Below are 72089 nucleotides of genomic sequence, written 5' to 3'. Positions count from 1 at the left end.
AGTGTGATCATCCATTTCTCCCCCCAAGTGCTCCCCAGTATTACTCAAGCTATGAAAATTAGGAATAGAAGTTAATGTATTCCAGGGAGAATTTATTTCTTTCCTGTAAGTACAGATATGGTGAAAAATCACTGAGGAATTAGCAAAATCCCTCAGTAGCCCCAAACCTCCTTAAGTCACTTGTGCTGCCTGAATCTGAAGTTAAGCTCTGGCTTTGTCCTAAGCTGCTGGCAAGCTGCCCATCTAATTACAACATGGCAGGAATCTCTGTTATGGCTTGCAGAGCAACGATGTGCTTTACCTGAAATTCTCTTACAAAAACTGTCATTTTAGAGTGTGAGCAATGAGAGGCTGTTACAGAGTCTGAATTCGGGGTGTTGTGGTTACTTTGAACTTGATGTCACCCACTGAAGCCACCTCTGCATCTCCTTCAGTAGCCTTCCCGCCAGTGTTCTTGACTCTACAGGCTGACTTTTTTTCTTGGTAATGACATTTCTGCCTTCTGAATTCTGAATATTACCTTGATTTCTATGGTAACACCCAGAAGGGAGATCAAACAAACAGGTTCACGTCACATCGCTTCAGCTTCTCTTCCTCCCCTGGGACAACTTTGCTTTTCACATTGCTCGGCTCTTCCTTATTACAGCAGAGCAGTGGTAATTGATGTGAATGTTCTATTACGCAGGCAGAAGGGTGAGCCAGAGGCCTCTTAGTTAATAGACAGTTCGGTTTTATCAAGCTTGTTGAAATACTTTGCATTCAGATAAAATTCTTAAATTTTTCATTTATTTTATTTATTTAGTTTTGAGACAAGGGTCTCAGCTCTGTGACCCAGGCTGGAGTACGGTGGTGTGATTTCCACTCACTGCTGTCTCTACCTCCCAGGCTCAAGCAATCCTCCCACCTCAGCCTCCCATGTGGCTGGGACCACAGGCATGTACCACCGTGCCTGGCTAACTTTTTTCATATTTTTTGTAGACATGGAGCTTCACCATGTTTCCCAGGCTGGTCTTGACCTCCTGGATTCGAGCAGTCCTTCCACCTTGGCATCCCAGAGCGCTGGGATCACAGGCATGAGCCACAGCACCACTGGCTGGACTCCTCCAATTTACTTTTTTTTTTTAATTTATTTTATTGCATTTTAGGTTTTGGGGTACATGTGAAGAGCATGCAAGATTGTTGCATAAGTACACACGTGGCAGTGTGATTTGCTGCCTTCCTCCCCATCACCTACATCTGGCATCTGTCCCCTTGCTGTCTCTCCCCAACTCCCCACCCCCCACCGTCCTTCCCCTATTTCCCCCCAACTGACCCCAGTGTGTAGTGCTCCCCTCCCTGTGTCCATGTGTTCTCATTGTTCAACACCCGCCTATGAGTGAGAACATGCGGTGTTTGATCTTCTGCTCTTCTGTCAGTTTGCTGAGAATGATGGTTTCCAGGTTCATCCATGTCCCTACAAAGGACACGAACTCATCGTTTTTGATGGCTGCATAATATTCCATGGCATATATGTGCCACATTTTCCCTGTCCAGTCTATCATTGATGGGCATTTGGGTTGGTTCCAGGTCTTTGCTATTGTAAACAATGCTGCAATGAACATTTGTGTGCACGTGTCCTTATAGTAGAACGATTTATAATCCTTTAGATATATACCCAGTAGTGGGATTGCTGGGTCAAATGGAATTTCTATTTCTAGGTCCTTGAGGAATTGTCACACTGTCTTCCACAATGGTTGAACTAATTTACACTCCCACCAACAGTGTAAAAGTGTTCCTATTTCTCCACATCCTCATCCTCTCCAGCATCTGTTGTCTCTAGATTTTTTAATGATTGCCATTCTACCTGGTGTGAGATGGTATCTCAATGTAGTTTTGATTTGCATTTATCTGATGACCAGTGATGATGAGCATTTTTTCATATGTTTTTGGCCTCATGTATGTCTTCTTTTGTAAAGTATCTGTTCATATCCTTTGCCCACTTTTGAATGGTCTTGTTTGTTTTTTTCTTGTAAATCTGTTTTAGTTCTTTGTAAATTCTGGATATCAGCCCTTTGTCAGGTGGGTAAACTGCAAAAATTTTTTCCCATTCTGTTGGTTGCCGTTTCACTCTAATGACTGTTTCTTTTGCTGTGCAGAAGCTGTGGAGTTTGATTAGGTCCCATTTGTCTATTTTGGCTTTTGTTGCCAATGCTTTTGGTGTTTTGGTCATGAAGTCCTTGCCTACGCCTACGTCCTGAATGGCTTTGCCTAGATTTTCTTCTAGGGTTTTTATGGTGTTAGGTCTTATGTTTAAGTCTTTAATCCATCTGGAGTTGATTTTAGTGTAAGGCATCAGGAAGGGGTCCAGTTTCTGCTTTCTGCACATGGCTAGCCAGTTTTCCCAACACCATTTATTGAACAGGGAATCCTTTCCCCATTGCTTGTTTTTGTCTGGTTTGTCAAAGATCAGATGGCTGTAGATATGTTGTGTTGCCTCTGAGAACTCTGTTCTGTTCCATTGGTCTATATCTCTGTTTTGGTACCGGTACCATGCTGTTTTGATTACTGTAGCCTTGTAGTATTGTTTGAAGTCCGGTAGTGTGATGCCCCCCGCTTTGTTCTTTTTGCTTAGAATTGACTTGGCTATGCGGGCTCTCTTTTGGTTCCATGTGAAGTTTAAGGTGTTCTGTGAAGAAGGTCATTGGTAGCTTGATGGGGATAGCATTGAATCTGTAAATTACTTTGGGCAGTATGTCCATTTTAACGATATTGATTCTTCCTAACCATGAACATGGACTGTTTCTCCATCTGTTTGTGTCCTCTCTGATTTCCTTAAGCAGTGGCTTGTAGTTCTCCTTGAAGAGGTCCTTTACGTTCCTTGTTAGTTGTATTCCTAGGTATTTTATTCTCTTTGTGGCAATTGTGAATGGCAGTTCGTTGTTGATTTTGCTCTCTTTAAGTCTGTTATTGGTGTATAGGAATGCATGTGATTTTTGCACATTGATTTTGTATCCTGAGACTTTGCTAAACTTGCTTATCAGTTTCAGGAGATTTTGAGGTGAGACGATGGGGTCTTCTAGATATACAATCATGTCGTTTGCAAATAGAGACAATTTGACTTCCTCCTTTCCTATTTGAATACCCTTTATTTCTTTTTCTTGCCTGATTGCTCTGGCTAGAACTTCCAGTACTATATTGAATAGGAGTGGTGAGAGAGGGCATCCTTGTCTAGTGCCAGATTTCAAAGGGAATGCTTCCAGTTTTTGCCCATTCAGTATGATATTGGCTGTTGGTTTTTTGTAAATAGCTTTTATTATTTTGAGATATGTTCCATCAATACCTAGCTTATTGAGGGTTTTTAGCATAAAGGGCTGTTCAATTTTGTCAAAGGCCTCCTCTGCATCAATTGAGATAATCATGTGGTTTTTGTCTTTGGTTCTGTTTATGTGGTGAATTACGTTTATAGACTTGCATATGTTGAACCAGCCTCGCATCCCCAGGATGAAGCCTGCTTGATCGTGGTGGATAAGCTTTTTGATGTGCTGTTGCAATCGGCTTGCCAGTACTTTATTGAAGATTTTTGTATCTATGTTCATCATGGATATTGGCCTGAAGTTTTCTTTTCTTGTCGAGTCTCTGCCGGGTTTTGGTATCAGGATGATGTTTGTCTCATAAAATGATTTGGGAAGGATTCCCTCTTTTCGTATTGTGTGGAATAGTTTTAGAAGGAATGGTACCAGCTCCTCTTTGTATGTCTGGTAGAATTCAGCTGTGAGCCCGTCTGGACCTGGGCTTTTTTTGGGTGGTAAGCTCTTAATTGCTGCCTCAACTTCAGACCTTGTTATGGGACTGTTCAGGGTTTCGGCTTCTTCCTGGTTTAGGCTTGGGAGGAGGCAAGTGTCCAGGAATTTATCCATTTCTTCCAGGTTTACTAGTATATGTGCATAGAGTTGTTTGTAATAATCTCTGATGATGGTTTGAATTTCTGTGGAATCTGTGGTGATATCCCTTTGTCATTTTTTATTACATCAATTTGGTTATTCTCTCTTTTCTTTTTTATTAATCTGGCTAGTGGTCTATTTTGTTGATCTTTTCAAAAAACCAGCTCCTGGATTTATTGATTTTTTGAAGGGATTTTTGTGTCTCTATCTCCTTCAGTTCTGCTCTGATCTTAGCTATTTCTTGTCTTCTGCTAGGTTTTGAGTTTTTTGATCTTGCTCCTCTAGCTCTTTTAATTTTGACGATAGGGTGTCAATTTTTGATCTCTCCTTGCTTCTCATGTGGGCACTTATTGCTATATATTTTCCTCCAGAGACTGCTTTAAATGTGTCCCAGAGATTCTGGTATGTTGTGTCTTTATTCTCGTTGGTTTTGAAGAACATCTTTATTCTGCCTTCATTTCATTGTTTATCCAGCCAACATTCAAGAGCAAGTTGTTCAGTTTCCATGAAGCTGTGCAGTTCTGGGTTAGTTTTTGAATTCTGAGTTCTAACTTGATTGCACTGTGGTCTGAGATACTGTTTGTTATGATTTCCATTCTTTTGCATTTGCTGAGGAGTGATTTACTCCCAATTATGTGGTCAATTTTAGAGTAGGTGTGATGTGGTGCTGAGAGGAATGTATATTCTGTAGACTTGGAGTGGAGAGTTCTGTAAATGTCTATTAGGTTTGCTTGGTCCGGGTCTGAGTTCAAGTCCTGGATATCCTTGTTAATTTTCTGTCTGGTTGATCTGTCTAATATTGACAATGGGGTGTTAAAGTCTCCCACTATTATTGTGTGGGAGTTTAAGTCTCTTTGTAAGTCATTAAGAACTTGCCTTATGTATCTGGGTGCTCCTGTATTGGGTGCGTATATATTTAGGATCGTTAGCTCTTCTTGTTGCATTGATCCTTTTACCATTATGTAATGTCCTTCTTTGTCTCTGTTGATCTTTGTTGCTTTAAAGTCTAATTTATCAGAGATGAGAATTGCAACTCCTACTTTTTTTTGCTCTCCATTTGCTTGGTAAATCTTCTTCCATCCCTTTATTTTGAGCCTTTGTGTATCCCTGCATGTGAGATGTGTTTCCTGGATACAGCATACCGATGGGTTTTGTCTTTTTATCCAATTTGCCAGTCTGTGTCTTTTGATTGGGGCATTTAGTCCATTTACATTTAGGGTTAATGTTGTTATGTGTGAATTTGATACTGCCATTTTGGTGCTTGCTGGCTGTTTTCCCCATTAGTTGATGCAGATTCTTCATTGTGTTGATTCTCTTTACCATTTGGCATGTTTTTGGAGTGGCTGGTACTGGTTGTTCCTTTATATGTGTAGAGCCTCTTTCAGGAGCTCTTGTAAAGCAGGCCTGGTGGTGATGAAATCTCTGAGTACTTGCTTGTTCACAAAAGATTTTATTTTTCCTTCACTTATGAAGCTTAGTTTGGCTGGATATGAAATTCTGGGTTGAAAGTTCTTTTCTTTAAGGATGTTGAATATTGGCCCCCACTCTCTTCTGGCTTGTAGGGTTTCTGCTGAGAGATCTGCTGTGAGTCTGATGGGCTTCCCTTTGTGGGTAACCCGACCTTTCTCTCTACTGCCCTTAGTATTTTCTCCTTCATTTCGACCCTGGTGAATCTGACGATTATGTGCCTTGGGGTTGCTCTTCTTGAGGAATATCTTTGTGGTGTTCTCTGTATTTCCTGAACTTCAGTATTGGCCTGCCTTGCTAGGTTGGGGAAGTTTTCCTGGATAATATCCTGAAGAGTATTTTCCAGGTTGGATTCATTCTCTTCGTTGCATTCAGGTACACCTATCAAACGTAGATTAGGTCTTTTCACATAGTCCCACATTTCCTGGAGACTTTGTTAATTCTATTTTACCCTTTTTTCTCTATTCTTGCCTTCTTGTTTTATTTCATTGAGTTGATCTTCGACCTCTGATATCCTTTCTTCTGCTTGGTCAATTCAGCTGTTGAAACTTGCGCATGCTTCACGAAATTCTCATGTTGTGTTTTTCAGCTCCATCAGTTCACTTATATTCCTTTCTATTTTGTCCATTCTCATTAGCATTTCGTCAAATCTTTTCTTGAGGTTCTTAGTTTCTTTGCATTGGGTTAGAACATGTTCTTTTAGTTCACAGAAGTTTCTTACTACCCACATTCTGAAGTCTGATTCTGTCATTTCATCGCACTCGTTCTCCATCCAACCTTGTTCCCTTGCTGGTGAGGAGTTGTGATCCCTTGTAGGAGGAGAGGTGTTCTGGTTTCGGGTTTTTTCATCCTTTTTACACTGGTTTCTTCCCATCTTTATGGATTTATCCACCTGTCATCTTTGTAGTTGCTGGCTTTCAGATTGGGTCTCTTAGTGGACGTTCTGTTTGTTGATGATGAGGTTATTTCTGTTTCTTAGTTTTCCTTCTAACAGTCTGGCCCCTCTCCTCTAGGTCTGCTGAGGTCCACTCCAGGCCCTGCTTGCCTGGGGATCACCTGCAGCGACTGCAGAACAGTAAGGGTTGTTACCAGTTTTCTTCTTCTGCTATCTTTGTCCCAGAAGTATACCCGCCAAATGTCAGTCTAATCTCTCCTTTATGAGGTGGCTCTTTGGATTCGGGGAGCTGCTTGAGGAGACAGTCTGTTCTTTATAGGAGCTCAAATGCTGAGCTGTGAGCTCCGTTGTTCATTCAGAGCTGCTGGGCAGGTATGTTTAGGTCTGCTGCAGCAGAACTCATAAACCACTTTTTGTTCCCAGGTGCTCTGTCCCAGGGAGTTAGGGCTTTATTTATGGGTTTCCATTGCGCTGCTGCCTTCTTTTTTTTTTTTCCCCTTCAGAGCTGCCCTGCCCAGCAAGGAGGCAGCCTAGTCATTGTCTGCTTGTAGAGGCTTTGCTGAGCTGCTGTGGGCTCTGCCCAGCTGCCAAGTGAACTTCCCTGCAGTCCTGTTTATATGGGTGTTGTTAGAACTGCCTCGGCAATGGTGGCCCACCTCTGTATTGGCGGGTTGCCTCGGCAATGGCAGGCTGCCTCAGTAATGGCAGGTTGCCTTGGCAATGGCGGGCTGCCTCAGTAATGGCAGGTTGCCTTGGCAATGGCGGGCTGCTTCAGCATTGGCTGGCTACCTCTGTAGTGTTGGAGTGCCTCGGTAATGGCGGACGCCCCTCCCCCACAGAGCTGGACCGTCCCGGGTTCAGCTGCGCTTGCTGTGAAACTCTCAATCCAGAGAGTTTCTGATTGCTGTTCTTTTGTGGGGGTGGGACCAGACGAGCCTGATTGCCTGGCTTCCTGCCTCAGAGTCTTTTTTTTTTTTTTTAAGTTGGTGTTCCAGTCGCCTGTTGAAGAGGCACCGGAATCTGTGTGTTTTCCCGTGCGGCGACTCACTGCACTGGCTTAAAACAGTGGCACTGAGATTCGTGGCACTTTTTTTGCCCTGGAATCTACTGTACTGGTTCCCTGTTCAGTCCCCTTTTTAAACAGATGAATGGGCTACTTCCTGTGCCTCCAATCGCCAGCCAAAAGGGCACCCGGACCAGTGTATTTTGTACAGAGAACTGCTGCGCCGGGGCACTGACAAAGCAGCCGGGCGGGGCAAAGCAGCCGCGCCAGCCGACACAGCCGCGCTGGCGACCTGTGGGGCTTCTCTGCCTGGGAATCTCCTAGTCTGTGGGCAATAAAAATGCAGCTTCCATTCACCCTCTGCGCTTTCACTGGGAGCTGCAATCCTGAGCTGTTCCTAAATGGCCGTCTTGGATTGATCACCCCAATTTACTTTTATTCGCCAGAATGATGATGGCTCTGGTTCTCACCCTGTTGTCGTTTGCATGGGAATATTCTCTAGGCAGAGATAAGGCTTCTTTCTGCCCTTTCTCCACCCAGACTAAGATTGTGCGATGAATACACAAATGACATCCACTGAGGCACCTTCTCTTGTGAGTTCTCTGCTGCCAACAGACAAATGGGGTGGACACAGCCTGGCAGGCAGGTGACAAAGGGAAAGTGAAGGCATCATTACTGCCAAGCGGCCTTAACATGGTGCAGAAGCCTGGCCTGAGGCTATGAATGCAAGCCTCTGGGCTTTCCAGGGTTTCTCTGAAATCTGGTCTGAGAGTTTAGCCTCTTCCTTTCTGGTTGGACCCTTGAAGGTAGCATGATACAAGTAGCACACCAAAGTGTCCGGATTGAAAAGATCAAGATTGGGATGGAAACGTATTTTCCTTAGAATAACATTTTTTAAGTGCTATTTTAGGTCACTGTGTCTTAAACCGTGGGCTCCTTAGACTTTCAGACGCTCTTGAGGGTGTATTTGTTTACTGGGGCTGCCATGACAAAGCACCGTAAGCTGGTGGCTTCAAGAACAGGTATGCTCGCCTGGCTCCAGAGGCCAGAAGCCTGACATCAGCTACGCTCCCCGTGAAACTCCTAGGAGAGAATCTTCCCTTGCCTCCTCTTAGCTGATGGTGACAGCCAAAAATCCCTGGGTGTTCCTTGGCTTGTAGACACGTCTCTCCAATCTCTGCCTCCACCATCACAGAGCTGTTTCCCTGCGTCTTAAATGAACACCAGACCCATTTGCCTGGATCTCTTATACAGATACCAGTTATATTGGATTTGGGGCCCACCCTACCCCAGTTTGACTTTATCCTCATTTGCCTAATTATTTTGTGTTTGTTTTGTTTGTTTGTTTGTTTGTTTTGTTTTGAGACAAGGTCTTGCTCTGTTGCCCAGGCTGGAATGCAGTGGCATGATCATGGCTTACTGCAGCCTCAACCTCAGAGGCTCAAGTGATCCTCCTGCCCCAGCCTTCTAAGTAGCTGAGACTACAAGTGCATGCCACTATGCCCAGCTAATTTATTAATTTTTTTTGTAGAGATGGGGTCTTCCTATGTTGCCCAGACTCATCTCGAACTCCCGGGCTCAAGTGATCCACCCACCTTGGCCTCCCAAAGTGCTAGGCTTAAAGGTGTGAGCTACTGCATCAGCCTAATTTACCTAATCACATCTGTAATGACACTATTTGAAAATAAGTTCACATTCTGAGGCACTGGGGATTAAGACTTCAGCACATGTATGGGGGGCACAATTTAACACATAAGAAGAAAGAATACAGAATCCAAGATTTCCTAGATATATGTGTCCAGAGAACTTTCTTTTTGTTTTTTAAGGAGGGGGGTCTCCCTCTGTTGCCCTGGCTGGAGCACAGTGGCACCATCACGGCTCAGTGCAGCCTCAACCTCCTGGGCTCAAGCAATCCTCCCACCTCAGCCTCCCAAGTAGCTGTAACTACAGGTGCACACCACCATGCCTGGCTAATTTTTTAAATTTTTTGTAGAAATAGAGTCTGGCTATGTTGCCCAGGCTAGTCTCAAACGTCTGAGCTCCTCCAGCCTCAGCCTCCTAAAGCACTGGGATCACAGACATGAGACATGGCACCAGGCCCCAGAGATCAAAGATAAAGAGATCAAAGAGAATGCTGTGGAACTACAGACCTGTGGACGCTATTGGTAGAAGGATGCCCTTGGCTCTCTGAAATCCTTGCTTATAGGCCTCTCCTATTCACCTTAAATATTACTGCCAACATCACTGCCTTGTCTTTCAGGCTGTGACACTGTTATTCTTCCATTTTGATTTCCTAGAGCGCCATGGAGCTTGCTACCAGCAAGAGGAACTCCTGCCTTTTGAGTGAGGCTGCACAATTGGTCTGCTCCTGCCACGCTCATGAACTTGCTCTCTCAAAACGAAACCGGGACCCTCTCTAAGTGTGTGCCTGCCAACTTGTGGGGGGGAGGTCTCTTTTTTTAAAGCAAGTGAGAATATTTTGCCTCTTGCCAAGGCTGGCATGGCTTCAAAGTGCAAGCCATCTCCCTGCAGCTGCTTTGCACCCTCCTGAACCCCCCTAGTTATGCTCTGGTCTTTCCTCTGGTGTGTGAGACTGGCCAATGTGCTGATTCACCTGTTCTGTCCCTACTAGTTCTTGAGGTGTCTTTGACCCCGCCGACCACTCTAGGACATCACACTCTCTTTGTCCTTGCAGCCTACCTTAGTTCCTTCTTAAGCCATCTTTTCCTGGCCTTGGTTACTTAATGCAACCTGTACATGCCAATGTGCCTTCCCAGTCAACGAGACCAGTGGCTTTCAAACTTTTTTTTTACCAAGATCTACAATAAGAAGTTATTATTATTATTATTATTATTATTATTATTTGAGATGGAGTCTTCCTCTGTTACCCAGGCTGGAGTGCAGTGGTGCAATCTTGGCTCACTGCAATCTCCATCTCCTGGGTTCAAGTGATTCTTTTGCCTCAGCCTCCTGAGTAGCTGGGACTACAGGCACACCACCATGCCTGGCTAGTTTTTGTATTTTTAGTAAAGATGAGGTTTCACCATGTTGGCCAGGCTGGTCTCAAACTCCTGACTTTAGGTGATTCATCCGCCTCAGCCTCCCAAAGTTCTGGGATTACAGGTAGGAGCCAGTGCACCCAGCCAAGAAGTTTGCTTTTAATCCTGAAAAAATATACATACTCAGAAACATTTTTCACTACATTAAGAATCATGAAATCATTTTTATTGTTACAAAATGCCATGTACTCAATTTTCTATTATATTCTAGTCCAGCCTATGCTATTTCATTAATAAATGTTTAAGGTCAAAAACCATTGAATTTGATTACACTACCCATGACTGGGCTGCAACTTGCCTTCTGAGAAACAGTGACCTAGATGTAGGCAGGAATTTCTTGAATAATCCTCCTGACACTACTCTTCTCTCGAATTTATTTGTCCCAGTAGCAAGAGTGATCTTTTACAAACCTAAAGTAGATCAGGTCTCTCCAGGACTTAAGTCCTCCAGAGTCCTTCATTCACTTGGCATAAAACCCAAACTCCTTCTCATAGCCCACAAGCTCCTATCTGGAAAGGCCCTTTTCCAACTTTGTTTCTACTGCACTCAACCTGAATCACCCCACTCCAGCCTCAGAGGCCTCTTCTGTTCCACCAGTGCCTGCTAATCTTGACCACTGACTTTGATGCTTTTTGCCATTCAGTTCTCAGTCCCAAAGTCATCTCCTCAGAGAGGCCTTCCCTGATCACCCTAGCCATGTCTTTTTTTTTTTCCCCATTTATTTATTTTATTGCATTTTAGGTTTTGATAGCCATGTTTTATCACTGTTTATCAACTTACCCTTTTCCTGTTCCTCTTAGTACTTACTAGCTCCTGAAGGTATTTATTGATTTGCTTGCTTGTTTGCTTTCCAGCTGTCCCACTAGGATGTAAGCTCCACAGGAGGGGACTGTCCTAGACTCTAAGGGGAAGATTATCAACTACACAGGACTTTATCAAGGAGAGTTCTTGGGGTCAACACTGCAGGAGGGGGACAGAGAAGCAGGACTGGGCAGAGGGAGACACTGGGCTGTGATGTCATCACCACAGATGCCACAGTTTAGCCTATAGGGAGTTCTGAAGATGGGATCACCCTTCAGAGCTCTCTAGATTTGGCTAGAGAGCCAGGCCTTTGCATCTCTTTGGTGACCAATAATTGCATGTGGGCTGCCCTAGAAAGAGAGAGTGATGCTGAGCAAGACCCAATGTGTCTTCAACTAGGTAACACCTGGCGGAGACGACAGCTGGACGAGTGAGTGGTGGCAGCACTCCCCGTCTGCAGATAGAGACCCCATCACACCATCCGCCATGAGTTCCAAACCAGACTTTTCACAACCATCACCCCAGCATGGCAGACAGTGCCAGTGCTCAGCAGTTGCCACTGTTTTGGTGGCTGTGGTTCTCCTGAAACTGCCTTTGCAAAGATTATGGCAGTCAGAGAATCTAGCATGGCTGACTCCACCTTGCTTCTGGCCTCACAGGCTGGCTGTTGTCACTCGTCACTCATTCCTGGGTGTGGGCCAAGCTAACCTTGGGAAGCATTTAGTTTAACTCTGAAGCAAGGATGATAATAGTCCCTCCCTAAAACTGACCCTTTCCTTAGTCAGGGGCTGAAACCCTGACTAATGAAAGGCCACAAGATAAGGATTATGAGAGGGGCCTGCATTCTGCTGAAATGTAGGCATAGTTCTCTATAATCTCTTACTGCATGGGAGACATGTGGCCAGAGGTCACAAAATTTGTGACTTCCTCAATTGCTCTTGTAGATAATATCACTATTGTGGAATCTAAGATTGGTCTTTTGAGATGTTTTTAAAATTTTTCTATTCTGACAACTCACCAACTTCAACCAGACTCACAACCCATGGCCCCACTGAGAGTCAGACTCAGCATGCGAGGATCATTTCCAACACTCATATGATTTTACCCCCAACCAATCAGCAGCACCATTTCCTGGACCCCTGCCTGACTGCCAAATTATTCACAAAAATCCTAGCTCCTGAGTTCTTGGGGAGGCTGTGGTGGGTAATAAACCCCATCTTTCAAATGGCTAATCTCATGTTAAGTTAACTCTTTCTTTACTGCAATACTGCCAACTTAGTGAATTGGTTTTCTCTGTGCAATGGGCAGGAAGACCCTGTCAGGAAATTACATCCTGACCTCCCCTCTCCTTTCCGTTTCCTACTTAGGTTCTCATTACCAACCTCAAAGTCACTCTGCTCTGATAACTTGAGTCTCTCCTGATGTCCACATCTTCCCTTGAATGAGATCCTATTCCCCTACTACTTGCCAACTTTTAAAATCAAGATCAGACTCTCCCACCACCTTCTTTGGGCCACATAATAGAATTCCTTTTCCCTTACCCAAAGGCCAATAGTTCTTCATTCTCAACAGCCCAGTTCCTTGTGCTGCTAGAAGGTGCTGTTATTGCTCTAAGGGAAAAAGTAGTGCAGAGCATTTTGATAAAAATCCAGATGGCTACTTGAGATTTGCTTTCATCAACATCTCATTGCCTATGATGTTCAGTAAGGATATTGTACTTTGGTAATATGATGATAGAGCCATATTTTCATGGTCTGTCCACGCTGGGCAGGTTTCTTCTGCCATTTGTAACACTTAGGTAAAATGAATAAAAGGGATGGGTAAGAAGGGGCTGGCCTCTTGTTTTACAGGCAAGGGACATCACTATTGGCCCAGCACTATTTTTGAGTTTTTTTGGGGGAAGGTGGCAGTGAAGATATAAAAGAACTAAGAGGAACGGGCCTTGCTTTTAAGGAGTGGGCAATGTGGTTAATGAGAACTCTTTTCTGTTTGCATATAGCAGTAACATGACTTTCATAAAACTTGTTCTATGTACTTTATATATATGAACTCAGGTACTCCTCACTGCAACCTTATGAGTTGGGTACTGTTATTGCTCCATTTTACAGAGGAGGAAACTGAGGCACAAAGAAGATAAGTAACTTGCTTAAGTTCACACCACGGGCAAGTGGCAAATTCAAGACTAAAACCCAAGCAGCCTGACCCAGAGCATGCACTACGTTACATGACATTGTGTTTCTTTACTAATGATTGTAGACCCTTGAACACCACACGGGAATTTTAATGTATTCAATAATATATATTTTTAACCTTTAAAATTTATAAAATAATGTATATTGACTGTTGAAAATATGAAAAATGTTGAACAATATAAATAGAAATGTTGAAAATCAAGTATGACTCAGAGGTCACCAGTATTAATATTTTGATATATGCCCTAAGTTGTTCTATGCACATTTCTAATACTCATATAGTACTTTAAAATTTAATATTGTGTTATAGGTTGCATATGAAATTTTAAAATGTAATGTTTTGTATCTAATGTTATTTTCAATTTAACATCAATTTACTTATATAATTTCCTGTTCATTTCTTCATATTATTAATTATTCCACAAAACAGATTTTTGCTTTATAACAGTTCATCACAATTTATTTAATCACCTTTCTAGCATTGCTGTTTATTGTTATTTTCAATTTTGTGCTATTATAAGTAGTGCTAAAATGAGCATTTTCATGCAAAAAGCTTCTTTTGCATCTCAGATTCTTTTTTTGAGGTTTATTTCCAACAGATTTTTTTGTTGTTGTTTAAAATTACCCTTCAAATGATACTTAATGAATATTGCCAATTTTCTTTTCACAAAAGCTATATCAACTTACACACCCCAGATGTGTATGAAATGATAAAGAGTATTTTATCTCACTCTTGCCAAACTTGACTATTATATTTTAATATAATTCCATGAGTCTAGCTGAGTTGGTGTACTGATTAGAGTAATTTAACATGGTATTCTGGTGTTAATTTACATTTCTTTACTGTTGAGTTTGAACTTTTTTTTAATTAAAAAAATTTGGTTTAAGTTTTTTAAAAATAGTAGAGACATTGTCTCACTATGTTACCCAGGCTGGTCTCAAACTTCTAGGCTCAAGCGATCCTCCCACCTCAGCCTCTCTGAGAGCTGGGATGTGCTACAGCTACACCTCTTTTAACAAAGACTCTTATTGACAAAGACTCTCTCCTTCACCACATTTGAGTCAGCTCCTTGGGGCCGCCTTTTCAACTAAGTCCTGACCTTGGACTCTGCCCTTGGCCAGTTTTAGCAAGAATGGTGCTGAGTCCGTTTATCTAAGATTCCCCTATCCTCAGCATCTGACCAAATTCCTCAAACTTCACTCTTGGTTTCTAATCATCTTTGATATCTGATCAAATTTATCTTCCCCACCCTTGATGTCTTATCACCCTGGCCTGCTTTCAGCAAGAATCTCCCTACCTTTGATGTATCCACTGACCCCTCACCCTACTGCTTGACTGTAAATCTCCACTTGCCCTTGTTGTATTTGGAGTTGAGCCCAAGCTCTCTCCCCTGCAGCAAAACCCCCATTGCAATAGTCCGTTGTATGAGACAAAGTAGCAAACACAAGAAACCATGTTTGCTCGTTTCTGCTTGCCCATATGATTTAACAAAACCCCTGCCTCTGTGATGATGTGCAGCTTTGAAGACAAAACAAGATAGAGCACATGGCCTCCCACATCTTTTCCCTGAGTCACTGTATTCCTTAACAGATAAATAATCCTAATCCTTGTCTCTTCCTACAAAAAAGATAAAGTCTGATAGTGTTAGTGATTGTGCCTCTATGATCTATAACCAGATGTACTCTTACACCCAGACTTTGATGTAGTTCTGCATTAATGTGACTTCTGAGCAAGTCTGATGTGACGTTGCACACTGATGCCCCACCACCTGTATATAAGCAGTGGGCTGAAGCACTGGTCTGGGGTAGTCTAACAGGAATGCTCCTGGGCTATCAGCCTCAGTCTCTGTCCTCAAGACTTCTGGATAAAACTAAGTTCAATTCTTTAAAACCTTGATTTTTTTGTTTGTTTAGTTGACACTTGAATAGCCTTCCTTACCATCCAACAAATGTCACGATGAATTTTTCTTTAACATTGTAGACTACTGCAGGAGGACTGCAGATTGATGAACACTTTGGAAGCCTGCTTGGTATTACTTTGTAAAGATGAGTGTTTGCCTACCCTATGACCACACTTCCCCACCTAGGACACTCTTCCCAAGGGGTGCCAGGACCACCGCACCCAAGATGTGGGGCAGGAAGTTGTGCACTGTGCAACTGCAGGAGGGTGCCGTTTACATCACAGGTGTCTCATGGGTATGAACATGGTGGTGATACAGGATTTCTCTTGGCCCCTTTGCTGGACTTATAGAAAGGGTGCCCCATCTACTCAGCCCACTGTGCTCAGCCTCTTGTGGGAGGGAGCTTGTGAGTGACTGCAGGATCCAGCCAACACTCCAGGCACTGATACAGGAGCAAACTCCATGCAGAGCCAATGACCAGACCAGCTGTGTCACCTTGAGGGGAATGTGGCAGCACCCAGGTAAGGGTGCCTGCAACCCTGAAGCCCAAGAGGGGGTGTTACAGTGCTCCTTTAATTCTGCCATCTACAGACAGCAGCATGTTAGCAGCTCAGTTGTCTCCTTGTCTCATTTTGTGGGGCAGCTGCCCTCCACCAGTGAGGGCAAAGAGCCAGTGTGACAGCCTTTCTGAGCGCCTGCATTTGGTAGGGTCCTGAGCTCTTGTCCAGCATCCAAGAAGAATGAGGTCACACAGATAATTGAAGGATGGTGAAGGCAGAGAATTTTACTGAGTGATGAAAACAGCTCCAGTAGAGAGGGGAGCTAGAGAGAGGACAGGAAGAGTAGTTTGTCTTCCCCAAAGTCAGGTTGTCTCTTCCCTGAAGTCAGGTCATCTCCCCCTCTACTGATTGAGTCTGGGGTCTTTATAGGCACAGGTTGGGGAGTGTGCGCTGATTGGTTTGTGAGTGTGCAAAAAAGGTTAAAGCAAAGTCACCACTCAAAGATGCACACAACAGCATAGGAAAACAATTAGAAAAGAGTAGGTATATGCAAAATAGGTGAAGGGTGGGGATTAATCAGAGGAAAGCACACCAAACAGGAAGACAAGTTCTCAATCTGGTCTGAGGATTTAACCTGTGTCTTGGCTTTTAGGCTTTAAACTGCCTTTGGTTTGGAGGTGGGGTTTCACCAGGGACCTGCACCTCTCTGCCTAGGCATTTGGCTGCCTACTGTCACTCTCAGTGGCCCATCTTGGAGACAGGCCAAGGCTGTTCATGTATGTAGCTTAACCCCTCTGATAGGGTTTGGATGTGTGTCCCCTCCATATCTCATGTCGAAATGTAATCCCCAGTGTTAGAGGTAGGGCCTATTGGGAGGTGTTGTATCGTGGGGAGGAATCCCTCCCTCATCAATGGCTTGGCATCATCCCCTTGGTGATGAGTGGGTTCTTGCTCAGTTAGTTCATATGAGATCTGGCCGTTTATCAGTCTGGGACCTCCTCCTCCTTTATCTTGCTTCTGCTCTCACCATGTGACATGGTGGCTTCCCCTTGCCTTCTGCCATGATTGCAAGCTTCCTGAGGCCCTCACCAGAAGCTAAGCAGATGTTGGTGCCATGCTTCTCATATAGCCTGCAGAACTGTAAGACAATTAAACCTCTTTTATAAACTACCTAGTCTCAGATATTTCTTTACACACAAGAACAGCTGAATACATGCTTCAGGTCTCAATTTCTTTCCTAAAATAAGGACAGTAAGAGTGCCCGCCATGGGGCTTGAGGGGGATTTTTACCACCTTTCCCTCTGTTCCTCAGAGTTCAGATGTAGACTCTGGAGTTAGACGGATCAAGCAAAATCATTAATTTCATTACCGGGAAAACTCAATTGAAGAATGCAGGTGGATTTGTGGGTAGAATCAGGCTTCCTACCTCTTCCTCCTCACAGCTACCACTGTCTTGTTCCATCTCTCTCACCCCAAATCCCACAACAAATTCTGCTCCAGTGGGCTTACTCCTGGGAGGAACAAATGATTTGTACATTCGGATGGGCCTTGAGGAAATACGGATTGCAGAGGGGTGACAGTCCTGCAGGAGTCCTCTATGAAGCAGTGAGCAAGATGGGGTTGAGAGAGAGGCCTGGGAGGCAGTGGACGTCTCTTTCTTTCTAGGTCGGAATGTAAGGAGTGAGGGGGAAAATGCTTCTTGACATCTACCTTGTATATTTGAAGTGAGTGTTAAATGCTGTCAAGTGAGTATCACAGTGCCTGACAGAGGAAATGCTTATGAAAACATCAGCTATGATTTTGTAATTATCATTACAGTTGGCAAAGCCAAACCAGCCAGTGTCTCCTTCAGTTGACTTTGCAAATCCCTGTTCTAAACCACTCCAACATGATTTAAAATGAAGATACAGGCCATCTGATTTTTTAAAATTTTCAGTTCTTGTAGTGCATTTCATTATGATAGTGGGTCTACTATATACTTCATTCTTAATTTTTTGAGCAGAATTTCCAGAAAAAGAATGCTAGAGTGAGCTTTTTTCCTTCCTTCTTTTTTTCCTTTCTTCCTTCTTATGTTGATTTCCGATTTTAATAAAATTGCTTCTTGTGTTTGACCAGCAACAATACTGTTGATTCAGTTTAAGATAGATTTTTTAAATTACTGGCTTCTAAAGAAGTTTCTAAAAATCAGATTGGACGGTAAATATCAGATAACTTCAGGAAATCTTTGGAAATTATTATATAATTTAAAAATTTGACCAACAATTGTAATATATTACAGGTTGACCATTTCTATCCAAAATGCCTGTTACCGGAAATGTTCTAGATTATTTTGGGAGAGGTTTGAAAGATTTGCATTATAGATGAGCACCCTAATTTGAAAACCTGAACTCTGAAATGCTCCGATGAGCATTCCCTTTGAGTGTCATATTGGCACTCAAAAAGTTTCAGATTTTGGAGCATCTTGAATTGTGGATTTTCAAATTAGCAATTTTCAACCTGTAACAGGTTTCTTCTTATTTAATTATCCTGTATCTTTTGGGTAAACCTTATTTGACCGTAGAAGATGTATTTTAAACATACTAACACAATTAAATGGTCAATTATTTTTCTAAAATGTATGAGTAAGATTCATAAATGAGATTGAATTTCTTTTTTTCTGGTCTGCTATCTCTGTTAACATTTAAAAATACTATTATACTAATTTTGCTCAATAAATTGGGAAGCTTTTCGTGGTTATAAATACTCTGAAACTTTTTATTGAGCCTGAGTAATATATTTGGTCTTTGAATCTTTGAAAAGTTCACCATCTGAGCTGGGATACTTTTTAATCACATAAAATGATTTCATAATGTTTGCAATTTTTTAAACCATAGTCACTGATTTTTGGTCGGGTTTGGAAATTTGTTTTAGGGAAATTATCTCAGATTATGTGGGTAGTCCCAGTGTAATCAGGAGAGAGCCCCCACCTCTTAGTTGATACCGTGATTTTGGACTTCTAGCCTCCAGAACTTTGAGAGAATAACACATTTCTGTTATTTTAAACTATCTAGACTGTGATACCTTGTTACAGCAGCCCTGGAAAACTAACATAATCGGGAATCTCCTTAAATGCCAACCAACAAATGTCTTTATTAAAAGACACCCTGTTGAAAGGCTGAAGTGGAAGGATTGCTTGAGCCCAAGAGTTTGAGGCTGCAGTGAGCTATGCTTGCACCACTGTACTCTAGCCGGGGTGACAGAATGAGACCTGGTCTCTCTCTAAAAACAACAACAACAACAACAACAACAACAAAAACGTATCTTGTTTTGCAAAAATGAAATCTCCATAGGACGCGAATGTCCTATTGATAACTGTTGCATAATATTGCTCTGGAACACGACATTTTTCTATTAAAAAACTTTGTGACTAATATCACTGCAGAATGTCTATCCTCTTTTCTCGAATGCATGGCACGTTGTTTGTGGTTAAGCTTTTTTCATATAAAGAAATTGATTTCAAAATATCATATAATATGGTGGATGGAGAATTACTATAATTTTTATTTTGTAGGCCCCTACCCAAGACCCAAGCAGCACTGTTCGGATATGGTTTGGATAAGAAAAAGAAACACTTAGAAAATCCCTCAACCTCAAAATTAATGCTTTGATTGGAACAGAGACAGTCTCACTTGAAGAATTACAGTCCAGAACCACCTTCAACTTTCTGAGACCGGTATTTTCTTTCAAGCACTTTTTCCTGAGAGCTCTTTCTGTGAAGAGCCTTTCCCCGAACCCATCACGGCTCCACTTAAATGCTCATCAGGTTAAACAGTACAGTAAGCCAGAGAAATCCAAAATCCTTCCCCAGGGAAAGTAAGGAGTAAGGCAATGGAAGGATGGGAATCCGTGATTTGCTTGGAGAAGGTGGGATATAACCTTTGATTCCCACTCCATAGTCCTGCATATCAGGACCATTGCGCTTCCGCCACCACCATTTTTTTTGTTTTATTTATTTATTTTTATTTATTTATTTATTTATTTATTTTTAGTTTTACTTTAAGTTCTGGGATACGTGTGCAGAACGTACAGGTTTGTTACATAGGTATACATGTGCCATGGTGGTTTGCTGCACCTATCAACCCATCATCTAGGTTTGTTCCTTTTTATTTTTTTCTTCTTTATTTCTTTTTATTTTTCCTTTTCTTCTCATCATCTATATTTTAAGCCTCACATGCATTAGGTATTTGTCCTAATGCTCTCCCTTCCCTTGCTCCCCACCCCCAACAAGCCCCGGTGTGTGATATTCCCCTCCCTGTGTCCATTTGTTCTCATTGTTCAACTCCTACTTAGGAGTGAGAACATGTGGTGTTTGGTTTTCTGTTCCTCTGTTAGTTTGCTGAGGATGACGATTTCCAGCTTCGTCCATGTCCCTGCAAAGGACATCAATTCATTCTTTTTTATGGCTGCATAGTATTCCATGGCACTATCACTAAATTTTATGCAAACAGTTCCTCTTCCCAGTCCCACAGTTTTCTTTCCAAACAAGAGCCCTGTTAACTTTCATTTGAACTGCTGTGATGCTTCTTTGACTCCCCTTCCTGGCCTCAGCTTTTAATTGGCCCCTGATTTTGTGACCAGATTATTTTAACTTAAAATAGTTTTAAAAATATCACTTCCATTCTTTACTGAAGCTTTGAAAATCTGTTTACTAGGAGTTAATTATGTGCAAGACGTTGTACACATTTGTGTTGTTTTAAGCTGTAGAGGCTACAATACTCTGTCACAGCAGCTCCAGCAAGCTAATGCAAGCAGGCATCTTCTTAAATGCCAAGCAGCTAATGCCTTTATCAAGAGCCATCTTGTTTTGCAAAAATCATGTCCCAATAATTTATTCTTAGAGGAAAAATAAGAGTCAGAAATAATTACTAGCTCTGATGATTTTTTTTTTATTTGCAGAAAAACCAAATGGTGTTTTTTTTTAAGACACCATGTAAGAACAATTTTCAATAAATGTTTGATCTTAAGAATTGTAGGGACATGGATGAACCTGGAAACCATCATTCTCGGCAAACTGACAGAACAGCAGAAGATCAAACACCGCATGTTCTCACTCATAGGCGGGTGTTGAACAATGAGAACACATGGACACAGGGAGGGGAGCACTACACACTGGGGTCAGTTGGGGGGAAATAGGGGAGGGACAGTGCGGGGTGGGGAGCTGAGGAGAGATAGCAAGGGGAGAGATGCCAGATGTAGGTGATGGGGAGGAAGGCAGCAAATCACACTGCCACGTGTGTACCTATGCAACAATCTTGCATGTTCTTCACATGTACCTCAAAACCTAAAATGCAATAAAATAAATAAATGGGGAAAAAAAATTCAAAAAAAAAAAAAAGAATAGTTTGCTTTTCTGAATGGTGTAGGGGCTTGGGTTTGGAGAATCTGAATTTGGAATAAAGTAGGGAATGTGAGAAAGAGCCTTTCCTGTAGCCCAGTGGCTCTCAAACTTTAGCCAGCATCGGAATCACTGGAGGGCTGTGGCAACACAGATTGCAGGGTCACGGTCTTAGAGTTTCTGACTCAGTAAGCCTGGAGTGGGGCCTGGGGATCTGCATTTTATCAAGCTCCCAGTGCTCCCAATGCTCTAATTCAAGACCACACTCTGAGGATGCTCTGACTCACTCAGTGTGCCTGGGCCAAAGTAGATAATTCTTCATTTGCTTTTCTTTTCAGGGCAGTGGAGTTTCTTATAAGGTACCTCACCCTGAGAATTCATTGGGGGTAATGTAGATAAAGGGTTAATACAGTGCTGGCACATAGTAGGTAATAAATGATGAATGTCAGCATCATAAACCCTCTGAGCAATTGGCTATATGATAAATACTCTTGGCAGGTTGATATCAGTGAGTGTGAGGCCAATTAAGTTTTAAAGCATTTGTGAGTTCCTTATGTTTTCCCAGCTTCACATCGAAACACAGAGAAGACCATGGAGTACAACACAAGCACATCCTATTTCAAGTCTTCAACTTGAACTTGCTAAATAAGCACTTGACTTAAATGCTTGGCACCAGTTTGCTAGTGTGAACGGGTAGAACAGTTAACTCACTCAATGCCCCAAGAATTCTCTTTCGTGGAAAGTTCTCTTTCAAACACATTTGACTTCTTTGCTAAATACACATGTAGGATATTAGAAAAACAAGGAAAATGAACACAGGACTCATTAGATTTAACGTCAGCATTGAGAGTTAAAAATAACCTATGTGTCTTGGGGAAATGCATCTTCTAGAATAGTGCTATTCAGAATGTGGTCTGCAGATGGGCTGGAACATGACTCTTGGTTACCAGCCCCCAGATGAGGTAAGAAGCATGTACTAGAATGTAAATTCAGGGAAACCAACCACATCACTACACACACTATTTAGTTCCACTGGCCTTTTTTGGGGGGGTGGGGACAAGAATTTCCTGAGGAAGGAAGCTGCATTGATTACATTCTGGCACAAGCTCCTTTTTGGACCCTCGCCTTGAGCTGTTCCAGAAAAGAATGAGGTCATCAAGACTTCATAAAAGCTACAAACCCTCCGTGGACTCTGTCCCCTCTTAGCCTGAATCAGGGACCCTGTGTATGTACAATTCTATTGTCAACCCACAGTTTAACAGAGAGGCTCTCTAAAAAAAGATAATGTTTACTTAGGGATTAGGGAATTGCAAGGTGATACGCATGCCATGATAAGCTATATTCATATTCCAGGAGGTATGGGAAAATAATTTCTTTCTTTGATTATTATTAGTATTTTTAAATTTTAATTTTTAATTTTATTTTTTTCTCTTACCTCCCCGGATATGAACATAGCTTATTATAGCATGCATATTTTATTTTGAGATAAAATAACTATCTCAAAACTTTGAGATAATTATCCATGGCTACAAGGACCAATAATAATGACGCCGGTTCGAGCTCGGACAGGCGGTTGCTGGGCAGATTTCCTTCCAGAAGTATTTTTTAGTGTGTAAGGTTGTGATGCCCTTTGTGTAAGATTTTGGTTTTTGCAATCTTTTGGGAGAGTTCTGACACCTGCAATAACATGGAGGAACCTCGAGGCTATTATGCTAAGTGAAAGAAGCTGGCGACAAAAGAACCAATGCTGTGTAGTTCCACGTGATACGAGGTGCCTAGAGTCATGAAATTCACAGAGACAGAAAGTCATCCGGAGGTGACCTGGGGCTGGGGGAGGGTGAATGGGGTTATTTTTTTAATGGGTCTAGAGTTCCTGATGGCATCGTGAAGAAGGTTTGGAATTAGTGGTGAATGTTGCACCACATTGTGGAGGTAACTGTAATGCCACCAACTGTACCCTTACCAGTGGTTAAATGATAACTTTTATGCTATATGTAGTTTACCACAATAAAATACACAAAAAGTACACATTGATATATACATCTACTATGTACCCCAAAACATTTTCAAAATAATTCAAAAATAATTAAGTGCATGCTAGTTTGAAAAAATAAAATAATATACATACACACATACAAGGCAAAAGTGAGAGAGCCTGAGATAGACAACAACCCTCCTTCCCTTCCCCCAGTTTCCGAAAACGCAGGGAAACAAATATCCCAAGAGACTTAGGAACTACTCCTAAGTTGCTGGTGGACCATCCAGAAGGGCCCTGTGATCAGGCTTTGGAGGATGCAGAGGTGGTGGGAGGCAGAATTTTTCTGGGTGTGGGTGCAGCCTGCAGGCTGCCTTGCCTAAGACCACCAGGACTAGACCCTTCTGTGGGACCCACCAAGATGGGTCCACACCAAGATCTGCTTCTCTCTCTCCCAGTGCCAGGACACCCTGTGGGCACCCAGGGAAATGAAAGGGCAAGAAAGAGAATGCTATTTGTATTAAAATAGAAGGGGTAAAATTGTCCTTTATTTATTTATTTGAGACAGTGTCTTAGTTTGTTCTCAGGTCGTATGAGACTGGGTAATTTATGGGGAATTACCTGAGACTGGGTAATTTATGGGGAAGTGCAACACATTTAAACCACCAGATCTCATGAGAGCTCACTCACGATGATGAGAACAGACTGGGGGAAACTGCCCCCGTGATCAAATTGTCTCCCACCAGGTCCCTCCCTAACACATAGGGATCACAGTTCGAGATGAGATTTGGGTGGTCGCACAGAGCCACACCACATGAGACAGGATCTCGCTCACCCTCAGGCTGGGGTGCAGTGGTGCCATCACAGCTCACTGCAGCCTCAGACACTTGAGCTTGAGTGATCCTCCCACTTAGCTCCTGAGCAGCCATGGGCCACCATGCATGGCTAATTTTAATTTTTTTGTTTATTTGTTTGTTTGTAGAGTTAAGGTCTTGCTGTGTTGACAGGCTGGTCTCAAACTTCTGGCCTCAAGTGATCCTCCTGCCTCAGCCTCCCAACTCACTGGGATTACAGACATGAGCCATGGTGCCTAGCCAAAATTGTCTTGATAGCAAAATTAAATTTTCTGTCATCAGTGGAAATGAAATGATTAAACCAGACAACCACTCTGAAGTGAGTAATGAAACACGACCTGTGTGAAAGTGTCTCAAACCGTCTTCCACTGCATCCACCCTCACTACTCACTCCCTTTTCCTAACTTAATGAAGAAAACGTGTTGGGAAAACAAGCTAACCAGGATGCTTTAGAGCTACTCAGAGGAGAGAGGTAGTTGGGCCTTCTACAAGTCAGCAGTCTGGGAAGTAGAAAAGTTCCTTTTTAAAGTTTCCTTTCTTGTTAAAGAATAAGTGTGCTAATAACTTTGTGAAGCCCTATCCTATGTAGCTGTTAGACATGCCATGCTTACGGGCACGTAGCACATTCTATGTCCTTGTACTTTAACCAAAATATATGTGCTGCATGTGCTCACAGGCATGTCCCAGATCTCCATTGCTTTTAGCTGTTTAGAAAAGTTTTAAGTTGTTAGCCAATCGGGTTTTAGTTTAGATTGTGAGGTCTGGCTCCAGCCAATGGAGATCAGACACAGGAGTAAGGATGACCCCAAATGTGTATGGGAAAAATTTGTGTTTTTTTCCTTTGTTCATTGTACTCTCGTGGCAAGATGGCTAGCGAGAGTGCCCTTCCTGAAGTCCAGGAAGTAAAAGTTGCGTTGCTGAAAGATTCTTTGTCTTAGTGCTAATTTTTCTTGGCAGCACCGAGCATCTATTTCCAACAACAGTGTGGCAGCTCACTCTGCCCCAGCCACAGCTCTGCTTCTAAAGTAAAACCAGATGGAAACCCTGACATTAGCAGAGGCCTTTACCATCAAGCTTGGTGGGGACCAATGAGGCATTTGCTATCTGACTTGACCGTGAAAGAGAGGCCTGGCCGTGGAGAGGGAGTTGGATATGGAGAACTGGGGGTCTAGCTCAGGTGAGCGTTGTGGGAATCCACATCAAGAAGGAGGTAGGTTTGGTATCCAGGAGTGAGAGTCCTTGGAAGGCTGTGTTTCACTGACCATGCAGGTGCTTTGGAATAAAAAGCAGCGTGGGCACCAGAGCTCTGGAGCTGTGTGCCTCCCCTCCTGGCCTCACCATGCCCCGCCCTGCCCTTCTCCACGACTTGTTCCTGCCACCCTTTGCCTCCTGGTAGCAGCTGCCAATTCTTTTCCTCATGCTATACACATTTTTACACCTCTTTTCTGTATTCCTTCTAAACTAAGTTGGAGCCGCCGGATGCCAACCTCCTGCATCTGTGCAAGAAACCCGTACCTCCCACTTTCCATTCCCCAACCAGGCCAGTGTGGCACCAACGGGGCTCTGGCCAAGGACTCTGGCTTGCTAGGAAGAAGTGAACAACGGGGGAGCCATCCCGGGGGTTACACACAGGGGCTATTTCTGCCCATGTATCTGACACTGACCCTAGGCCTATTCGTACTTCATTTTCTTCATTTGAAAAATGAGGCTACTAATGGGATCTATTGTACAGGGTTGTTGTGAGGCACGTATGAGTTTATATGTGTAAGTGCTAAGCAGAGGACCCGGTACCACATGGTATGCTCTTGATGTGTCCCCAATTCTCAATCTGTCACTGTTCCTTCCCCACATTCCATTTAGGGTGAAGAAAAAATTTACCAGCATGACCTCCAGAGACCTGCCTCATCTGTCACTTTCCTACTTCTCTGGCTCCCTGCGCCCACTGTTTATCCCTCCTGAAATGCTCCTGTCAGTCCTCTCCACAGGGACCTGCTCCTTCCAAGGCATAGGCCTTTGCCCACACCATGCCCTCTGCCTGGAAGGCTATCTCCTCCCCCATGACTGATTCTCACTCACAGGTCTGACCTCAACTCAGCCATTGCTTCCTCTGGGAAGCCTCTGATTTCACCAACTTGGTCCTCCAGCCAGCTCCCTAGCAGCTCTTAGGGAAGTTGGAATGAGGTGTTAGTATGTGAGATTCGATCCACCTGTCTCCCTGTGGCTCCAGGCTCAATGAAGGCATGTGCAGCCCCTGCTGCCCTGTCTGTTCTATGTCTGGTCCTTAATGTAATGCCTTTTGCATGGATCCCAAAAAATATATGTTGAATGAATGAGTGAATGAATGAGTTAGGGAATGCATGCTCACTTTGCTTTTCTTCTATATCTCGAACCAAGCAATTGAGAGCAAGAATCTTTTCTTTCCCATTGCAAGTCACCAAACATGATGGAAAGCCTCCCTCTAGCATGGCTGTCCTTAAGTTTCTGCTCCCTTGGGGCTCCTAATGGCTTCAGAATCCCCTACAGACTCACTCTGCTGGGCACGCGGTCTGAAACCCAAGAGACTCAGGCAATACCCAATTAGCTGGCCAGCCGCTACATGCCACAGGTGTTGGTAGTCCCTTCTGAGATGGGGGTGCCTCCTGTACTTCATCCACCAGTAGGCTATAACCAATTTCCACCCCCTAGTTTTCCTGGGCTTAATCCTGTTCCTGGCACAGATGTGAATTGTGCTTTAGTAGTTACAGGCACAGAGGATTTTTCTGATCCTTCGAAGGTAAGGAGACACATGGGCTGAAAACGAGCCAGGCCTGGCTCCTTCTAGGAGCTTTCAGAGGGCAAAATGCAGCCAATCGGCCAAGACCCCCTGTCCATCCACACATTTATCCGGGCCCTTGCCACCTGTGGCCCCTCAGCTTGTCTTGCCCGTGGGCTGTGAGGTGTTGCTGCCTCTCAGGCCTTGCTTCTCTCTGCACATTTGTTCTGCTCTTCTCTTGCTATGGAGTGATTTCTTTATTCTGTGTTTTTAGTGGGATGTAAAGAGAAGCTGGGCCCCAACACAGGCTCTGCCATCTTCAGCTGCCTGGCGTTAGGTGTGGGGATGGATCACATGGACTGAACATGTCCCCTCTGCCACCCCTTCAGCAGGCACAGGGGAGGGCACTTTCCTGTACAAAAGCTGTTGGCGTGGCAGGCAGCACCATCAAACTCAATGGTCTGTGGAGCCCAATGCTTCCATAATAAACTTTTCTTCTAATCTTTTACAGAGTTCTCTGGAGTTAGAGAACCAGTATGACATACATTTTAAAAAATAGCTGTCTATCACAAAAAGGAGTATTACAATACATAATAAAATAAAACCATCAAAATGGCTGTTGAAATAAATAACATATTCATTTTTAAAAATAGATAATATATTTACAACTGCTCAAAATTCTGAAACTATGGACTAGTATTCAGTAGAAATTCTCTCACCCTAGTCCCCCATCTATCCAGTTTCCACACTCCCTCCAAAACAAGTAACCACTGTTTTTTTAACTCTTTATTTTGAAATAATACAAACTCACAAGAAATTGAAAAATTAATAAAGAGAATTCCTGGCCGGGCGCGGTGGCTCAAGCCTGTAATCCCAGCACTTTGGGAGGCCGAGGTAGGTGGATCACGAGGTCAAGAGATCGAGACCATCCTGGCCAATATGGTGAAACCCCGTCTCTACTAAAAATACAAAAATTGGCTGGTCGTGGTGGCACGTGCCTGTGGTCCCAGCTACTCGGGAGGCTGAGGCGGAAGAATCGCTTGAGCCCAGGAGGCGGAGGTTGTGGTGAGCTGAGATTGTGCCACTGCACTCCAGCCTGGCGACAGAGCAAGTCTCCGTCTCCAAAAAAAAAAAAAAAAAAAAAGAGAATTCCTTATATAACCACTCCTTTAAAGTTTAGAGTATACTCTTCCAGGAAATGTTATACATATATAGGCTTGTATAAATGTATTATATTTTCCACTCTGTTTTATTCAAATGGCATCATGTTATACATACTTTTGTACTTTGATGCTAAAGACTGAATGTGTTGGCAAAGTTCATATGTTGGAGCCCTAACCCCCAATATAATGGTATTTGGAGTTTGGGCCTTTGGGAGCTGAACAGGTGACGAGAGTGGAGCCCTCATTAATGAGACGAGTGGCCTTATAAGAAATGAGAAGAGAGAGATGATCTGTCTCCACCATCCACCATATGAAGTTACAGCAAGAAGGTACCTGTTGGCAAACCAAAAGGAGAGCCCTCACCAGGAGCTAATTTGCCAGCACCTTGATTTTGGACTTCTTAACTTACAGAACTATGATAAATTTTCTCTTTCTTTCTTTCTTTCTTTCTTTCTTTCTTTCTTTCTTTCTTTCTTTCTTTCTTTCCTTCTTTCTTTCTTTCTCTCTCTCTCTCTCTCTTTCTTTCTTTTCTTTCTTTCTCTTTCTTTCTTTCTTTTTTTCCTTCCTTCCTTCCTTCTTTGTTTCTGAGGGAGTTTTGCTCTTGCCACCCAGGCTGGAGTGCAGTGACACAATCTTGATTCATTGCAACCTTCGCCTCCTGGGTTCAAGCTATTCTCCTGCCTTAGCCTCCTGAGTAGCTGAGATTACAGGTGCCTGCCACCATGCCTGGCTAATTTTTGTATTTTTAGTAGAGAAGGGATTTCACCATGTTGGCCAGGCTGGTCTCCAATTCCTGACTCAAGTGATCTGCCCGCTTCTGCGTCCCAAAGTGCTAGGATTACAGGCATGAGCCACCATGCCTGGCCAAGAAATAAATTTCTGTTATTTAAGCCACCTGGTCCATAGCATTTTTGTTATTTCAGCCATAATTGACTAAGGCCCTTACTAAAACAGACAAACAAACAAACAAAAAGCCTTACTGAAGCTATTATATAAATAATCAAGTTGTCACTTTAATTTTTTTGTGTCACTTTTCCTAGATCAAAGCTTTTCTCTGCTGCAAAACATGATATTCTCTTTATTTCACATATTGGCTCAGGTATCATTTAAAAAAATCAAAAACCTAGGGCTGTGCTTCATAAACATGCTATTTGAAATGCATCTTACCAAACCTCTTTTCTGAACATTTTCTTCCAGCAGATCTGAGTTGCTGGTGTGATCTAGCTTGATCTAGCATGTGCAAGTTCTTACTCAGATTCTGGCATTGCTGTCTAAGAATATGCTGCTTGAGTACGTAATTTTAAAAAGTGAATGCCCTGGTGCATGACCAAAGCCACAACACCCCACACATGTGACTGTGATCTTTGCTCCTTGGCAAAGTCCTCATAGAGCTAAAGAGTTCTGCACTTTGTTCCTTCCCTGGCACAGCTCTCTCTGCATTCCTTCCATCTCCCAGCATTCTCTGTTTCTATCTCCGTGTGTTTAAAAACCGGTGTGGGAAGTGTGCACCCCTGTGCATCAGACTCCGAACCATGTTTTTCCTGACTCCCATCTTGGTAGCCATTCTCTGCATTTTGGTTGTGTGGATCTTTAAAAATGTTAATAGAAGCATGGAGAAAAAGAAGGGGGAGGCTACAGCCAGGGCCGAGGCTCGCCCCTGGGTGGATGAAGACTTAAAAGACAGCACTGACCTGCACCAAGCAGAAGAAGGTAAGGACACCGGCTATGCTGCTTAGCTTTGCTGTCATGTGTGTTGCTGGTGAGTGTGAGTCAACGGCAGGGCTTATGGAGAGGAAGAAACACAGACCACCTTCAGCATCGACTTCTAGTGTGCTAATGAATCAGTGCCTGGCACAGACAGATCATCTCGCTCCAGTGATGAGCTTGTCACCTGCTGGCACCAGCCTTTCCTTATTTTGGATCCTCAGTGAAAAAGCTGTTGAGAAGCTGAAATTTTCCCTGGCTCCAATTCTGTTCTGGTGGTTAAAACCTTCCTGCAGGGATTCATCCCAGGCTGGTAGTGGGCAGGGCTAAGTGACCAGGTTTTGATCAGGAACTTTGAAAACTACCAAGTGGCATCACCTAGGAGGCTGCTACCTTTTCCTTGCCAGGGCCTGGAAGTGAAAGACTGGGGTGGCCTCTGTTCTCAACAAACTGAATGTCCAATTCAGCTGCCAAGGTGATGCATGAGAATCAGAGAGAGTAACAAAGAGACAGACCCGGTGGAACTAATGCTAAGGTGTTTAGAGCAGGCCTGGGAATTTGACGGTGCAGTCAGGGAAAGGACAAGCCGGGCTGGGAGGATGAATAGGGTACAAACAGCAAGTGCTGGGAGGGCTGTCAGGCAACAAGAGGGAAAAGGAGCAAAAGCAGCTGGAGGCCTGGAGTGGGGGTAAGAGAGGAAGTGGAGAGCCAACGGCAGGGGGAGGGTAAGAACGGAAGTAGAGAATTGAGGGCACCTTGGGAAGAAGAGGTGATGAAGGAGGCACGTAGGAAGGCAGAGACTGTGGAGGAGGCTTGAGCCATCTGTGTCTGAGAAGCTTTGTCTGGGATGAGTTCGATTTGCAAAAGGCTCCATGATCCTCAGCTGGACTAATGATGTCCCCATTCCCAAACAGAGGCCACCTGGACATGTGAGTGTGTGTGAGTGTATGTGTGAGTGTTCACGAATGTGCATGTGTGAGTGTGTGTCCATAAGAGTGTGTATGCACGAGTGTATGTGTGCGTGCATGCGTGCATGTGCATGTGAGTGTTCATGAATGTGCATGTGTGTGTGCAAGTGTATGTGAGTGTGCATGTATGAGTGTGCATGTGTGTGTGACCATGCATGAGTGTGTGTGTACGAGTGTGTGTCCTAATCTCAGGACTGGGGCACAGGGTGTCCAGCTGGTCCTCAGTGCTAGGAGCCTGTAGGGCTGAATGCACCATATAGGAGTCCAGCCTCTCAGCAGGGTTGCCTTTTGCATTGAAAGCTCTTCCACTCGGAACACCAATTCGGCCCAGCGAAGAAGCACTTTCCTTAATCAAGGGGACATCTGTTGTGAAGCTGGGTAATGGTTTGTGCTGGGAAGGATGGCCTGGATGGTGGGGGCAGTGGGAATGCAGTGGAAGGGGTGGATCAGTGTGAAGTTATTGGAAGAGCAGCAGGGTTTGCTAATAGGTTGGATAGTGGGAAAAGGAGGAGAATGGGAGAGTTGGAAGCTGGAATGGTGTCATAAGTGGGTGAGGGAATAAGGATCCTGCTTAAAAAGGAAGATGTTGAGTTCCATCGAAGACATGCTTGATTTGAGATGACAGTGACACGTCTGAGTGGAAAGGGGAGAGAGCAGCCTAGGTTAGGGGCCCAGGCCACAGACACTGATTGGAGAGTCAGCAGTATGGGGAAGAGACTTGGAATCTGGAGAACTAATGAATTCACAAAGTAGGCATTGCTAGAGAGAAGGGTGAGGATAGAACTTAGGGGACACGTGCAGTTAAGAGGAACTGTGGAAGAGAAATGTACTAAAGAAAGGGAGAAGCTGTGGGAAATGGGGCTCTGGGATCATAACAGTAACAAGCCCTTATGTATATTAATAGCACTTACTTATGTATATTAATGAGAGCCACATTTTATGTGCAGTCACTCATTTCATCTTCATGACAGTGCAACGAAGTAGGCACTGTTAGAATCCCCATATTATAGATAAGGAAACTGACGCCCGAATAGGGTAAGCCCAGGCAGGTGATTGCAGAAATGGGACCCAAGCAGTCTGGCTCCAGGGTCCAGACATGTAGCTGTTTGCTGGCTGCCTCTACCCTGGAGAATGACCTAGAATGGAGGAGGCAGGAGACAGCCAGCAGGGGCAAACATTTTCTCAGAGCTTAGCAAGAATGTGCATTGAGGAAAGGCCACTAGATCTGTATACCTAAGAGGTTTGAGGACACAAGAGCTTGGGCAATCTGTTGAGGGTCAGGTCCTGGGGCTGGGCCTGGAGGCTGGGAACATAGAGCAGGACTAACAGGCGTTTCTTTGGCTCTCTGCATGATTACTCACTTCTGCAACATTGTGTTGCCTCTTCATTCTCTGTTCCTTTCCATCCTTATCCTTCTCTCTCTCTCTCTTTGTTTCTTTTTCTTTTTCTTTTTCTTTTTTTGAGACAGGCTCTTCCTCTGTCACCCAGGCTGGAGTGCAGTGGAGTGATCTTGCCTCACTGCAACCTCTGCCTCCTGGGTTCAAGCAATTCTCCTGCCTCAGCCTCTCAAATAGCTGGGACTACAGGCACATGCCAGCACACGTGGCTAATTTTTCTTTTGTATTTTAGTAGAGATGGGGTTTTTCTGTGCTGCCTAGCTGGTCGTGAATTCCTGAATTCAGGCAATCTACCCTCCTCAGCTTCCCAAATTGCTGGGATTACAGGCGTGAGCCATCGCACCAGCTTCATTCTTCTCTTCTCTTTATACAGAAGAATGAATGGGACAGACTTAGTGTCCTCTTTAGCAGCTGGGGCAAAGTCTGGCATCCACAGATCTCTTGTATGGGGAATCTAATAATGCCTACCTCATTGTATTGTGAAGATGAAATTATTTACTCCATGTCTCTTACGTTGTTTACATAAGTAGTACATGCTGAGGTCACACAGGTGACCCGTGAGAACCAATGGTTAAACCCAGGCTTTCAGGCCCCCAAATCCCTGCTCTCAGTCACAGGGCAGGTAGACATGGTCTATGTGGAGATCTTACTCTAGGTCCAGAAGGGATTGAGCAGGGCTAACTGGAGACGAGAATAGACTCCTTTACTGAAGACACATGGAGATAGTGTTGCTGACTCCAGATTCAAACTATTTTTAACATTAACAAGTCACTAAATGGTGAAATAAGTATTGCAGGCCATTCTAGCATGAGCTAAGAAAATATGGGTACCAATCCAACCTCCTGCAGCTCTGATTCACAAAGAATTCCTACTCCATGTTCACAGATCAGGAATTGGCATGTGTGTTTGCGTGTGGGTGTGGGTGGGGGAGTGATGAGGGAACATTGTGTGACCATGCTTATTAGATGTAAGATACGGTCTTCCTCTGCAAACCAGCCAAACTTGGTGTCCTGTTAATACCTTGTTTGTCTATAGTTATGGTCCAAGAATGAAGAGTTGCTGAAGTTTATCTCAAAGAAATAAATCTCAGATTGTCCCAATAAAATGAACCAAAAATCCTACCCACAAATCTTCTAGTTAAGCCTGGATTCATAATAGTCCATAGAAATAAGGAAAGAAGAAGAAGATAGGAAACACATCTCATCGAGATGAAGTTGTTTTAATGTTAGTGGAGGATTCCTCTGCACTCAGCTTCACTGACCATCTGAAAGCTATGATTCTAACTGAAGTCACTAACTGAGTAATAAGTGGCCCATCTTGTCCAGTCTTTTCTAAGAAAGGCCTGAGTTAACATTTTTAATCCAGTGTGGGTGACATCTAAGAACAGAAATGGTCCTACAAATTTAAGAAATGGATTTCTGTGTCCCCATAATATCAAGTAGCTGTCAGAACTGGTTTCAAGCCTAAGCAGTGGATTAATGACAACTCATTTCAGTGTAAGCTTGGCAAGCTAACCAATCCACATCAGCCTCTTGCTTCTAAAAGTCAGCCAACCAGTACCAGCTCCTCTGAGTGTCCGAGTCTCAACCAACAGACACTGATCCTACAAATGACGTGTGTCACTCACACTCTTGAAAGTCCACCAGTTCTTGAACTCCATGCTTCCCAACCAAGTAGCGTACTAGGGCTAGCCTCTGAGGATTAGCAAGAGCCAATTGTTAAATATTTAGGAGTCTTTTGTTAAGTCATCAGTGGCTTGAAGTCAGGCCATGGTGGGATTACTTACATCATGGATACTGGCAAATGCCATAAATCAGTACCTTCTCCCTGCCACCCTGCAAAGAGCTGGCTTACCAGCACACCACTGCCAAAAATTCTATATTAAGTCAGCATTCTACTCTGCTCAAAGAGACGAGCCTGGTCAGCATAGTTGTCTTTTACTATGGGAAGCAATGCAATCAGCTTTGTCTTAGACACGCCCAGACATTAATACTTTCACATGGCTAATTTAAAAGCTTGGTTTGCTAGATTCCTGTAAGACCTTAAGGTTTTGGAACAAGAGACAGGCAAGTTTAGAAGAGAAAAGAGTAGGAAAGAAAAGCACTTGAATGAAGACATTGTTTGTTCTTGAGATCAAGTCTGGGTGGGTTCCTACTCGGGGGAAGTTAAGGTCGGCACAGGACACTGGGGGACCAAAGCAGACAAAGGGCCTCAGAAGACAAATCCTGTTGCTTCACTCCATTGCTTTGGAGAGGAGGATAAAAACACCTTTTTCTCTCCCCAGTCTAGGTGCATGGCTGAGGCCCCTGTAACAAAAGATAGACTAATAGAAAAGTGTACATGTCTATTCAGCATAAGTTTGATGTGACACAGAAGCCTTCATAGGGAAGTGAAGACCCAAAGACATACCTGAGGCTCAGTAATTTATAAAGAAAAAGAAGTTTAATGGACTCACAGTTCCATGTGGCTGGAGAGGCCTCATAATCATGGTGGAAGGTGAAAGGCATGGCTTACATGGCAACAGGCAAAGAGGGAATGAGAACCAAGCAAAAGGGGCTTCTCCTTATAAAACTATCAGATCTCCTGAGACTTATTCACTACCACAGGAACAGTAGTGGGAAACCACCCCCATGATTCAATGATCTCTCACTGGGTCCCTTTCACAACATGTGGGAATTATGGGAGTTACAATTCAAGATGGGAGTTGGATGAGGACACAGCAAAACCATATCACTGAGCAATCTCTGTTTGTTCATATTCTTCTCTGTGTCCCTACGTTTTCAGAGATGAGAATGCTCCTTTCCTCTCAGTGGGCACCTCTTACATGGATGTCATATGACCTGCCTCAAGGGAGGTCATTCCTGCTCTAAAGTTGGCATTCTTTCGGGTAATATGTTCTGAACCCCATCAGCTTTAGGATATCATTGCTCTATTCAGGATCTCTCTGTCTGGTCAGCTTTCCCAATCCTTACCCACCTCAGCGCTACCAATGAAATAACCCATCTATACAGCAGCCAAGTGTCACCTTAATAGTTTGGTTGATTGATATATACAGCAAGTCAATACCTCGAGACACCAGGTTGCAACAGAGAAAGAGGTTTAATCATAGGGCTATTGAATGAGGAGGCAGGGGAACCTTAAATCCATCTCCCTGAGGAGCCTGGAGCTAGGAAGTTTTAGGGTTTTGGAGTGGACTAAAGTGTGAAGGTCATTGATTGGTCAAAGATTGCAGGGTGAAGTCATGGAACAGGGAGATGAAGAAACTATTCTAATGCTGATTCTGCTCCATTATGGGAGTCTTTGAACTGGTTGGCATCAGCTATTTCACTGGAGCTCATGATCTGAAAAACATTTTAAGTAATTTTTAAACAAAAGCCTTATGATCCTGATGGAGAGATCCTATGTATCTCAAACAAAAGCCTTGTGATTCTAATGTCAGAAATTCTATATATAGGAACAGTGGGGATGCATATGGTCAGTATTTACTAGTGCTATGAGACTTTCAGGAACAAGGAAGTGGGTTAAAGCAGCCTGATGAATGCTTAATCATAACTGTACTTCTGTTCATAATTCTTGTTAGCGCTATGAGGATGGCCTCACAGGAAGTGGGATGACCGAGAGGCCCAGGTAGGGAGCAGAGCAATGGTGACGCAGTTGGGAAAGAGGTATTCTCGGGCAGGTGCCCTGAAGTGGCTCCCATCCTCAGCTTTGAAATCTGCGTCACCCTCGTCCTTAGTAACATTGCCCCTCAAGGCTCCCAAAATTGCAAGACGGGAACAAGGATGATGTGACATAAATTGTCCTTGGTTTCAAAGTTGGAAATAGTGGCCCATTTGCAAAGGCTGTGAAGCAGAACTGTAAAAACACTAAAGCAATTCATTTGGAGATGCAACCAGAAAAATACCTCCATGTTCAATGTGAAAAGATATAAGTCACCCAGAGTTTCTTGGCTGGCTAAACCTAATTATGGCACAGTTAAGGGATTCTTTGGCATTAAAGCAATCGTAGGGACCAGGGGATTGATTGCTGGAAAGCTAGTAGGTGTTTATTACCACTCCCCCTTCACACCTACTTCCTTCTAACTAAAAGTATACAGTTTGGGCCAAAACTGTTCCTGCTACTGAAATATGAAAAACAGTTTTTCCTCTACCCTCTGAGGGTTTACTGAAAATGAACTGACAAAGGACAGGTTAATAGAGGAAAAGGCATACACATTTATTTAACATGCATAGGCACTGGGGAATCACAGGAGAATGGTTACCTAAGAACCCAGTGGGGTCCAGATGCTTACATATCCTTCTTCATAGGGGAAGTGGAGATGGGGGTGTGTAGAAGTAAATGATTTTCGGGAAATGAATGAGTGCAAAGAACAATGCCTTGGGATGCAGTTCCTCGAGTTCATGACAGGCAGTGGGAAGATGAGGGGTGGAACTGCACTGTGAACAAAAGTCTTCTTATTATGCAGGTAAAGTCCTCATAGGTTATCTCTCTCTGCCTGGATTCCTAGGCAGGGGGTCTTCGGACAATTACATTTCTTCATCTTCTTCTTTTTTTTTCTTAATAGACAGAGTATTGCTTTGTTGCTCAGGCTGGAGTGCAGTGGTATCATAGTTCATTGAAGCCTCTAGCTCCTGGACTTAATCTATCCTCCCACTTCACCCTCTTGAGTGTCTGGGACTACAGGCACACACCACCATGCCTAATTTTTAGACTCATTGTAAAGACAGGGTCTCTCTATATTGCCCAGGCTGGTCTCGAATTCCTGGGTTCAAGCAATTCTCCTACCTCAGCGTCTCAAAGTGCTGGGATAACAGGCATGAGCCACTGTGCCCATCCCAATTACATTTCTTTTGGAAAGAAATGTCCTTAGTCAGAAAGGAAAGCTCCAGAAAGAGTCCCTCTCAGTGCTTCAGGAAAAAGGATCAGAGAGACCAGAGACCAGGCAGGTCAGAGGGAGACCTGGAGGTGCTTCTTTAGTTCGCCAGGTCAAGTGCCTGGCGATATTTTAGGGGATTGTTTGCAGAGCCCCACTGCAATGATACAAGGCAAGTTACTGCTGGTATCAGTAGCACGCCCCAAGTATGGCAGCTCAAGATTTACATTTAAAAAGCAGGCCGGATGTGGTGGCTCATGCCTGTCATCCCAGCACTTTGGAAGACCGAGGCAGGCAGATCACCTGAGATCAGACGTTCGAGACCAGCCTGGACAACATGGTGAAACCCCATCTCTACTGAAAATACAAAAATTAGGTGGGCATGGTGGCAGGTGCCTGTAATCCCAGCTACCTGGAAGGCTGAGGCAGGAGAATCGCTGGAACCCGGGAGGCGGAGGCTGCAGTGGGCCGAGATTGTGCCATCTCACTCCAGCCTGAGGGACAAGAGCGAGACTCTGTCTCAAAAAAACAAAAAAAGCAGACCATAATAGTACACATTTCTTTGGACTATATAGACTTTAGAGCTTGAGTAATCACTAGTGGCTTGACTGCTGTAGGCTGAAGGCAGGAAAACAAAGGGGTTAACACGGCCTGCTCTCTTGCCTCTGGGTGAGGGCCACATTCCTCAGGAGCAGTCAGGAGTTCAAGGGAAGGAGACAAGTGGAAGCTCACTGTGCTCCCAGCTGGGCCCTGCTGGTCTCATTCCCCAGGCATAGTGTAGACCTCTGCCCTGTGAAAGGCTCCAGGAATGGCAGCCTGACTGTGCACTGCTCTGAGAGTGCACTCAGGACAATCCCATCAAGAGGTGATGAGGAACATTTGTTTACCTGGTCAGGGTAGTGGCTGGCACTGATAACGAGGCAACAGCTTGCTTCCTTCTGCTAGTTAGGAGTGCCTACCTTGGACCTTAGAAGCTGCAGAAACTGCCAAGTCATGCACTTAGACTGCTTTTAGATTTTACAAATGCTAAATGGGTCTTAAGTGTTAGTAACTTACCTTTCAAACAGTTAAGGAAGCATTTAATGCGTTTGCTTATATACCACTTATTAACTACAGAGGCGCCAGGCTTCATGTAAAACAGTGTTCAAAGTATCATTGGTGTTGAAAGTCTTTATTGACATCTTGATAAGGTTCAGGGTTGTCACTGTGATGTCACTGTGACACTGATGACATTGACATTTAGTTCAGGACTGACTGTTAGAAAGCTGACAGAGGTTTATTACCACTTCCCCATCACACCTACTTTCCTCTAACTAAGCCCAAACTGTCCCTGCTAGAGAACCATAAAAAGAGGTTTCCTCACTAAGAGCTATAAGCCAACAGTAGTGCCTGCTAACATCGTTTTTTGGGGTCCTCAGAAGGTGAATTCTCTACCTGAATTCTACCTGGAGAGTGGCCGAGTCCCTCAGGGCGGGTCTTTGACCTTCTCCCACTCTTCCTTTCATTCCTCCTGCTCATGCTGATCTCTGCATGAGGGCTCCAAATGGAACCTCACCTTCAAGGCTCAGACATTTTCTTTTGTACATGACATCTGCACTTGAATGGCTCACAGCATCTGGAATCAGGCAGACAGCTGACTCTTGTTCCTCCTTCCTGCCCACCGCCATAGTTCACCTCTTAGTCCTCCTAGCTCAGCGGATGGTTCCATCATCTAACCAGGCACGAAAGCCAGAAACCTGGCAACGACTCTTGGTTCCTCTCTCTCTCTCCCAGCTACTCCCAACCACCCACGTTAGCCAGTCTTTCAATTTCTATTTCCAAGGTGTTTCAAGAATCTGCAGACTCCCACCATTCTTCCTGCCTCTCCAAGGGTTCAAGCCAGCATGGTCCCCCACCCAGACTACGTCAACAGCGTCTGTGTGTTTCTGCCTTTTTCCCATTTCTCCTCAATAAATTTGAATCCCCAGCTCCTTTCTTATTGCTCAGGTTTCGCCTTCCGTGCCATCCTTTTGGGGAACCACTTTGTGTCTTCGCTCTTTGTACTACCCCTTCTTATCCTCTGTCACTTCATAGAGAATGAATTGTTTTCATAGGAGTGATTACAGTTTGTAATTCTATCCATATGTCCTTTACTGCTTTGTTTAAATATATAAGGAGTAAGATTATTGTCCCAAAGAGGAAAACAATTACCTTCAATCCCTTCCCTAAAATTTTATTAATCAGAAAAGATTAGAATTCATATCACAGAGAGAGTGAAAATTAAACATCACACCTAGAGCCCAGACAAACTTTGTCATAAACCTTTTCTTTTTGTTTGTTCTCAGATCCCTTTCAATTCCCAAAGGGAATGATTCACTAACCATCATCTGGTCATCAGGTCCATTCATTCCCCCTGAAATTCATTACCCTTACACCTCCCTTGTCCTCTTCCTCTATAAAGAAGGTTATATAAGCAGTCAGACCCCGCTGGGTTAATGAGTGATCATTCTCTTGCTATCGCCCCATGCTATGCATGTTAAAATAATTTTTATGGCTTTTTCTCCTATTAATCTGTCTTTTGTCAGTTCATTTTCAGTGAACATTCAGAGAGTAAAGAGGAAAGCTTTTCCTCTTCACCCCTATAGTATAAAAGTCATATCTATTTTTTTCACTAATATATGTCAAAAGCTCAATAAAAACCTTGTTGAATGAATTGCATATTTCCAGCTTCCAGGAAGGTTTTGAGAGCTTTACTAAATGTAATTTGCATTATACATAGTATTTTGTGTTTTGCAAATGTACAACTATAACCTGAAAACTTGTATTTTCCCAACTAATCATACCCACCAGAGATTTTTATTCCACTGTACCACACTTCTCTCCCCAAAACACCACCACTACCACTCCCGCCACAAGAGCCATTGCAAAATTATTGCTATTGGCATTTCCGGAGCAGATGTCTAAGAAAAGAAAGTTGTTCAGTTCCACTAATATAAAACAGATCAACTTTAGGACTTGCATTGCTTTTTCATGCTTTGTTCTTTAGCTAATGTGTAATACTTATATAACCCAGGGGTCAGCTGAGCTCATCCTATTTAGAAAAAATAAATAAACTAAAAATAAGATTTAAAGAAGGCTGAATCCTCAGTTCTACATGCTTTGAGGAGGCCCATTCCCTCTCAAGCATTTGAAAATCCCACAGAACCTGTGCCCACGGAGCCACCTCTGGCTCTAAGGTTCACACCCTGTGGACTCCTGATTTCCTCTATGTGTTTTCTTCCTTTACCTCGCAACAATTTATCTGTGGAAATCAACCTTTGTTGTTGTTTGTTTCTTTGGTACCTCACTTCCCAACTCCTCTCACAGCATGTTAGCATTTGGGCAGCCCCTTCTTCCTTCTAAAGGTCTTTTAAGTCACAGTTGAAGGTCTGCCTTTGCGCTCCTCTCCCCGGGACTCTGTTCCCCTCACTTGGTCATGCTCAGCTCCTCTCCCGCAAAGACCCATTCCTATCCTCTGAAAAACAGTGGTCGTGGAATCCAGGGACATGGCAGCACAGGAAAATCATCAGAGGTTTAGAATTTTACACTGTCTCCCTCCCTCATCAGCTGGTGTGGGGAAGTGAGCAACGGGGAGGTTTGTTTTCCACAAATGATGCTACTTTGCTCAGAAGGCAAAAGCACCTATGGCCAGTTTTGTTTACACTTTCAAGTTCTTATTGTTTAAAACTCTAAATCTTTCTTGAAAGCATTGATATTTTAAATATGAAACAGGAATTTAAAAATAATGATTTTGCTATTGTACTTTGAAAACTGGTAACATGGCAAGAAATTCATCTCCAAGGATCTAAGTTTCCACTGTATCTAGACTTTACCTGCTTTACTGAACTTGAACTTTTTCACTGCATTGAGAAAAAGTCAAGTATCTTTTCTCTTTTCTCAGAAGTTTTGTTTAAGAGTTCTGGACAGTTGACCTATTCCTGATTCCTCTGGTAATTAATCTCTATGGCCTTCTCACTGAAAAAACTCTTAATTGTGACATGTACTTAATGAAATAGTGTATAAAACAGATGAATGGCTTAGCAAATAATTATTAAGCAAAACATTATATAATTATTACTTAGGTTAAGAAACAAACATATCCAGCATTTCATAAACACCCACACATCCTTCCCCAGTCACAACCTCTTCTCTCCCCAACAGAAGAAACTACTATTTTGAATTTTATGGAAATTATTTATTTGCTTTTCTTCTTAGCTGCATCACTCTTACACAGCTAAATATTCCTAAACATTAAAATTGTACCGTTTATGCTCTTTTGACTTGCTGTTTTATATTTCTAAGAGTCAAATATAATGCTAAGCAGGCAAGGCATGTAACTGAGGCTCATTCATTTTCACTATTGTACAGTATTCTATTATATGACTATATCACAATTTATTCTACTGTTGATGAACCTTTGGTCTATTTCTAGTTTAGGACTATAAACTATTTCTGTAAACATTTTAATACTAGTCTTGTACATATGTGCATGGATTTTTCTGGTGCATACATGGAATTGCAGTCATGGTGTGAAGGGCCTGGTGATATATCACACAGATCCCCCTTTAAGGAAGGGCTTGCTGCCTCTGCTGCTGGGAGTACTGTCGGCCTCTTCCAGGGATGGCCTCTGCTGTAGACAGCTGTCTCTCCTGAGATCCCGCCTCTCCCAGGATGGCCCACGTTTAATGACTGACTGCAGTAGTCATATAAAGGCCCAGCCATTATGGCCTCACTTGAGACAATTCTGATGGGCAATTTTAGTTTCAAAACAGCCCTTGCTGTGATTGAGGCCGCCTCTCAGCTTGCATTGCAGCTTGGCTTCTTCTGCCCAGTCTTGCTTCTTTCCTCTTCCTTCCACAGGTTTTGATTCTGAAGATACTTCCTATAAACATTCCACACGCTAGACTCAGTCATGAGTCAGCTTCTTGAAGAACCCAAGTAGAGACATGTAAGGTACACCTCTATTCACAATACTGAGTTTTAAAATCTTATTTGTATTGTTCAACGATTTTGGAAAAATTTCAGCCATTGTCTTTTCAAATATTGCCTCTGCCCCATTCCCTCCCTCTCTTCTCCTTTCAGGACTCCAATTAAATGGTTTGACCTTCTCACTGTCTTTTACTTTCTTACCTATGTTCTCTATCTTTCTCTTTCCATGCTGCATTTTGGATAGGCAAGAAGAAACTATCTTCCTATTGATTCATTTCCTCTTCAGCTGTGTCTACTTTGATGTTAGTCTTATTAATTGAATGTTTCCTTTGTTTTCATTTTTGGTTCTAGAAGGTCTCTTTAGTTCTTTTTTCAAATTTCCTGTCACTTTTTTCTGCCAAACTTCCTTGGACATAGTGAGCAGTGTTGTTTCATGATCTATGGCTAATAACCCCAGTGTCATACATCATTGTTGATCTGTTTCTGATGCCCATAATTTCTTAATGGCTCTTACCTATGACTTCATGTTTTCTTAAATACATTGTTATCTTTCATTGTTTGCTGGTCATTCTTTTGGAAAATTAGTTATAAAAACTTTTTGAGGTCTAGGATATTGGTACTTATTCCCAGGGAAAATTTACTTTTGTGCTTACATGGTGGGACACTAACACTCTGGGATGGCTTTAACATAAGGTCAAAGCCTGTGGTTCCCTGGATCACTCAGATGATATTATCTTAGGCTGCAAACACATATCAGGCTGGTTTATTTAACACTCCCCCTCACTGTGAGAGTGTAGACCTTCAGGGTCTCAGCTTAAAGTGTAGGGGCTGTCAAGCTCCCAGCCCCGGGTAGACCTGGGATTTTGGCTTTTGTCATCATCCTTTAATCTCAGATCAACCTCACAGCTGTTTCTTGGTAATTGGAAAATATATAATACTCTGGGCATTTGAATGCCAGTCTACCTCTGTGGTACTCACCTTCAGCTAGATTTTGACTGTCATTTCCTACAGTAATAGATGAGCATTCCAATGCATACAAGGAAATGTTTTAAAATATATTTTACAAAGGATTTCAGTTTGTTTTTGTTTTTCTAGATTACAGTGTTTATAAAAATTCCCTAATTAACCATTACTAAAAGTGGAAGTCCTTTAATAGAGGTCACAACCACAATTGCAACAACTATAACCACAGCTGCATCAGCTAATTAGTGAGATCAAAATGGATTTATGGCTGGGTGAAGTGGCTCATGCCCGTAATTCCAGCACTTTGAGAGGCAGCGGAGGGAGGATTGCTTGAGCCCAAGAGTTTGAGACCCAGGAAACATAATGAAACTATGTCTCCAAAAAAAAATTAATTAAAAAAAATTAAATAAATAATCCCCCCCCAAAAAAAAACCTCAAAGTAGATTTGTATCTACTAAAAGAAGTAAGTAACAAGTTACTGTCTTCTATCACACGGCTGCAGGCATGGGATATGCATCATATCAAGCACATATCATTGGGTTTGGGGGAGGCTGTCAATGAGGAAGCTATATAACAGCATCATATTCAGTTTTCTAAAGATAACAGGTCAGGTAGCATAATAATGATTCAGATAAGACACAAACACATGCACACACATACATTTTAATGGTTTAAAAGATCTTCATTTGTTACTTTAGGAAAGAGTGCTGAGTATTTTCAGCAATATCATCATGGCAGACTGATGATCTGTTCTTATCAATATGAGTTACTTTCTGTGGTGATATGGCTTCTCTGCACCCACTCCCATCAGGCTGAAAAATATTAAGGCAGGTTTATTAAAGACTGAATTATTACATAAAAAAACAATCTACTTATTAGATCCCAACAATATTTTCAGTGTTTACTCCATGGACAGCCTTCTCAGTGAAGCTTTCTTTGTGTGATTCAATTTTCACTGAAAAAATTCCAACTCATAGCAATTTATTCCGATTTGATACACTGAGGTTCGCTTTCTGTAATGGCCTCATTTTGGTATATTTTGCCTCCTAGGTTCTAGGAATTGGTAAAGCTCAGCAAAACCAGAAGCCCAAGACCAGCCTAAGACAAGCAAGGAATATCTTTTTTTTTTTCTTTGCCATCTAAACATTTTTTTTTTTCAATAATTTCAAGTGTTTGAAGACAGCGTCTTAGAATTTTTTTCTGTTGAAATCTTTGTAGTTCAGACCAAAAGTATGTCTTTTCATGAGCTTAAGTGAAATAAAGAAACATTTAGTATTCAGAAGAAGCGCTGTGAAATTTTGGATATATAGCCAACAATTTTGAGAGTATTGGAATGGAATATCTGGGAATTTGACAATACAGTCTTCAGAACCCTTGCTTGTAGAGAATAGCTTGAACTTCACAGTGTTATTTGTTGGAAAAATCTCCTTTTAAAATAAGATAATTGGGTCTGCTCTTGGTGAAGCTTTTAGTGCACTAGACACATTGTCCTTCTTATATTATGCTGTATATGTGGGCTTATTTGCTTTCTCCTCAGTTTTATCATTTTTAGTTTCAATGATTAACCCTTCTGTTGCATCTTCATATTCTCTAGTGACAGATTATGAGCTTTCAGAACTCTCTGAACAGGAGGGTAATGGGGAAAACAGAAGTGGCAGAAGCAGGGAGACATAATGAAAAATTTTATGTAGTTAAATGGAACAGTTCTTTTCTTATGTTTAATCGTTTTGTGTCTTGTTTAAGAAATCCTTCTCCACTCTAAGGTTATGAAGATATTCTCTTATATTCTCTTCTAAAAGCTTTTAAAATAAGTTTTTCATATTTAGAATTGTGGTGAGAACATTCAACATCCTACTGTTCTCAATCTCTGATGGAAGGGCTTCAAAGTTAGCTAGATGTGGTGGGGTTTTTTCCCCCCATAGTTAGATTATCAGATTAAGAAAGTTCCTTTCTACTCCAAATTTACTAAGAGATAAATTTCAAGTTTTACCCAACATGTTTTCTGCATTATAATGATTTTTGTGGTTGATATTCTTTAGCATTTTAATGTGACAAAAAAAATGATTGTTTTTCTAATGTTAAATTAACCTTGTATACCTGGGATAATCCCAACTTGGTCAAGATGCATTTTTTAAATAAATTGCTGAATTCCATTATTAACATTTTGCGTAGGATTTTTGTACCATGTTTGTGAGGAAGTTGAGTCTGTAGTTTTTTTTTCTTTTAATGCCCTACTTCTGTTTGGTATCAAGGTTGTGGTCATTCCATAAAATGAGTTGGAGGGTGTTTACTCTTTTTCTATTGTTGGGAAGAGTTTGAGAATTTAGCGATATTATGTCTCTGAAAGTTTGAGAATTTAGTAGTATTATCTCTGTGAACTCTTAGGAAAATCTTTGCTTACTAATTCAACTTATTTAATAGTTAGCAGACCTTTCAGTTTTTCTGTTCTGAAGGCAGTTTTGGCAGGTCATATTTTAAGAAATTTGTCTATTTTGTATAATTTTTCTAATATATTGGTATAATAAATATTCTCACACTCTTCATTAAATGACAATAACATCTGTAGTGATGCCTCTGTTTTCACTCCTGATATTTGTTAATTGTGCTTTCCCTTTTCTTGATCAATCTTGCCAGGGGATTGCCAATTTAATCAGTTTCTACAGTGAACCAGCTTTGGTTTTGATGTTTCTCCCTATTGGATGTTTGTTGTTGTTTTCCTTAATATGTCATATTAAATATTAACTTCTTTCTACAGTCTTTGGGTTTATTTGGCTATTTTTTCCTAACTTCTTGAAACTGATTTTTAATTCATTAATTTTTAGGGTTTCTTCCTATCTGAAGTATGTATATAAGGCTTTGAATCTCCCTCTACTTATAATATTTTAGTGTTATTGCATAGATTTTTCAATATGTAATAATTTCATATTTTAATTTTAAAATATTTTCTAATTTTCATTAAGGTATTTTTTTTAAGTTATCTTTTTGTTACTAGTTTAATTGCATTACAGTCAGAGATCATTATCTATTGGGTCATTAAAATATGTTAAGAGTTATTTTCTGGTCCAATAACTCTGCTTAAAAATAATGTGTGTTTAAGTCTTTAATCCATCTGGAGTTAATTTTAGTGTAAGGTGTCAGGAAGGGGTCCAGTTTCTGCTTTCTGCACATGGCTAGCCAGCTTTCCCAACACCATTTATTAAACAGGGAATCCTTTCCCCATTGCTTGTTTTTGTCTGGTTTGTCAAAGATCAGATGGTTGTAGGTATGTTGTGTTGCCTCCGAGACCTCTGTTCTGTTCCATTGGTCTATATCTCTGTTTTGGTACCAGTACCATGCTGTTTTGATTACTGTAGCCTTGTAGTATAGTTTGAAGTCCGGTAGTGTGATGCCCCCCGCTTTGTTCTTTTTGCTTAGAATTGACTTGGCTATGCGGGCTCTCTTTTGGTTCCGTATGAAGTTTAAGGTCGTTTTTTCCAGTTCTGCGAAGAAGGTCATTGGTAGCTTGATGGGGATAGCATTGAATCTGTAAATTACTTTGGGCAGTATGGCCATTTTCACGATATTGATTCTTCCTAACCATTAACATGGAATGTTTCTCCATCTGTTTGTGTCCTCTCTTATTTCGTTGAGCAGTGGCTTGTAGTTCTCCTTTACATTCCTTGTTAGTTGTATTCCTAGGTATTTTATTCTCTTTGTGGCAATTGTGAATGGAAGTTTGTTCTTGATTTGGCTCTCTTTAAGTCTGCTTTTGGTGTATAGGAATGCATGTGATTTTTGCACATTGATTTTGTATCCTGAGACTTTGCTGAACTTGCTTATCAGTTTCAGGAGGTTTGGGGCAGAGACGATGGGGTCTTCTAGATATACAATCATGTCTTATGTTAAACATAAGCCCTAACACCATAAAAACCCTAGAAGAAAACCTAGGCAAAACCATTCAGGACATAGGTGTAGGCAAGGACTTCATGACCAAAACACCAAAAGCATTGACAACAAAAGCCAAAATAGACAAATGGGACCTAATCAAACTCCACAGCTTCTGCACAGCAAAAGAAACAGTCATTAGAGTGAATCAGCAACCAACAGAATGGGAAAAAATTTTTGCAGTTTACCCATCTGACAAAGGGCTGATATCCAGAATTTACAAAGAACTAAAACAGATTTACAAGAAAAAAACAAACAAGCCCATTCAAAAGTGGGCAAAGGATATGAACAGACACTTTACAAAAGAAGATATACATGAGGCCAACAAACATATGAAGAAATGCTCATCATCACTGGTCATCAGAGAAATGCAAATCAAAACAACATTGAGATACCATCTCACGCCAGTTTGAATGGCGATCATTAAAAAATCTGGAGACAACAGATGCTGGAGAGGATGTGGAGAAATAGGAACACTTTTACACTGTTGGTGGGAGTGTAAATTAGTTCAACCATTGTGGAAGACAGTGTGGCGATTCCTCAAGGACCTAGAAATAGAACTTCCATTTGACCCAGCAATCCCATTACTGGGTATATATCCAAAGGATTACAAATCGTTCTACTATCAAGACACGTGCACACGAATGTTCATTGCAGCACTGTTTACAATAGCAAAGACCTGGAACCAACCCAAATGCCCATCCACGATAGACTGGATAGGGAAAATGTGGCACATATACACCATGGAATATTATGCAGCCATCAAAAACGATGAGTTTGGGTCCTTTGTAGGGACATGGATGAACCTGGAAACCATCATTCTCAGCAAACTGACAGAAGAGCAGAAGATCAAACACCGCATGTTCTCAGTCATAGGCGGGTGTTGAACAATGAGAACACATGGACACAGGGAGGGGAGCACTACACACTGGGGTCAGTTGGGGGGAAATAGGGGAGGGACGGTGGGGGGTGGGGAACTGGGGAGAGATAGCAAGGGGAGAAATGCCAGATGTAGGTGATGGGGAGGAATGCAGCAAATCACACTGCCACGTGTGTACCTATGCAACAATCTTGCATGTTCTTCACATGTACCCCAAAACCTAAAATGCAATAAAATAAATAAATGGGGAAAAAAAAATTTCCTGATACAAGTTTGCTGTTGTAACATTTAACTATAAAATTATGAAAATAAATCAATATCCATAGTAAACAAGTCAAAATGAGTGTGTTATTGGAAGAGAGACAATTAACTTCCTCCCTGTTTAAAAAAATGACAATAAATCATATTCTCTGCATTTAATTCTTCCTCTTTCCACCTCCCCCAATGGAAAAGAAGCCACAGGACTTCTAGAGGAAAGAGTATTTTGATAAAGCAGCAAAAGCTCTGTATATTTTAAATTTTATCACGGACATTTTCAAGCATATTCAAAAATAGCATGTACATATTGTCAGTCTTGGTTCATTTATTCCCTCCAGATTACTTATTATTTATTTACTGCCGAATCACTTTAAAGCAAATAATTTCGCCTACCAATACTTAAAAAGCTCTCACAAATAAGGATGCTTAAAAAACAAAACAAAACAAAACAAAAAATAAAAATAATGTGTGTTTTGGCCAGGCACAGTGGCTCACGCCTATAACCCCAACACTCTGGGAGGCCAAGGTGGGCGGATCACCAGGTCAGGTGATCGAGACCATCCTGGCTAACACGGTGAAACCCCATCTCTATTAAAAATACAAAAATTAGCTGGATGTGGTGGCACACTTGTAGTCTCAGCTACTAGGAAGGCTGAGGAAGGAGAATGGCTTGAACCCAGGAAGCAGAGGTTGCAGTGAGCCGAGATTGTGCCACTGCACTCTAGCCTGGTAACAGAGCGAGACTCTGTCTAAAAAAAAAATGTTTTCTGTAATATTTGGTCATTTTTGTCAATTGCCTTGAAATCTTCTGTATCCTTACTGCTTTTTTTCTTCTGCTTATTCTTTTATTACTGAGAGGGACCTGTTAAGATCTTTCACTGTGTTCTGGATTTTTACATTTCTTCTTGGAAGTCTGTCTTGAGGTCATGTAATGTAATTGCATACATATTTAAAATTATGTTTTCCCAGTAAATTAAATTGTATTATTATAAACTGACCCTTTTTATTATCTACAATGCTTTTCACCTTAATTTTTTTAAACTAATTTAGATATGTGATGCATGATATAACTTTCAACCTTTCTATATGCTTATGTTTTAGATGTGTCACTTATAAACAACATACTTGGACTTAAAATAATCATTGGCCTTTATTGGGAGCATTTAGTTCATTTACATTTAATGCAACTATTCTTGTCATGGTTAAAAATTCAGCTGTTTCTGTTGTTCTTCCTGAGGTAACGTTTTTTTCTCTAGCTGCTTTTAAGATTTTTATATTTTATTGTAAAAAGTATAGTTTTTAAAAATAACTCTTTGTTTTACAGGGCCTTAGAGTAGAAATATGCCATTTACACAGCTTACCTATAGGCAAGAAGCCTGAAATAACTTGTAGTTTTTCATCTAATGCAGCCCCTGACTTACTTGCATTGTTGTCAGGATTGATTATGAAACTTAAGCTTGGTGCCTTCTCTTTAATCGTATTCTTCCCCTTGTAGCAACTGTGTTTAATGTCATTAAAAATAGCCAGGTGCAATAGTGCACACCTGTACTCCCAGCTACTCAGGAGGCTGAGGCTGCAGGATCTCTTGAGGCCAGGAGTTTGAATTCATCCTGGACAACATAGAAGGCCTCATTTCTAATTTAAAAAAAAAGAGAAAGGAAAAGGCTCTTGGCGGGGGGGGGGGGGGGGGGGGAGAACTTACCAGACCTCTTACATCTGTAAATTTGGTATGTTTCATGAGCTCTGCAAAAATATCAGATGCTATCTTTTCAAATATTGCCTCCACCACATTCTGTTTGAATCAAATGATCAAATGTATGTTAGACATTGTCACTCTTCACTCTGCTCTATTTTTTCTTATCCTTTTCCTATATTTTCCATCTGTTTGTCTCTCCTTGCCCAATTCTAGGTGTTTTCTTTTGACTCATCTCCCAGTTCATTAATTTTTCTGTCGCTAGTCTAACCTGATAGTCAACCATGCTTTTAAGTTCTTAATTATTATTTTTCAGGTCCAGAAGTTCTCTGTTTTTTCAGATTGTTTATATTACCTTTTTTTTTTTTTTTTTTTTTTGAGACGGAGTTTCTCTCTTGTTACCCAGGCTGGAGTGCAATGGCACGATCTCGGCTCACCGCAACCTCCGCCTCCTGGGTTCAGGCAATTCTCCTGCCTCAGCCTCCTGAGTAGCTGGGATTACAGGCACGCGCCACCATGCCCAGCTAATTTTTTGTATTTTTAGTAGAGACGGGGTTTCACCATGTTGACCAGGATGGTCTCGATCTCTTGACCTCGTGATCCACCCGCCTCGGCCTCCCAAAGTGCTGGGATTACAGGCTTGAGCCACCGCGCCCGGCCTTATATTACTTTTTATTCTTTATTTTTGTTGTTCCAGAAGTTCTCCATTTTTTTCAGATTGCTTATATTACCTTTTATTCTTTATTTTTGCTGTCGTTTTTGTTTTTTCTTCTATTTATTTATTTATTTTGCCTTTTATTCTTTTCTGTACCCTATAGATTTACATGTTTGTCTTTTTTCTTTAAATATAGTAATCATAGTTGTTTTATCTTCTGGGTCTGCTAATTCCAGTATTTGGAGTCTTTGGGCATCTGTCTTTATTTTTTTTTTTTTAATTAATTCTACTGTTTCTTGTCCAAGATGTTTTCTTCTCTTTGTGCCTGATTGCCTTTGGTGGGTTGCTAACAATGACATTTAAAATTATTTGTATATTGGCATTTGCTTTTGCTAGACAACTGGGGTACTTTTGGGCAGGCCAAGTTTACTCCAAACTCAAGTTTGAGGCAAGACTTATCAAACTGATGTAAACACTTGAGGAATAATTTATTTATGATTCACACTTCCCCTAGGATTTAGTTTTGGGGTCCTAGCTTATTGGACTTCCCATTGTGTGTGGATCTGGGCTTTGATATTTGTCACCCTTGGTCCCTGAATATATATATAAATGGAAAATATATAAAAATGGAATTTAGATGTGTAGGGATTGGCAAATACAGTCGAAAAAAAGTGTATCTTCTGTGCTTATTTACCTGTGTGAGTTCATATTTTCTTCGGCCTGCAAATTTCTTGCTATGCTGTAAGCTCAATAATTTTTAAAAAGACTTTGAAAGTGTTTTATTTAGAGATCCGAGTGATTTTCAGCTGATAGGAGATTGTTTCAAATAACCTAGTCCATCATTAACAGACATTTGAATTCCTCATCTTTTTGTAGATAACTTTTTTCTTTTTCTTCATTTATAATTAGTCTGGAGATTTTGCTTGTTTTTTCTTTGTTTTTTGGGGGGTGTTTTGGTTTTTTTTTGGTTTTTTTTTGATACTCTGTCGCCCAGGCTGGAGTGCAGTGGCACAATCTCGGCTCACTACAACCTCTGCCTCCCAGGTTCAAGCAATTCTTGTGCCTCAGCCTCCCAAGTAGCTGGGGTTACAGGCATGTACCACCACGCCTGGCTAATTTTTGTATTTTTAGTGGAGATGGGGTTTCACCATATTGGCCAGGCTGGTCCTGAACTCCCAACCTCAAGTGATCCACCCACCTCGGCCTCCTAAAATGCTGGGATTACAGACCTGAGCCACCATGCCTGGACTTTTCTTTGTTTTTTTTGTTTGGTTGGGTTTTTTTTTGTTTTTAAAGAGACTGTGTCTCTCTCTCCGTTGCCCAGGCTGGAGTGCAGTAGTGTGATCATAGCTCACTGTAGCCTTGAACTCCTAGGCTCAAGCAATCCTTCTACCTCAGTCTCCAGAGCAGCTAGAAATACACAGGTGAGCCATTGCACTTAGCTGGAGTTTTAAGGATAGTCAAGATCAGTAATAAGGAGTCTGTAAATCTATTCTTTTTTATAACCTTACCCATCTGAGAACTTTATCTTCTTCTCCCCAGTGGTCACCTTATGATCAAGAGATCATTTAGTTTGTCACCTTTCTTGTTCTTATTTGCAGATGTTGATGAATGGCACGAATCAGAAGAAAATGTTGAACACATTCCGTTCTCACATACCCGCTATTCTGAGAAGGAAATGGCTAAGAGATCTCAGGAATTTTATGAACTTCTGAATAACAGACGGTCAGTCAGGTTCATAAGTAATGAGCAAGTCCCAATGGAAGTCATTGATAATGTCATCAGAACGGCAGGTTTGTAATTGCAGGTGGGCTCTTTGGAAATGTTAGCCACCTTACTGGTGTGACTCTAACACTGGAAAAATGTCAAAGTTCTAACGTGGTGAATAAAGTCTAGAGTGATATGTTTATCTATAAAGTCTTACCCAAGGGTTGAGTGACTGCCAGAAACACAGTGATTTCTACTTTCCACATTGTGATGATTACAAATTTCTTGGAAGCAGATGTGACAATCGTTCAAAACTTCTGAAATTATTCAGTTTATGAATTTTTAATTAAAAACCAAGATTTCTGATCACATCATTATATTAATGTATCGATGGAGATATATGTTCTTTCTTTCCCCTCCCCTTAAAACACAACAGACACACACGCATTCACATACTCACAGTTATATTTTTTTTTTGGAAGCAATTTCTTATATTACACACTGTGATGCTGTAGTACAGTATTCTCATAAACTAGCAAAATTTACTTATGTGAATTTGCAAAGTAAACCAAAGGAAGACAAAAAACATTTCTAATGTAAATTAATTTTTCCAGTGAGGAAAAAAAATATGAGCTACAGAAAACGGGGAGAAGAGATAAGAGAAAGGTCCCTACTTGAGAATCTCCTGTGATTGCAGTCTTTTTCTTACATAAACCACATTTATTTGCAAAAATTATCACATGCCTATTATGAATCCATAGTCCAACATGAAAGGAAGCAAAAATAAAATATTTCACTTTAGTTATAAATACAAATGCATTAGATCGTTGAGTCCTTAGTCTAACTAATGGCGGTTACTAAGTTTCCCCTTTATCTGTATCTGTATTTCTATATGTGTATGTACACATATGCTGTTAAGGTAAATTTGGCACAACTAAAAACATTAGGGAAAAATTTATTTCTTATGTCAAGAGATACAAATATTTAGTAAACAAATAAAATGGATACAAAGTTAACTAGAATCACTCTGTACAGTAATTTGGGCCTCATGTTTAGTTTTTGACTTGCATTTCCCAAGCCAGTTGTGACTTCTAGTGCTGGGAGTGGTGTGTGGCAAACAAGAACCCCAACAAGAGTCTTCAGCCCTTCCTCCCTCCATAGGTGGAGCTTATTTCATTAAACTACCCACGGGAAGGAAGGAATAGTTGCTTCTGAAATATCCCACCAGTGAGTCACTATGGTCTGTTCTTGGGAACAGTGGGCCATCTCCAGGGCTGAGGGGTAACACCCAGATCAGAAGCTGGCCCCTACTCTCACTGGAATCCCACCGGGAATTGAGGTTCCTTAGACAAAGGTGAAGCTTTGCCCTGGAACACTGGAACTGATCAAGGTGTGGGCTGAGGGTTCCCGAGGTCCCCGGGAATAGAATGACACACAGCCATTCGTATTGGGTACCCATGGCGAAGAATATACATGGCCCTGCGTATTGAGTACCCATGGCTAAAAATAGACATGGCTGTTCGTATTGAGTACCCATGGCTAAGGATTCCCCAAGTGTTGTGTGTCCCCAAGGACAGGCCAACATCACAGTGCCACACTCACAGCTTTGATATAGGGACCAAACTATGTATAGCTAAGTTACCTTTTAAGTAGTGTTTTAAAAACCATCTTACCATGTACATTTTGCCATCTTCAATAAACTTCACAACTTTATTCTTTTTCAAGAATATCAAAACAAATGATAGTCTGGAGAATTCTGGCTATCAAAATTTTGAAAACTTTGAAATTTTGAAAACACCCTGAGCTTCTTTCCTTAGCAGTTGCGGTGCAGTTACTTGGGTACATTTTCTCCCACATATTTAGAGAAGCAGTGGTGAGTTCCCATAGTGCTGGAACTAGTGGGCTTGATCAGTGATCAGTTGGCTTGATGCTGAACAACATGGACTTGGCAGCAGCATGACAGGGTCCACTGCCAGGCATTTGTTTTCTGGATTATCTAACTTCATTTTGAGCAAGTATACATTATTTTTTATTTTTGAGACAGAGTTTCACTCTTGTCGCCCAGGCTGGAGGGCAATGGCTTGATCTCAGCTCACTGCAACCTCTGCCTCCCAGGTTCAAGCAATTCTCCTGTCTCAGCATCCTGAGTAGCTGAGATTACAGGTGCCCACCACCACACCCAGCTAATTTTTGTATTTTTTGTAGAGACAGTGTTTCACCATGTTGACCAGGCTGGTCTTGAACTCCAGACCTCAGATGATCCACCCACCTCGGCCTCCCAAAGTGCTGGGTTTATAGGCATCAGCCACTGTGCCTGGCCAAGTATGAGTTATTATGTTTATCCTTAAAAACATTTTTTTAAGAGACAGGATGCCACTCTGTTGCCAGGCTAGAGTGCAATGGTGCAATCATGGCTCACTGCCTCCCAAGCTCAAGTGATCCTCTCACCTCTGCCTCCCAAGTAGCTGGGACTACAGGCACACACAATCATACCCTGCTAGTTAAAAAAAAAGAAATTCTGCAAAAATTTTTTTGATCCTCCAGCCCCAGCCTCCCAAAATGCTTGGACTACAGGGATGAGGCACCACACCCAGCCTTTCCTTAATTTGCAGCCTCACACTTTCCTGCAGTTTTAATTTCTGATTTTAATGGAACGGGTGACAGGAACAGCCCCGAGTGGGGCCCACACAGAGCCCTGGACCTTCGTGGTTGTGAAGGACCCAGACATGAAGCACAAGATTCGAAAGATCATCGAGGAGGAAGAGGAGATCAACTACATGAAAAGAATGGGGCATCGCTGGGTGTCAGACGTCAAGAAACTGAGGTACAAACGGTGGTGGAATTGGGGATGTTCGCCTTGGTGGTTAAAATAAAATAACCAGCACTGCCATGTCCTGGCTTTATTGTAAATGTTAACAAGCTTGATTCTGCCGCTGGGAGGAATTATGGAAGTTAAGACAGGGCTCACTTCTGTATCACCATGTGAGTGTTTGGTAAATAGACTCTGACTCAATTATTTACTTAGTAAATAATTGAGGAATTACTTCACTTTTTACCCATCTGGAACATAAAATGGTGAAATTTTTCTCAAGACCTTGCATGAAGCAAAGTACATTTTGCTAAAGTGATTGGGTCTTCCAAATGATTTTACTAAAGCAGGTTTTAGTTTTAGGACAATTTTACCACAATTGTGATTATTTGTGAGGCCTTAGTAACCTTTTGGCTTCCTCAACTCCAGGAAAGAAGTGGAGGGGAATTCACTGCAGTGCCTCAGCGAAGGCAGCCCCTGGGGTCTGCTCCAGGCACCCACAGTCAGCATGATCTATGCAGGGAATGGAAAGTGTTGGTTCATTGAGTGAGTCAGGAAAGTGGATTACAAGAGGCTTCTCTGTGTTGATATTTCCATGACTTAAAATTCTAATGCTTGGCTTTATTAAAAGCCACTTCATGTATTTTAACTATTTTCACCCTTGAAATAACAATAGAGGGTGGGTACACAATAGTACATTTTACAGAGGAGGAAACAGCTCCATGGGAGGCTAAGTAGCTTGCCCAGTGGCCAAGATAGACCAGCTCCAGAGCGGATCTTCTAAATCGTTACCATTTTCCCTCTTTGTAGGAAGAAAAGAAATGATAACAGTCAAATGTGACTAAGCTGGTTGAAGTATAGTTAAGTAGCTTTGAAAGTGCAACATACAGATGTTCATAGCATAAGAGGAACCATGGAGAAATATACAAGTGAGCTTCATGTGCTTTGGAACAGTGAGCATAACTAGGCTACAAATGGAATGAAAGGTGATTGTCTCTTGCTAATGAATGACATAGATATCCTAAGGTAAATCCCAATATATGGGATAATAGGACTCTCTGTCCTTTGACTATCTGTGCTAGAATAAAACTTCTGCCAAAGTGTGTAGGCCAGGGTAATGACATCAAGAAAGAGATATTCTGAGCTGGAAAACAAAAATTCAGCTCTGTATTTATATCTCACATGAATGATCTCCCTGTCTCACAGAAGTTCCCTTCCTTTTTTCCACAACTGGGCAACAGCATCGCCATCTCCCCACCTGTGGTTTTGGCTGAACCTCACTGATATCCTTGTCTTCTCCCTTGCAGAATTTTGGCTCATTGCATGCTGGGTAATAGGACCTGTCCTTCTATCTTTCAGCATTTCATATGTCTTTCTATGCCAGGCACTTATTAATACATGTTTATGAAACTGAATGATCCTGGTCAGAAAAAGAGGAATGAGACAAAAACAAAAATTCTGCAGCTTTTCAATTTAAATATAAAAGATGAGTGAGTGTTGGAAACAGATGCTCGGTGCTGCAAAGAAAAATTAGCACTGAAACAAAGGCTCTCTCGACAAGGCAATTTTTACTTTCTGCAGGAAAGTTAACCTTGCTGGCCATCTTGTCACGAGAGTACAATGAACAAAGGAAAAGCAGACATATTTATCCTTTATGCATGTGGGGTTGTCCTTACTGCTGTGTCTGATCTCCACTGGTTGGAGCCAGACTTCACAATCTAAACTAAAACCCAATTGGCGAATAACTTGAAACTTTTATAAACAGGTAAAAGCAACGGAGAACCAAAAGGAAGTCCAAATAAGGAAGGAGCATAGGCTGTGCGCTGAGACATGCATATGGGCACGTCCAGCACAGATATCTTGGTTAATGTAGAAGGACATAGAATGCACTACGTGCCTATAAGCATGTTTAACAGCTACATAGGATAGGGCTTAACAAAGAGTTATTAACAAAAAGCAAAAAATATTTATTCTTTAACAAGAAAGAAAACTTTGAAGAAGAACTTTCCTACTTCCCACAATTAGTAAACATGTTTTTGTTTTTATCATAAAGAAGCTAAGGTAGTAAAAAGGGAACAAAAAATACAGGCAAATATTCTCAGGAATTTCTTTTCTTTTCCCAGAACCAATTGGATTAAAGAGTACTTGGATACTGCCCCTGTTCTGATTCTCATTTTCAAACAAGTACATGGTTTTGCTGCAAATGGCAAGAAAAAAGTCCACTACTACAATGAGATCAGTGTTTCCATCGCTTGTGGCATCCTGCTAGCTGCCCTGCAGGTATGTTGAGACATCAAGGGTTAAAGGGTGACCTTATTAGAACATTTCAGCTGAGTTTTCACTTCAGAGACATTTGGGCATTGTTTTTTTATCTAAAGTAGAATTCCTAAGTAAGGTAACTCTGATGTGAAAACTGACTCTGGAAACCTGGATTGCTGAGTATGATGGTTCAACAAGCTGGGAATTCCCTTAAAACATCATTTCAAGGTTAGAAAAATTGGTGTTGTGTTTGCTGTCATCTGTAACAACATGAAGTTTCAAGGTTTTGGCAGGCATGCATGAAGAATTTTGGAGCCTAAAAATCACAAAGACAAACTCCCTGGATACATTTACTATTGCTAGCTGAGATGATGGAATGACTAAAAAGCCATAAGAAGGGCTCTTCATAGAGCCCCTTTTCTGAGAAGTTTGTATTGCATGGCATTAGGAAGATGGTCACGTGCTTTTAAAAAATTCCATTTACATAGGAATGAGTGCAGTGCTAACATGAAGTGGAGCAGGATTGCTGTATAGATTTCAAACTATTCTTGCATTCACTCAACAATGCATTCACTCAGAAAATATTTTCTGAGCTTTTTATTTTCTGGGTTTTTTTTTGAGACAGTCTCACTCTGTCACTCGGGCTGGAGTGCAGTGCTGCCATCACAGCTCACTGTAACCTCAATCTCCTGGGCTCAAGTGATCCTCACACCTCAGCCTCCTGAATAGCTGGGACTACAGGATTAGTCCTGGAACCAATTGGACCAAAGAGTACTTGGATACCGCCCCTATTTTGATTCTCATTTTCAAACAAGTACCTGGTTTTGCTGCAAATGGCAAGAAAAAAGTCCGCTACTACAACAAGATCAGCTGATTTTTGCATTTTTTTGTATAGATGGAGTTTTGCCATATTGCCTAGGCTAGTCTCAACTCCTGAGCTCAAGTGATTCACTCTTCTCAGCCTCCTGAGGTACTGGAATTAGAGGCATGAGCCACCATGCCCAGCCTCTATGTGGCAGTTCCTGGGAGCCACCAGGGATAGTTGTCTGATTAACCGTATATTCTAGCAGAGACTGGGGGTCAGGTAGGGAATAGAGAGATGGTAAATGCATAAAATAAATGTAGAAAACAAGATTATAAGAGCAAGTAATCATACTTTTAAAGGACAATGAATTCCAAAAAGAAAAAAAAAAAAATGAGCTTCTTTGCTGTCTCAAAGAAAAACATGTATGTTACCCAAATGCCCATCGACAATAGACTGGACAAGGAAAATGTGGCACATATATACCATGGAATATTATGCAGCCATAAAAAATGATGAGTTTGTGTCCTTTGTAGGGACATGGATGAATCTGGGAACGATAATTTTCAGCAAACTGACACAAGAACAGAAAATCAAACACTGCATGTTCTTACTCATAGGCAGGTGTTGAATAATGAGAACACATGGACATAGGGAGGGGAGCATCACACACTGGGGTCTGTTGGTGGAGGCCAAGGGAGGGACAGCAGGGGAGTGGGGAGATCAGGGACAGATAACATAGTGGGGGCCAAGGGAGGGACAGCAGGGATAACATAGAGAGAAATGCCAGATGTAGGAGACGGGGGGATGGAGACAGCAAACCACATTGCCATGTGTGTACCTATACAACAATCCTGCATGATCTACACATGTACCCCAGAACCTAAAGTACAATAAAAAAAAAAAAAAAAAGAAAAACGTGTGTGTTGAATAACACCTCCCAAAATGTTGTCATTGTTACACAGAAGAAATGTGTTTTAGGTTATTGGGGAAATTATCCTGAAGGAGCTGGCATTGATTTCCTTCCTGAATCTGTAAGCAGGTAAATCATGGAATCGTCATTCAGAGTCAGACCGCAGGGCACTGCCACCTGGTTGAGGGTCCTGGAAGAAGCCAGCAAAGCCTGCAGCAAGCTCAGCTCACAAAGCTGCCTGGGTGCCTCTGCAGCCCGCAGTCTTTTCCACTTTGCCATTGAGTTTGCTGCCCCCTAGCTTTCCATAAGGCATAATCCTAAGAGTAGGTCATGATTAGTGAGGGAGGAAAGAAAAAGCTCCATGGAGCCCCCATCTTTACTATGATGACTGGGTCCACCAAGCTCGCCAGACATGTCTTGGAGAGGCAGCTTCCAGAAGTTCCTGGTCAGGTTTAGAGGTGGTGATCTGTTTGGAAAAGCTGGAGAGGGGCAGTGGGGGAAGTGTCTGGAAGCTAACTCATTGCGTTTACTTAGGTGTTTGCTATTTGGAGGCTTAGAAAGAGGTCGATGGGGTACCTCTTGGACACTGAGGCCCCTATCAACGGGCATCAGTATTTCACTGGGTGCGGATGCAATACTTCCATGGTTGGTTCGGTAGTCATAGGAACTCACTGTGGTGGTTGTTGTTTAGAATAAAATATGAAGCCTTTATTAATACATTAAATATCAAGATCTAGCAGTAGCTCTATAATTTTTAAGTAGTGATGAAAGCAATGATATTTTAAAATATCTGTAACAGCTGTAAAGTGATATGAAAATAACTGTGGATTTCATTGGTGATAAAGTCATAGATATTGCTAACACTACTGTGTTTTGTTGCCTATATTTATAAAGGAAGAAAATTTCAGTTAGATGTCAGTGAATATAAAGCCCTTTTTTTTTTCCAAATCCAAATTAGATCTGCCGAATTAAATCGCTGGCCCTTTGGGGGTCTGAGGATTCCATTTTAAAAATTTCTGATTTGGCCAGGCATGGTGGCTCACCACTGTAATCCCAGCACTTTGGGAGGCCAAGGCGGGTGGATCACCTGAGGTTGAAAGTTTGAAACCAGCCTGACCAACATGGAGAAACCCTGTCTCTACTAAAAATACAAAATTAGCTGGGCATGGTAGCGCATGCCTGTAATCCCTGCTACTCGGGAAGCTTAAGAAGGAGAATCACTTGAGCCTAGGAGGTGCAGGTTGCAGTGAGCTGAGATCACACCACGCACTCCAGACTGGGCAACAGGAGCGAAACTCCATCCCCCAAAAAAAAAAAAATTCCTGACCTATAAGAAGACCAAAGTACTCACATTGAGAGAGTGAAAGAGGAAATAATAATAGAAGTCAACACAATATTAATAATATTAATAAGATAAACTGTTTAATATGGTCTGCGAATTTGCAAATTTCTACTGCTAGAGATATACAAAATTCAGTATGGAGTAAAATCTATGTCTTGAAAGAGGACCAAAATATAAAGTGGCACCAAATTAAGACGTAAATATTTTCTCAAAAAAGTTTAAGATGTATCCATTCCAAGTTCAAATACTATGTGAAGATATGATCAAGAAGAAGAAATACCATAATAAAGTAGAGGTAATGACAGAAAGATGAAATCAGTTAGATTTTTGGATGCATGTATTCTTGAGAACAGTCTCTAGGCATTGTAAAATCCTTATGAATCAAGATATATAATGATGTTGTATGAGAGATCTTCAGCAAGAAACCATATCAAGTCACTCTAGATTCGTGTGTGTTTGCATGTGTGTGTGTGTATGGGTTCAAATGCTAATATTAGAGTTATTGGTAACAAATCATAGATCCCAGGCAGATCACTAGAATTCAGGAAAGAATATTTAGTAGGAAAATTGACCAGGTATGGTGGCTCACACTTGTAATCCCAGCGCTTTGGGAGACCGAGAGGGGCAAATCACTTGAACTCAGGAGTTTGAGACAACCTGGGCAACACGGCAAAACCCCATCTCTACAAAAAATACAAAAATTAGCCAGGCACAGTGGTGCATGCCTGTAGTCTTAGCTACTCAGGAGGCTGAGGTGGGAAGATAGCTTGAACCCAGGAGGTGGAGGTTACAGTGAGCTGAGATCATGCCACTGCACTCCAGTCTGGGCGATAGAGCCAGACCTTGCCACAAAAAGAAATCAGAAAAAGAGAGTATTTAGCAGGAAAATTATGCTGTATTTGGGCTAGGACGTTGCTTTGATGGACTGCTTTTATCATTTGGTTCTTGTACCAGGACACAGACCAACCAACCCCTTAGCTAAAAGGAACTCCCTGTTGGTTTTGCTTTTCCTTTAGTGTGATTGGAATCCCACAGTATTTTTCTATAAAATAATCATTCCTATTTCTTAAGCATCAGTGAAAAATAATAGTATTTTTATTCTTCCAGAAGCTCCCCACTGCCTGGAAAAGAAGGGAGGAGGTGGGGAGATTGACAGGGGCGGGGAGGTTCATGATACCATTACCTGAGCCAGCAGCCTCTCTGCTACCTAACTTCAGGGAAATGACAGGAAGAGCAGGTATAATCGGGACAAGAAGGTCCCCAGGCTAGAGGCAGAGCTGTCATTCTGCCTGCTGACTTTAAAATGCCTTCTTGCCCTCTCTTATTTTAGAATGCAGGTCTGGTGACTGTCACTACTACTCCTCTCAACTGTGGCCCTCGACTGAGGGTGCTCCTGGGCCGCCCCGCACATGAAAAGCTGCTGATGCTGCTCCCCGTGGGGTACCCCAGCAAGGAGGCCACGGTGCCTGACCTCAAGCGCAAACCTCTGGACCAGATCATGGTGACGGTGTAGGCAGGGACCCCCAAGGGTGCGGTGGGGAGGCAGCGCCCCTGCTTCTCCCTGTGCCTCTTGCCTGCTCCTCTGGGGTCTCTTGGCTGCTCTTTCCCCAGGTGTCAGGTCTCCCAGTCCCTCCTCTTCTCGGGTGGCCACAAGGTGTCAAGAAGCCTCTCCACACTCTGTGGCACTTCACGCCCCTAAGTCCTGTTTCTTATCCACTTTGGAAATGCATGAACACTTTATAAAGAAGGTGGCCTAGTTTTTAGGTTTTAAAAGTTATTCTAGAAAATCACTATTGGCTTTTTTCTTTTATTTTTAAAAACTCACCTAGAGGAGACAGTCAGAAATTCATCACAGTCCCAAAAATTCAGCTACATGATGACTCGAATTTAAATTTAGATTAATCAAATGGTCTCTTGCTCTTGGATTTCTGTTGGCTTTTAGACAAAGGATATCCTTTTGAGATATACTTTTTAAACTGAACTTCAGGGACACCTTGCTAGTTTTGGATACATAACCATTGAAGTAACTAAAATGTGGCCAGGTGCAGTAGCTCATGCCTGTAATCCTTGCACTTTGGGAAGCTAAGGAGGGTGGATTGCCTGAGCTCAGGAGTTTGAGACCAGCCTGGCCAACATGGTGAAGCCCCATTTCTACTAAAAATACAAAAAAAAAAAATAGCTGGGCACGGTGGCACACGCTTGTAATCCCAGCTACTCAGGAGGCTGAGGCAGGAGAATCACTTGAACCTGGGAGATGGAGATTGCAGTGAGCTGATGCTGAGATGTGCTACTGCACTCCAGACTGGGTGACAGAGTGAGATTCTGTCTCAAAAAACAAAAAACAAAAACAAAGTCCTTCACAGAACAGGACAGGGCACGCTTGGGTGGCATGGGCCTCGCTGGCATGTAAATCGTCCGTTGCACTGCCTAGTGTTGTAGTAGATCTGACTTGCAGCAATTCACAGAAGCTGCTAAATACTCAAGAATCTTGCAAGCCAATTATTAAACATTCATAGCTTGAAATTGCCCATGGTGGGAGAATTTACACCACAACCACTACAAATCAGGGCTTGCTTGCTTTTTCTTAAAGAGAGCTGCTTGCCATGCATAGCACCCATAGGATCTCCCTTCTCTTCTACCGCACCCCATGAAACACACTGACCCCTCTTCTCCACATGATAGCACAGCTGTTTGGGACTGATGGGGTCACAGGTGCCAGGTTGGGAATGCCAGATGTGGTCTTCACCCATCACCCTCTGCCGTCCTCCCAGGGGTGTTGCATGTAAAGGCAAACTCTTACACAGCTTGGATGATTTTTTATCAAGCAACTCCACTGACCTCTTTATCCCCTTCCACTGTGCCTTTCTTCTTCTTGCTTCTTCTCGTTCTCCTCATTTTCCTTGAGAAAACCCTCTCTATAAAAAATTTCCATAGGCTATGTGGCTCACAAACAACAGAAATTTGTTTCTCACAGTTCTGGAGGCTGGAAGTCCAAGGTCAGGGTACCCGCATGGTGAGATGCTGGTGAGGACCCTGACCTGGGTTGCAGACTGCTGACTTCTCATTGTGTCCTCATGTAGTAGAAAGAGGGTTAGAGCCTCTGGCATTCCCTTTATAAGGGTACTAATCCCATCATGAGGCCCCACCCTCGTGACCTTATCACCTCCCAAAGGCGCCTCTCCTAATACCGTCACATTGGGGGTTAGAGTTTCAACGTATGAATTGTGGGGACACAAACATTCCATCCATGGCACTTACTTTTTCGGGTTTGGCATGCTGCTTGGTACACGGTTAACATTCATAAATGGTGGGTGCCCTTACTGTGGTAGACACCATTGTCTATGCAAGGCAGCTCTGCTTGGGATTCAGGAAAGCAAAGGTAACAAGGGTGGGTGAGGGACTCCCTCCTCTTTAGAGAAGCCTGTCTGTGGATCAGGGGCAGCTGCAGGGCCAGATGGAGTTGCCCTGCAGGAAGTCAGCCTTACCCCATCAGAGACCAACTTGAAAGAATTTTTTCTCCGTGTAATTGATATTATCCATCTGATATGCAGCCAGGTTATTTAGTTCCGAAGCATTGGAGTTGTTGATTGCCACTGCCCCGTGGTTCTCACTCTTTGCAGGCACTTTAAAAATTTTTATTTAAAAAACTATGTACAATGGAAAGATCTGGCCATTACCTTAACCTAGTGATAAAGTTCTAACACACCATTAATGGTAGGATAACTGACATTAGGTGCCCCTGTTGGATGCATTATGAAATATTCCTTCCAAAGATGTCAATGGAAACTAATCAAGTCTTACACCTAACTTTCAGTTTACAGTAAATACAGAGGATAAGGAAGTTAATGTTGTGGTAGAATAACTAAAATGTGCATCATTCTACAAGAAATAGGCCTGGATTCTTTAAGGAGCAAGTGTCATTGGGGGAAGAATGAGAGGGGGACTGTCCCGTTCTTGCTACTCAAAGGGTGGTCCTAGGCCCCTAGCATCATTGGCATCACCCGGGCGCTTATTAGAATCAAAGACTCTCAGGCCTCACTCAGACATCCAGAATCAAAATCTGCATTTTAATAAGATCCCCGGGTGACCTGCATGCCTGCTAAAGCCTGAGCCCTGTTCCAGATAACCAGAGACCCAACAACCAAAGGCAAAGTGTAAGCCTTGATTGGATTTTGCTTTAGGAAAAATCTCATGGGTATAAAAGACAAGTGGGAATGTTGAATGTGGATCTGGTGGTGGGTGATATCGTAGTGATATGAGTGGTGCATGCTGACGCACTGAGAGATGAAGCATCATATTGACAACTTCAGGAAAAAAGAAGGTGCGTGCGTATGTGTGTTCAGAGAGTGTGAGAGAGAACTGACATGGTAAAATGTTAGGTGGAGCATATACAGTTCTCATTATACTCTTATCTAAAATTTATGTTTGAACACAGTCAAATCTAAATGGAAATACATGTAAATAAGCATTTCTTTGAGTCATATAATTTGCCTAAAAGTGCCCTCTAAGTACATCGTTAGGTTAAGCGATTTACTGAAGACAGCAGATATCATGCTTATTTCATTGCATTGTCTTGGAACGTCCCCCAGTTGGATAGATAGAGCTGTGAAAATGAGAACCGGAGGAGAAATAAGGTGAGAGGCTCACACTGCTTGCAGGGAACTAACTGAGTAATCAAGGAGAGGAGGGAAGCCCTTGGAAGGAACATAAAATCCATTTCAACCTGCCTGCCCCATGGAATGGAGGGTCTCCTGTGACCAGAAACACCAGCCACTTCTTCTACCCCAGCACGCCCCACACTAACTTCTGCTGCAGCATCATGATCAGGGCAAATCAGCACAGTCCCCCGGCCATCACTGGTGTCTGAAAAAGTAAAGACAATTTTCTTCCTTCTTTCTGCAGCCCCAAGCTCTTATTAACCTTCTTTTATGTGTTCATTAAATGCAGTCATGTGACAACTGTGTTCAAAGTTAGAAATAGTGGTCTGGGAGGCTTATAGGTCCTCTTGCTGTTTTGAGGCCTTAAAACAGAAAAAAATAGTGGAATGATTGCATCATTGTGAGGAAGAATGCTTAATTAAGAAACCTGAAAATGGTTTGTCTTACTGATAGGACTCACCTGAAGACTCTACTTTGTCAAAAGGGAACACTGATTTGAAAGCTGTGTTAACCAGCATAGGGTAGAGCCACGGTCCTCGTACTTGCTGACGTTACTCATCTGGGAGTCTGTTAAAGCACAGATTGCTGGGCCACACCCTCAGGCCGTGTGATCCAGCAGGGCTGCGTGGTGCCCAAATGCTCCCTTTCTAAAATATTCCCAAGTGTTACTGATACTGGTGATTGGGTACTACTTTTTGAGAACCACGGGGCACTGGCAATCACCAAATGCAATGCTTCTATGACTTGACATGATAGAAGTTCATTTCTTGGGCAGGCAAAGTCCCCTGCGAGCCTGGAAACCTTCCAAGACAATTGCTTGGATGGGGTAACCCAGTAATCCTGTGGGATGCATCTTCCAGGGCATGGCTAGAGAAAACACTGGAAGAGCTCACCCCAACAATTCCATTCTACCTTGGCCCAGGAGTGACTGCCTCACTCTCACAGACCATTAGCTAGAACTAGTCATGTGACCTCACAGGAGGTGGAGCAATGTTATCAATGTTATCATCCCCCTGCACCTGCAAGGAATGGGGCCCAGATGTGCATAGGTGCTGGATGTCTCTTCTCCAAAATACATGACTGAATTTGGAAAATAAAACTGGATATAACAACAAAGAAAAGGAGGGGAGAAGGAAAGTTGAAGAAAATGGTGAAATCAGAATAGGACAGTGAAAGGCATAAATATTTTCTTCTGGAACACTAAGACTGGTTGATATTTGTCTGACACAGCTCAGCATCACTTTGGGTCAAAGAAAATCAATACAAACATACATAAAGCAGATCTAAGATTGACTTCTTCCTAGACATTCCTGCATCTGCCCACAAAATGGAAACTTCCATCAAGAAGTACAGGAGAGTCTAGCATTTCTTCTTATTTGCTCCTCCCTGTGAAAGGAAGGGTGACTTCTCTGATGCATTAAATTGGTGGTAAGTAGTTATTGCTCATGCTCAAACCCCAACAAAGTGCACCCCATTTTAAGACAAATTTAGAAACTGGGGATGATTCGCCTTGCAAAGATGATCCACCAATTAGTTTCTCTATTTACTTTATTCTTGCTCTGTCAACCAGGATAGAATGCATTGGTGTGATTGTGGCTTACTGCAGCCTCCAACTTCTGGACTCAAGTGATCCTCTTGCCTCAACCTCCCAGGTAGCTGGCACTACAAGTGCACACCACCACATCCAGGCTAGTTTTTCTAAATATTGGAGTTCCCGAAGAGTATTCAAACTGCTGTGAAGACATTTTGTAAGCATCTTTTAGGACTATCCATAACTGGAAGAAAAACACATAGTTATCAGTGGATATTGCGCCTGAGAGGCATGAGAAATATAATTGTTATTTTGCTAGGTATCAGCAGAGTGCTCTCTTATAATATGTGTGAAACAGAAACAATGGTAACACCATGTTTTCAATTCACTCATAGATACAAGTAATGAGAGGTACAGAAGAAAGGTTGCTCCAGCTCTGCTGCTACTGTGCCTTCCCTCTCCTGCCCCCACCCACCTCACAAAAAAGGCTGGAGACTCAAAAATGGCTGCGTTTCTCTACCTTTTAGAAAGTGTGAATAGCAGAGAACTGGAGGTGGGGAAGGTAAGGAAGTGGAGGCAATGGGCCGATGCATCTAAGGCTGATGCCAGGTCCGCTCCCTATCTGGGTGGCCTCAGCTAATGACGTCCAGGACATCCAGGGGTAGGCACGAGGGAGAACAGTCCCTGAAGCTGAGATCCTGCCAAGCTAAATACAGTAGTTCTAATGAAATGTGAGAGGCTATAATCTCATTTGGGAAATTCCTAAAAAGTCACGAGACAGAGGAATGGTTTATGTTATTATCATGACCTGAGAGTCATGGCTCAGAGCCAAATGTTCAGGATTAAATTCAACAGCACATAAATGTCTTTAGAGTGAGATGGAAATATGTTAGCAATGCCTGCAGAGTGCCAAGTAAATGCAGAAGCCAATGAGATCATAAAGGAAGTTGTTAGCTAACCTAGGTGGAGTCTCCAACGTCCTTCTACTCTAATAATTAAAAATAAAAATAGTAATTAAGAGGTAATTGGAATAAAGGTTCTAAAATCAAACCCCTCTGAAGGGTGAAGACTGGGAGCCTCCTGTTGCCACAGTAACGCCAGCACTCAGAGCACTGTCTCCCAGCGCTGGAGTATTGTCTTCTGACCTGAGCTCCTAAGCAACCACTGCTCATCTGTGACATCCGCCATATTGTGGGCATGAATCCTTAACAATAGTAAATAGTAAATCAGTTCCCTTGTTGGGCAAATGACTTAAGTCTGGGAATGTGTAGAATTAATTACGAAAATGATGCAATAATTCAAATCCATAATATTGATACTTTCATGTTAAGTTTAGGAATAATCTTGTGTATTTTCCGTAAGTGATTTGAATCTTTAAAAAGCTTATATGATTCCAATCTGAAATGTGAAATTTAAGTTTGTCATTTGAAGTTGAAAGGTATAAGAATATTTAACTTAACTCATTAATGGTATTAGACTAGATTTACTGTGTTTATAAGTTAAATGTATTAGATTTACAAGGGATGTTCAAGTATATGAGAATGTTTCATCTTAATTTGGTATAATCTTGCCATATCAATGATTTGAAGCGCTAAAATAGAAAACCAAATATGATAAATTATACAAGCAGTTTAGAATGTTTAAGAGATTTTAATAAACAAAGCCTGTAACTGAGACTGATGATTTAAGCTAGTTTGGTTTATTTAGCTTAAGTTAATCAAATGTTAATTAAAGTCCCTCTTCCCCAGAGAGATTTGTTTTATTTTATTTGTTTACTAGATTTATAAGTAGAACAATAGAATGTGTGTATCAGGTCAGAATACTTTTGACAGAAAGTAATAAACCAACACAAAACCTCACTATGACCTAAACAAATAGGGGATGATTTTTTCCTCCTAGTGAGAAGTCTGAAAGTAGATATTAGATGCTGGTCTGTTGGTTCAATGAAGTTAGTGCCAAAGTCTCAGTGGTTCTCTTGGCCTTTCTTCATAGCCACAGGATGCTGTTATAGCTTCACCAATCACAATCAGTACAGTGCTTGAAACATAATAGGTGCTCAATAAATATTCAGTACATATTGAATGTGTACAGAAATATATATCTAGTCCTAAGATTTTAGAATGCAAGATCTGAAAGGGACATAGGAATCTATGTTGTTAACTTGTGTTCCAGGTGGTTCTGCTGACCAGGTGAGTATGGTAAATGTGGTAAGTGTTCTCAAGTGAGCTCAGCAGTCCTAGGGCTGTTAGTACTTTCCATCTGCCAGGGCCTCCCTGGTCTAGACCTCCAGCCTTGACCTTGTCATGAAACTCCAAACTCTTACTCCCAGCCGCTTTCTCTGCCCCTCCACTTAGATGTCAGTAGGCACGGAAACCTTTTCATCCTTGAAGTACTGCTTTTGAATCTTTCCCATCCCTTACTTGGTCCTTCAATTCATACTTTTTGGAGTGGAGCCCCAAATCTAGAAATCATCTATATTAGTCCATTCTCACACTGCTAATAAAGACATACCTGAGACTGGATAATTTATTTAAAAAGACGTTTAATTGATTCACAGTTCAGCATGGCTAAGGAGGCCTCAGGAAACTTACAAGCATGGCAGAAAGAAAAGCAAACATGGCCACAGGAAGCAAAAGAATGAGAGCTGAGTGAATGGGAAATCCCTTATAAAGCCCTCAGATCTCAGGAGAACTCACTCACTCTCATGAGAATAGCATGGGGGAAACAACCCTATGATTCAATTATTTCCCATGAGTTCCCTCCGATGACACGTAGGGATTCTAGGAACTGCAATTCAAGATGAGATTTGGGTGAGGGCACAGCCAAATCATATCATCATCTTAAATTTCTGTGATTATCTCGTTCTCCACATCCAAATCTATGAGGAAGTTATACGGACTTTATCTCTGAACACTGATCATGGAAGGGGAGTGAGAAGAAGCAATGTGAACAGAAAGATCATGCTGCCTCCTGCTGTGAATAATAAAATCTCTTGCTCTGACCCAGGAGTCTCATGTCTTCTATCAGCATCCACACGACTAAGTCAGGCTATCTTGCTATCTTGCAAGGAGGGTAAAATCTTAGGCCCTTTATGGTTCATGACCCTTGGCATTAGATGTTCTCTCCACCTGCAATGCTCCTCCCCTAGATACTGTCATGGCTGCTCCCTTCATATCAGTCATGGTTCAGCTCAACCTAGTACCTCTGCTGAGAAGCTTTCCTTGACCACCCAATCTCCAGTATCCCTGACCAAACCTCAATCACTCCCAATCACTTCAGATGTTTATTTTCTTCAGGGCACTTATCATTATTTAATAAATTTTAAAATTTTTATAGGGCAACATTTAAAATATATACACAAAATACTAAGAATATTATGATAAAAGCTACGTAAACACAACTTAGGTTAAGATACAAAATATTATCAATACAGGCAATATCCCCTATGTATTACCCCCCAATTCCATCCTCTTTTCTCCCTCCACAGAAGAAAGTACTAATCTAATTTGGTCTTTTTAATGCCCAGCCATGTAAAAAATACTCTCACCACTAAATAGTATCTAGTATTACTTTGTCCATTTTAACTTTACATAGATGGCATTACACTTTACATATTTTTCTGCAACATTAAGTTATGCTTGTGAGATAGTCCATGTTGATATGTGCAGCCCTAGGTCATTCATTTTCACTGCTCTACACCACTGTAGGAACATATCACACATCTTTCATTTTCCTGTGAGTTGTCATTTAAATTCTTTTATGTTCATTCTTTGTCCTCTGGGAATGTTTAAGAATTTCTCGGGCCGGGCGAGCTGGCTCAAGCCTGTAATCCCAGCACTTTGGGAGGCCGAGGCGGGTGGATCACGAGGTCAAGAGATCGAGACCATCCTGGTCAACATGGTGAAACCCCGTCTCTACTAAAACTACAAAAAATTAGCTGGGCATGGTGGTGCGTGCCTGTAATCCCAGCTATTCAGGAGGCTGAGGCAGGAGAATTGCCTGAACCCAGGAGGCGGAGGTTGCGGTGAGCCGAGATCGCGCCATTGCACTCCAGCCTGGGTAACAAGAGCGAAACTCCGTCTCAAAACAAAAAAAAAAAAAAAAAGAATTTCTCTAGGGTATATACCTAAGAGTAGACTTACTGAGTCAAAGAGCAGTCAGATTTCAACTTCTCTAGATCATGCCAAATTGTTCTTCAAAGGTCTCCCCCTACCCTCTGATTTTTAAAAACTCATTTACTGAGTAACTCCCATAATGCAATTGTAAATTTTAAGATGACTTACCAATCATGCTCCCCTCTCTGTTCCTGGTGCCAGTAGCTGCTATGTGAATATTTACTGAATGGATGGAGAAATGTTGGCTGAGAGAGGTGCTGTGAATTGTCTAGGGTCACAAAACTATCTTAGTGACCAAGGAGGATTTGAGCCCAGGCTGCTGACTCCCTAAGAGGAAGTGGTAATTGTAAAGACAATTCCCCAAGCTATGGTTGCAAGAGTCCTTTCCCAGGAAAAAGGCTTACATGAATTCACACTGCATAACCGGGGCCCTTCCCACAGTGCCTGAGCTGTTGTGGGCCAGACATGCTCCCAGTGCAGATGGGAGTTGCAGTTCTGGAAGATTCTTCAGCAGATGCACATCTGAACCCCAGAGTGCAGGAACTGAGTCTCTGCAGTGATGGAGTTGGAGTAGCAGAAGGATCCCAGCAGGGTGGGGAATGGTAGGGTAAGTGGGTCACTCCACTGGCCCTCAGAGGTTTTCTGTACAAAGCCCTGAGGTCACATCCACCTTTAATTTAAAAGGCAAAGAAGGAAGTGCAAAGAGATCTTCCCTCCAACTCCCCCACTGTCTTTGGAGGACAGCCCTGGAGATTGCTTTGAGCAGAGTTGGAGGGCCCCATGGGGACAGCGCAGATGCATGCACAAGTTTGGACACTGTTGGTTTGGGGTCTTCAGGCTGTGTTTATTCTGACCCTTTCTTCTAGCCAATTTGCATTTGGTTTTCATCCCACACTGTCTTGGATCCAGCCTGGAACGTATAAATCACTTAGCTAGCAAGCAAACAGCAGGGCCACCAGAAGGATGGAAAAGAAAACCCCCAAAGTGGGGTTGAGGAAGGGCAACTGGAAAAAAGGCAAAGAGGGAGAGAATGGCAGGCAGGAGGCAGCGAGAAGCTGAGAAAGCAAGCTGCGGTTGTGCCTCCTCATGTCCTGAGGATCAGCTCAGCCAGCTGGGATACCTGGAGAGAGAGCGGAGAAGCTAGAAGCATGTGTGCAGAAGAAATATACAATAGAACAAAACAAGCCCATTAATCTAGCTTCAAGGAGTCTGATCACCACTCAGAGGGTCTGCTTCCAACCAGAGGGGTTCCACTAAATCAACCTGAACCTTCTGTTATGCCCATTGGGCTCCTGGCTTGCCGTTCCTGCTCAGATCCAGAGCCCCCTTCCATGTCCTTCTCCCAGCTTTCCCTCCCCATCCTCTAAGGCCAAGCCTTTGTCACTTTGTCAAAGCCTCCCTGGATTCTCCCATCAGACTTCAGTAGGGAAAGGGAAGTCTGAGTTCATCTCTTTCGTCTGAGCATCCCAGGCTCCCTTCCTATGATGCTGGCCACCCTCCTCCTCAGGCCAAGCCTTCTGCTAGACTGTCAGCTCTCAGAGAGCAGAGACCAGTCTACCTCAGCTCTGTGTCCTGGGACTCCTGGGGGCCATGATAGGTTTTGGCTGGTAGCGTTGTCATGGCAGAGAATCCTTGCAATTTGAATGACACCACTGGATGGTTGCAAGACTTCATCAAAACCTTTTCTGCATTTTTGCGGAACTCTCGGGAAAAATGAGTGCCCGAGTCTCTCTGATTTAGCAGCTAAATGAACCAGTTACAACACAACCCACATAATTACCGGGAGTGTTGAGGGGGGAGGTGTGAGGAGCGTGGGGCTGTGGGAAGGGGTTAAG

At 42.3% G+C, this 72089-nt stretch overlaps 1 protein-coding gene across 1 annotated transcript; it reads left to right on the top strand.

Moving 5' to 3' along the window:
- The first annotated feature begins 29256 nt into the window (after positions 1–29256).
- IYD (iodotyrosine deiodinase) lies at positions 29257–69140 on the top strand. Its single transcript, XM_032258830.1, has 5 exons — positions 29257–29566; positions 51720–51911; positions 54490–54649; positions 56758–56914; positions 61281–69140. The coding sequence occupies exons 1-5, from the start codon at positions 29389–29391 to the stop codon at positions 61461–61463; spliced, it is 870 nt and encodes a 289-aa protein (XP_032114721.1). The 5' UTR covers positions 29257–29388; the 3' UTR covers positions 61464–69140.
- Positions 69141–72089: the final 2949 nt, after the last annotated feature.

Source organism: Sapajus apella, unplaced genomic scaffold, assembly GCF_009761245.1.
Source record: "Sapajus apella isolate SASKATOON/1434 unplaced genomic scaffold, GSC_monkey_1.0 scaffold105, whole genome shotgun sequence".
Classification (NCBI taxonomy): Eukaryota; Metazoa; Chordata; class Mammalia; order Primates; family Cebidae; genus Sapajus; species Sapajus apella.
This window is presented reverse-complemented; position numbering and strand designations above follow the sequence as displayed.

What these genes read in the sequence shown, in the direction of transcription:
- IYD (XM_032258830.1), top strand. Translation starts at nt 29,389, where the DNA reads ATGTTTTTCCTGACTCCCATCTTGGTAGCCATTCTCTGCATTTTGGTT. An exon ending in TAATGTCATCAGAACGGCAG is followed by an intron (nt 51,912 to 54,489) that starts GTTTGTAATTGC and finishes AACGGGTGACAG; the next exon opens with GAACAGCCCCGAGTGGGGCC. An exon ending in TCAGACGTCAAGAAACTGAG is followed by an intron (nt 54,650 to 56,757) that starts GTACAAACGGTG and finishes TTCTTTTCCCAG; the next exon opens with AACCAATTGGATTAAAGAGT.